At 46.6% G+C, this 52,756-nt stretch overlaps 1 protein-coding gene across 1 annotated transcript; it reads right to left on the bottom strand.

The window, feature by feature from the left end:
- Positions 1-993: 993 nt before the first annotated feature.
- ENPP6 (ectonucleotide pyrophosphatase/phosphodiesterase 6) lies at positions 994-31,908 on the bottom strand. Its single transcript, XM_059818049.1, has 8 exons — positions 31,653-31,908; positions 20,731-20,910; positions 14,447-14,558; positions 9,816-9,957; positions 8,622-8,801; positions 6,160-6,297; positions 1,982-2,105; positions 994-1,222 (listed from the first exon to the last, which is right to left on the bottom strand). The coding sequence occupies exons 1-8, from the start codon at positions 31,906-31,908 to the stop codon at positions 999-1,001; spliced, it is 1,356 nt and encodes a 451-aa protein (XP_059674032.1). The 3' UTR covers positions 994-998.
- Positions 31,909-52,756: the final 20,848 nt, after the last annotated feature.

Below are 52,756 nucleotides of genomic sequence, written 5' to 3'. Positions count from 1 at the left end.
AGCTAGTATTAACTGAGAGGGCAGGAGATCCATCAGTGTAGACCTCTCCCTGCTGCAGAATAAAGGGGAATGTGCTGCTCAACAGGCAGAGGTGTAGAGAGCAAGAGCTGGTAGAAAAGCAGTAAGTGTTGAAAAACTTTCAGAAATGCAATTGAGTACAAAACCCCCAAATCTGAGCAGATTATATTATCTTCACCAGGAAAAGCACAGAGGCTGTTAAATGCCAGGCTTCCTCATCCTACTTTCTCCAGACCCCTGTGTGTCCAGATGCCTTTTCACTTTCCTCCTGTTTTTGAAGTGGAGGATTATTTCTATTGCTCTCCCCTTTCCCAGCCCTCCCCTCCACTGTGGTCTGCAAGGAAAGCCTGGCCCTGGAGGGCCCACTTCGGGGAAAATGAGGAAGGAAAGGCTGAGAGAAGTAGGATGCTCTCACTGCTCTCCTGCTGATCCACCTCCCTCAGCATTACGATCGCTCAGCAAAGAGCTCGGCTCTTTGAAGCACGTGTTGGCATAGACCGGGCTTGGCTGGCACTGTAAGGAGAAGGTGGGGCTCTGCTGGAGATGAAGGAGTAAACCAGAAAGAACACAAATGTACAGAGGTCTATCTCAACCCCTGAGATTCCCAGCACAGGGAGCCAGGGTTAGCCTCTCAGTTAAAGATGCTGGAGTAGGATGCGTTTGATGCTCAGAGGTCTCCATGTGCACCTACCAGAAAACTTTGTGGATAGCTGGCCAGGATTCTGCTCTCATTACCAGTGCTGTAAATCCAGAGTAGCAACACTGACTCTCCTGCCTGTGTTTAGAGCAGCACAAAACCTGGCTTCGTGTTATAACCGCTGTAAAAGCAAGATGGGTCAGATTCACGCCTGGTGGAGCATGACGGAGGAGTGGGAGGCAGCACTCTATTAATGAAGTTATTATTTGAATGAAGAACTTAAAAAAGAAAAAAAAAGAGAAGGATGGAGTTGCTGGTGACACTGACCGACATTGTTTGGGGATCACAGTAAGGAGATCTGCTCGGTGAACAGGGAGAGCAGAGCTAGCGCCAGGGCGCAGCTGCCACATGGGGGGAGCGGTGCCAAGGGGGCCGTGTTTCGGAGCATGCACTCCACCCTGGACCAGGAGCCATTGTTGGGCAGCGGCTGTATTCCTGCCAGGCTGCACATGATGTTGTAAACATCCACAGATCTGATGGGAGGCGCTCGGAAGTTGGATCGGAAATCTGCAAGAAAAACAGGCAAAGAGAGCTGTTAGCGTCGCACCGCTTGGGGCTCAGCTCCTGAAACACGGGGCGCTTCAGGGCAACATAGCTCAGCAAAAACATTTTAGAAGTTTTAATTGATTATTTTTACTTCTAGTCCAATTTTATTCTAAAAACTAAAAAAGAAAAATTAATTAAATTATTAAGTACAGGAGCTACTGTACTGTGTATGCTTGATAGATTTAATAGCCTGAAATAATTGTACTGCACATTCTGCTTTGCTTTCGCTCCTGTCTGCAGTTGCAGCCTGGTGCTTGGCAGTGTTTTCCACCGATGAAGTGGAAATCAGGGGTTTCGTTTCTGTCTGCCCATCGGACAGGTGGGCGAGGTATGCTGCAACCTTCCCAAAGAAAGTGCTCTGTACTAGTGAGTCCAAATCCACCAACAAAAGGAGAATTCATGTGTTTCAAATAGAATTAAAAATTTAGGCCACTCCTGGAAAACAGGGCAAAGGGATAGTTACTGTGCTGGGACATCGGAGAGGGGCTGACCAAATCCCTTCATGTCTCTCTGCCGTATTTCTCCAGCTACAAAACAGATACGGAGCTAGAAAACTTCCCGGCATCCAGCTGTAGTAAGGAAATCCTGCCATCTATTTGTAATTTTTGGGCATCGCAGAGTGCCACATCACGGTCTTGACATGCCAGGGCTGCAGGGATGCTGGGGCAGGGGCCATGGGGCTGTGATGGGAGGGGGACACCAGGGACGGTGGCATTGTACCTGGCCCATACGCGAGGAAGAAGGCTCTCATGTCCATGAGCTCGTTGTCGTAGCCGTGCCAGCCATTCTGCCAGGCCTCCTTCCTCCCTGTCCCATTCTCCCAGAAGGGCAGCTTGTCCCTGCTCTGGGCGACAACAGCAGAGAGCGGTTAGTGCCCGCCTGCCGGGCTGTGCGTGGTGTGCCATGGGGCACCGTGGTGTGCCATGCTGTGTCTCCATGTGCTGTACCACCCCATCAGGCCCCCGCACCGTGCCGTCAGCTGCACAGGGGCTCATCACAACAAGGGGTGACCCCCAGCTTTGCCATCTCAGCAAGCAGTCATCTCCCAGCTGAACAGGGAGGACAACTTTCTGCCTCTCACTCATCTAAATTTCTGCTGTGAGCACAAAGTATCACAGCCGTATGTGACACATGTAAGCAAGGTGGTGTCCCTCTCCCGCTGCATACTAGCAGAGCTGCACTCCTGCCTGGCACCACGCACTCCCATGGATTTGATGGTGTTTTGTTCTGCTTGACATGCCATTGGCACCATAGAAAAAGAAGCCATTTTTGCTCCGGTTGACTCGTCAGCCTAAACAATACAGATTATCACCCCTACTATATACTTTCTAATTATTATTATTTCTTCTCCTTGCTTGTTTTAGTATTAAAGCAATGAGGTTCCTTCCAGGGAACGTAGGCTCAAACCTAAGACGGTCCCCTTCTCCCTGCCATAGACCACTCCCAGTTTTCTCTCTCTGCTCTGTGTCCATGCTTTAATAATTTGTCATAATTCTTGTTTTTCCTTGCCAACATTGCGCTTAAGTCATACCTTTAAATTCCTTCCTTACTTTCTCCTGCTCCATATTAACAGCTCTTACCAGACTACCTACACTAGTGCCATATCCTGGCCCACTTGGGAGAGGGGCTGCTCATAATGCTGGACCAACCCTCTCTGTGAGGTTCTCTTGTCCTATGCTCCCTAGGGATGGCAGCAGCCATGACACTCCAGATATCCCCAAACCTATGGCAGGAAAATTAGAGAACATCAGCTGATGGTTCATTAGACCCCTGGCATTAATTTCTCCAATGGTTACAGAGAAGGAGCTACGGTTCCCTGAAGCAGCCAGGTCTGGGCTTCACACTGTCACAGGAACACGGAAGATGGCCCAACAAAGTCTCACACACACCCACCCTGGGCAAGTGGTGCCGCAACCCCTGCAGATGATGAAGCAGATCGACTGAGGATCCCTTTCCTTTTACAAACATTTATTTTGTCTGATTTTTGTTTTCCTCCTCTGCCTAAGAAGAAAACTGACCATGTGCAGGAGCACTGAGGACGGCAGTGATTATGGTTATGAGGTGTAGCTCTTCCAACTGCTTTCCAGGGGAACCCCCGGAGTATCCCTTGCATTTCTATGGATGTAACAGTCAGCAGATGTACCAGATAATTAAACAGTGTTAGCTGACAAATTACATCTCTTTCCTTGTCCCCATCTACTTCACTGACAGCAGTCAGAGCAAGCCAAGGAGAAAACAGACTCCTTCCCCTCTTACGCTCTGGCTCTGCTTACTGTGGTTCCTGGGGACTAATTGTCACTGGGCTGCTCACCATTAGACAACCTGTATAGCACTTGTTAGCATCAGCTCCAGACAAGCCAAGTCACGTCTAATTTGCGGTGTTTCTTTGGCAGTATCATGACATTGCTGAAGCTAAAGCTCTCCACAGTCCTGTCTGATGTTGTGGACTCAGCTGCTTCCCAAGGAATGTCAAACGCAGGAGGTAGCGTGCCTTTCCATCACCCACCCAGACACCAGGAGAGACCTACTCACAGGTAGATGTGCAGTCAAAGGCACAGCCTTTTCCATTATTTTTGCTGCTCATTGGATCAGAAAACATACTACTTTTTTCACAACTGCAGCTGAAGTCAGAGCTCCTGAAACAGAGCCGTTAACATCAGCGGCTTGAGGGAAGCGCAATTGTGGCAGGGGCTGTGCAAGCATCTCAGCACTGCCCTCTCAGCGCATCAGGCTCTGCCTTACAGCAAACCCCACAAAGCCCCGGGGCTTCTCTGGGGCCAGGGCACCAGCAGCACCCCGACGTGCCTGCCTTGGCAAGCCCAAATGGGACAGAGGACTCAGCCAAGACATTAATCTTTCATGCTCAGCCTAAGCTTAGGCTAGTGCTGCTCCTCAAAGAGGAAGCAGGCGTGTCTGGGACTGCTGACAATGGACTTTTCCCTGCATGTGCATGGCTAGAAGCAGCACAGCAATTGTTTCCTAAACCTTGCAAAAGTATACTGGGATGGGCACAGGGTGAGCACGCAGCCCTGAGGACTAACACCATTGTTGCACACAGGAGAGCAGCTGGGGGAAATTCTGCTCAAAGGATGGGGACCACTCACTCATGTGCAGGGAACAAGATAATATTAGCAGACCAGCTTTGATACAGCCGGAGGTGCGTGAAATCCCTCCTCATCCTGCTTTAACCAAAATGTGGACAGGCTTTTGTTTCTGTGTCCCTTGCTGGGAAAAAAACCCCAACTTCCCAGATACATTCCCTTTGTCTCTCAAAAAAAAAAAAAAAAGAAAAAAAAAAAAAATCCAAGAAAAACCCTTTTTCAAACAGCTTATAGCTATCCAGTAGACAACGGAGAGTTAAAACACCCCGTGAACATGACAGGGAAGAGCTGAACATCCTCTCTCCAGTGCTTTGGGCAGGAAGTATAATAGAAGGCTCAATTATTGCTTTAAAAATATGACAGGAAACTTTCATTTTCACATCCCATTCACAGATAATGAAAATGTACCGAGGAGAAGGAAAATCTGACAGCATTAATGAGAGGACATTCTTGAAAATCAGAAACAATGGGAAGGAATGGGCAGAGAGACAGAAATAATTACCATAGCAGCAGTGTTTGCTGCACTGTTATTAAGGTTTGTCAGAGTTTCAATGATTTTTTTTTAAAGTTCCCTTTTTTTTTTTACAGAACATGTAAAAATGTTCTGTGTTGAACTTCTGTACAAAAGATTTTAGTTGTAATTTTTTACAATCATTCCAGCAAAAATGTTTCAGATTCCTACTTTATGAGACTGAATCTTAACTTTGGGTTTTTTGTATTTTTTTTAACCAGAAACTTGGTGTTCACCCATCTGTACTCAAAAGCAATTCGGTTTTTTTAGAGACGTATTTTTATTCAGCTGTAGAAATTATTATCCTAAAGTCAGGCTGGCTAGTGACAAATGTGGCGGTGTGGACCACCTTGAGCAAAAGCTGGTATCTCTGAAGGTCATGAAAGAAGATGCTCAGCTGAGTGACAATAATCTGCGAGGCAATGTGATCTAATGACCGTGCTGGGACACTATAAAAAAACAGGACTCCTTGATTCTGTTGCCGAATTACTGACTTGATGTATGGCCTTGGGCAAATCACTTAGTACTGTTCCTTAATTTACACACTTATAAGATATGTAAATTGCCTCACCCTCTGAACTGTGGTGGGGTGCAGTTAATATCTGTAATGTGGAGATGTTCAGTATCAATACAAGTGCATAATAACAATAATAAAAATATATTAATTATTAATTTTTATTTTATAGTAACAAAATAAGTTTGTGTGAAAAATCTCTTCATGTGCAAGTCATATCAATTCTCTGCTTAACAAGCTCTCAGATTTGCAGTGTGTGCACTGGGTATATCTGAGGAGTAAACCCCCAGTCTGACTTTTTTGAGACTGGAGGGCTTGGGAGAAACGGGGCATTTTTAGGACAGATTCTGGTGGGTGGGAAGCCAGGCAGAAGGAAAAGTTGCCACAAAGTACTGCTGAATGGAGGGATAGTAAGGTCTTGAATTGGAAACGCTCTTTTTGTGTCTGAGATGAAGGTAGATGTGCAGGGGGAAGAGGAGTAAAGCAACAGAACTGGAATGGGAAATACAAAAACTCCTCCTGCTTTATGACAATGCAGAAAAAAGAACCCTCCTGACTATTTAACTTTGTCTACCTTCAGCATAGCTGCCATGCTTTTAGGCTCTTTTAAGCACACAGAAATATTTGACATTAGTTTTGTAGTCAGCCCAAGTTAATGATGTAACACTTTAATTCAATGCCCAGCATAGAACTGTACATTTTTGTTATTGTTTTCATATATGGCACCTTTTCACATTCATGTCTAAATATTTTGCTTCTGTCTGTACTTTACCTCTACTATGAACCATCCTTTCTCGGCCACGAGTGTTAGAGGAGACACAAATTTTCCTTTTTTATAGAAAAACCTGTCTGGAATATCCTGTGTGTTATAGACGTGCATGTGTTCCACGGCTTTCAATTTTTGATATATCTGCAAAGAAAACAAATGTTACGACACCATCTGGCTGTAAAGAGCATATACATGCCTATGGGTACATGAAAACACCTGGATTTGTAAAATGGCTAATCCCCTTTAATGGCTAATCATCAGTACATTCAAAATGGGACTTTGCTGGTCCAAAGATGACGGCTGAGCAAAACCTGCTTATGTGGTTTAGGAGGTTCTGAAAACTTGGATCATAAACACATAGGAATACATGAATTCATGTATTATATATAATACACACACTCACAAATAAATGCATGTGAGTATACCAACCTACAGAGATAGACCAGCAGAAACCAAACCATCACAGGAGAGTAAGCTAAGTGGTGAAAGATGCTCAAAGGCACCATGGGTGGACTGGGTACAGATGCGGGAAAGGGATATTGCCTTTGGCCTCTGCCACTCATTCCCTCTTTGTGCTCTTGAGTGAACGGTTAATGTCACCTTACCTGTGCTTCTTACACTTAACCAGTCAATCCCTATCAAAGGGATTGATAGTGCTTAGTCACCTGCTTCGTAAGCATGCCATGAGATTAATCAGCCAATGCCTGCGGCTTTGAAGCTGCACAATGCCGTACAAGTGGTTTATTAATATTAATCGTACTGTCTGGAATATAATCACACAAATGTGGTTAAAACCCAAGTTCTTCAGAAAAATATTTTAAATGCCTAAAGAAGATGTTCATGTGCCACAAAGAAGGTGGTTACCGGAGTCCCCAGAGTGTGTATCGCTCTTCTGCTTAAATATAAATAATCTTCAGGAATAAATAGCTCGATTCTGCAAAGAATGAAAGGTCCTTCACTAGCCTTTTAGCTAAGTCCCCCTTGTGTGTCTATGTGTGCAAGAGATCTGCATTGATACGCAGCCACCATAAGGACGGCACCAGGCTGTGATGGTGCAACTTAGCCAGACCCTCCCACCATGACCCGGACTAGAGAGTGGTCCTGGTGTATCACCAGTACTTCTGGTGCTTCTGGATAACTCTTAAAGGTGATAACCACTATGTTATGATAGGATCTAATTCCTAAACGTGGCTCTTTAAAGCAAATTAAGAATAGAGGAATCTGGCTATTGGGAAACAGAAAATCAACTTTATTTTGCTTAAAAAAGCAGCACTCCAGTAAGAAGTCCTAAAAAGAAATGAAGGAAGAAAACAAAACCATGGTGTGAGGCGCTGTACTTCATTCTCCTTAGGGATATCAGGCTGTTTAATGAGAGAGAAGCACGTGCTTAAGAGTTTTGTCAGATGAAACCCCATGTCTGCATGAAGTCACAACTTCTACTTGCCCTTGTTTGAAGGTCTGGCCTACAAAAACAGGGATCTCTGAGTTAAGGCCAAAGGAGAGTGTATATAAATGCTGTGATCCCCTGCAGGAACTTTGAGTGAATCGCTTCCGCGTGCCTCTAAGACAACTTTCAATTCTGGCACTAATTTGAAATGTTCACAGTATCACAGCTATACAATTCCTAGAGAGCCTGTTTGGATGCAAAAATTAGCAAATATTGTCTTCAAAAAAATTGCACAAGCTACAATATACTGGAACTGGCTAAAATATAACACAGAAAACAAAATTATTCACCTGGAGCATGGACTGCCCATTTTGTACATCCACTCATCTATATTCTGAGGACAGCAATAATGACTTCTCAAGCACTGGTTTCTGGTAAAACTATAATGTACTAGTCTATTAGTTACGGATGCTGCATTTTCATTCCTTTCAAGTGGTTTCGAAATTTTTTTCATATTGTTTTAATTTGTCCCTCAAAATCTAGCCTTGGGCTCTTATGGTTGATTCAATCCAACATGCTTATTCATCAAAATTCTTCAAAGGAGAATATTGTAAAAAAAAGTATTTTTTGTAATTCTGGTCTAATGGAGTTAATACCTCAAACTCTATGGGAGTTTACTGGAATATGAATGCCTGACCTGCTCCAGATCATTTGAAAATCCCAGCTAGAGTGTCGATAAATTGACAAATATATATATAAAATCCTAAAAATTGATTTTGAGCTAAAATCTTTTAGCTATTTATCAGAAGCACATAGTGGTGGGGTTTGAAAGCTCGTATCTGTGCCAAATAATGGTGAAAGTTCATGCTTTTTAATTTGCCTGGTGTGACCCTCCTTCAGACACCAGCATCACAAGAGTGTCACAGGATCCAAGTCTGACTCCTGATAAGAGCCTCAGGCTGATTTTTACACACATCTCTGAGAACAGGATTTGGATGCTACAAGCAAACAGAAGACACAATTGTCATAAAAAACAAGGAAACACAAAATTAAATCAATACGAATAAGCGGCACTTACCTCCATGTGCTTCTCTGGAACTGGCCAGAGACTCACAACAGGACCTCGGTCCTTCATTTGTATGGTATCACTCATATTGATGTAGTTTTTCAGCTCAATCACTTTGTCCGCCCATGAGATGTCTGTCATTCCATGATCAGAGAAGAGGAGGACGTTGACGTCATGCTGAAGGCCCTTGCTCTGCGAAGCGAGAGCATGACAGCCGTTACGGCCAGGTAAGAGCTTCACACTGTCTCTGCCCGCTGGAAAATTTTAATCCCCATTTGACCTCCACTGATTTAGTGGAAATTGGCCAGAAGGAGCACGGCCGCAAATGCCCTGCAATGTGCTTTGCCACCACCCGTAACGGTGGACATCCACTCTTGCTTGCTGCCCTGGAAAAGTCTGAGAGGTTAGCGCCAAAGAGAGATTTTCCAAAATAAATCCACCCCCCTGCTAAATAACCAGATGCTACATTCCAGTCCCACAAACCAGTTGTCCCAGTTGGTCTTAGGATTTTATCCAACTGTTCTTCATCTGTCGGCCAAAACAGCTGGGGAAGAGCAACTTTGTCATGGTACCACCTGTGGCAGAGGTGTTTCTCTCTTCCCCTCCCAAACACAAGCACTTAGCATTAGAGCTTTTATAATTCAGTGAAATTGGAAATACGTATTCCTCTCCTCACTGAAACACATAAAAAAACTTCAATGTGCGTTTATCATTGTCAGAAATATTAATAGAATTGACATTTACCCAAAAGCTTGGTATCCTCCTTTCCTCACTGCAAAATCATTTAGATAATTTTTTTTAAAACAAAGTTTAAAGTACAGAGTTCTGAATGGTCCCATAAAAACCACTATAAAAGTTAATTGTCTGATTCCACAGACTTAGGAAGCAAGTGGTTTTGATTCTTTTGCCTACTATAAAGCCCAGCTGGCAACACAAGTTATAAACAGAGCAACAGGTATACTGGTTTATGGCTTCCCAGGGCTATCGGTGTAATAATCCACCAGGAGGAGTTGACGAAAATAAAAATCAGGGGAATGGTGCCATGACTTCCACGTGATCTCGGTAGCCTCTCTTTCCCAGGAAATAAATTTTACTGCCAATGCATCCAATTAACAGGCATTAAATAGGCTCTTGGCAGTGCCACAAAGCACTTTTAAAAGCCTTTTCCAAACGCATCCAGGAGCTGGGTTTTCGAACGCCACTCACCTTGATGAGCGTGATCATATTGCTCAAGGCTTTGTCCACCTGCTTCAAAGCGTTCTTCCGCTGCTGGGACGAAGGGCCGTAGTGGTGTCCTTCCACATCAATGCGCTCGTAGTACACTGCGGCCATCTCCGCACTGCCATTGCTGGAGGTGGGAGGGAGGGTGAGGAGTGAGAAGCTGTCGCACATGGAGACCTCCCGGCTGCCGACGTTATTGTCCTCACCGGCACGTAGAGCCAGAAAAACCCATTTTCTGCTTCCAGCCTGTGCTTTCCTACCCGCTGTCACATGGCTGGGCTCTTTACTCACGCCCAGAGCCTCCTGAGTTTACCTGAGACTCGCATCGGAGGTGGCAGGTAGAGGCTGCCATGTGCAAGCACAGGCTGGCCTGGCAGCCCTCTACTATCTCTTTGAATTAGGAAGGTAGCTTTTCCTTTAATGACAAAGAAAGACCCAGAAGAAATACTAATTTCTGTGCTGAATGCCCTTATTAAAAGGATTGTGGGAATTACCAGTCAAATGTGCTTTAATTAAAGTTTGGCACTTCTGGCTTTCTCCTGTGTGAGGTCTTCCAAACCACCGAGGTCAACTCAGGATGGACTCTTCCATGACCTTGCAAAATCCCAAGTGGTATGAATTGGGGTGAGATTTTAGATGGGGTTTTTATTCAGGAATATGCCCAAAGGAAAACTAAGGTAATCTCAGAGTTGCGCAAGTTTAGCTGATCACACATTTCTGCACCGAATGCCCTCAGCCTAATTAGTAGGGATTGCACATACATCAGTGCTTAATTACATTTTCATGACCACTTTACAGTTCACTGTAAAGCTCCCTGAGAGCAGTTGTGTGGATAAAATTGCAAATCTATGCTCATGAAGTTCAAACCCAGCCTTTTTCTACTGTACTTAATATACGGGTGTGCCATCCATAATACATGCCCTTCTCCAGATCAAGATCCCTACAAAAAGACTTTGTGTGATGTCCTGACAGGTCCAGCTTCTCTGATTAAAGACACCCGAGTAGTCTGGTGTAATGAGTGAGGCAGAGGAGAAAAAATCAGAGGTGAGGGAATGAATGAATGAATTAGGGTCTGACATTTGCATTTGTAAGTTTGCTGAAGGCCTCAGAGGAGCAGTCCTGTAGGAAGCTGAAGGGAACAGTGTTCTTTCTCACTCTTTGTCATTTTAAAATCATTCAAATGAAGCAGCCCTTCCCTCCCCTCAATTTAATTTTAAGCATTACCTTCCATCTGTATTAGGCATAAATTAATTTCTAAAATTTAACCCCGTAATTTCTATATTGCACACACAATCACTGAACCTATTGAAACAGTTTTCTTCCGCTGCAGTACCTGTATTAATTAGCTACTTAGTCTGCTTTGTGTCTTCTCACCTGTAACTAAACGATCATTTTGATCAAGATAGAAGCTAGGAAAGAGATTTATTGCATAAAACAAGTGCCCTTATTCAGGCTGTGGTGAGATTTCTCAGTGAGAGCTCAGTGCTGTAAGGATGAACATTCAACTTTGCACATGACTTCAATGGCACAAGCTCCAGTTATGCAGCACGCTCAGGAGTTTGCAGGACTGGGTACAGCACATCCAGAGCTTGTAAGATTGAGTTTGACTTCGTTTCAATTTTTTGCCTGCTTTCCTAAGAAAACTAGGCATCTCTGATCATGGCTTGGACAGGAGGAGTAATCTTTCTAACTGGGTGTTAGTCCTGTCTTCTCCCATAACCAGTAACTTGCAAGAGAAATAGCTAAGGAAAGCTTGCTGAAGAAAGCTGGGCAGCATCGATGGCAATACCAAAAAGGCGTTTATATTTTATCAACACACTTTGCAAGTACTGCACAAACTTCATGACACCTGTCCAGGAAGGTAGGTAGACTACAACAGCCCCTAAATTATAGCTGTGGAAAAGACATAAGGTAGGTTTTAGCTTTACTTGCCAAAAACGGGTGCTTGTCCTAGTTTTGAATATTTTTGGTCTAAAAAATGGTCTCAAAGCACCTGTTTGAAGAGACTGGATAATATTCCTGAAGGATGGTTCCTTTGTTTGCAAGAGGAGCTCGGTGGCTCCCTGCTGAGTTAGGTACTCCTGCCCTTGCAGGGGGCATTGATAAAACTCCCTTCAACCCTGGTGAAGTTAAGATGGGACAGGACATTCCTGTGCCCAAACTCAAGTTAACCCCTAGGCCACCATGCCACAATAAAGGGCTTACTCTCTCTACCCTGAAGTCCCTGTAACATTTTCTAATGGTGGGAGCATAAGTGCAGTTCATTAACCACTAATACCTGCCATTAGGACAACTGAGCAAGGCACCGCTCCAGGCGACGGACTGCCCTTGCCACAGGCTGTTTTCCCACTAGCTAGTGCCAGCCTCAGCCTAATGGGCTTTTTCAATTAGTTGGGGTGTGGAAACGAAACACACTGGATTTGCCAGCCTTTGAACAGCTTCAAGAGTCAGAAGCTCTTGCGAAAGATGTAGATGACAATAAAATGCAGCTCAAGACTCCAGAGATGCCAACTCCTGCTAAACGAATACGCCTACAATAAAGGCATTTCAGAGGCTTTACTTCTTATGGGCTGGCCCCACAGCACTGCAAATTGTTTGCTAAATTTTAAGGGACTAAACAAAGAGGATGAATGAGAGGAAGGATAAGAAAAACCTACCTGATTTTTAATCTGTTCATTCTCTACCCTCCTTTCTTACTGTAAGCCCTTGCAGTATTGACACCCACAACTGATTATTAATTTATCGATGATCGTTCCTTTTTCCTCTTTCCTGCCTTGCTGCAGACAGAGCATATAGTTTAAAAAAAGGAACCCAGGCAAAAATTCAAGAGGGATGGTATGTAAATGGACACCAGAGACCAGACCTCCTGCAGCTCCAGGACGATCTGTAGGATTTGGGCTCTTCAGCAGGCTGTAGCTGGTGTTTACACCAAACATCATGGTGACAGGCATTTGCTCTTTTCTTGAAATGACCAGCTTTCACCTCTTGCAGGCTGCCCCACTGACACTGTTGTGTCCCTGCCCTTTTCTTCTTTTCCACCCAAGGCAGCAGCAAGCAGCTTTGTGACTCAGGGTGAATTAGCTATTGAAACATTTTCAATGGGCTCCTGCTACCCAAAAGAGCAGCTTGAGGGGCTGAAGCTTTTAACAGTTTGTGCCTCACGTTTAATCATGTTCACAATTGCAAAGCTGCAAACTGTCCTGAGCAGCCTTATGCACCCTGCGTCATAGAAATGAGGTTTCTATGCATATCTTGACCCATCCCCAAATTCTACCTGACCAAAAACCTTTCTATGGTAATCCTGGGTTTCCACCAGAAGTCAGAGATGGTGTCTGTATTCAGTTTTCCATTCCCTTTCAAGCATATCTTGACCCATCCCTAAATGATACCCGACCAAAAAGCTTTCCACGGTAATTTTGGGGTTCCACCAGAAGTCAGAGATGGTGTCTGTATTCAGTTTTCCATTCCCTTTTTTATTCACTGAATTAAAAGTGTTGCAGAAGCTCCAGAAAGACTCCTATGGCACATATCACCTCCTCATGTCACATGCAGATAACTTTCTTAAAATATAAGCTAAATCATTTAATGATCAAATGTTTCACGTGTTCTGAGACAGCTTCTCTCTAAGCCCCGTGCCGTAAACAACATGGTGATTTGTGAGTAGCTGTGCAGCAGGACCCAGAGTGCAACCTTGAGCAACATCTCCAGAAGCACTCTGATCATTTTGGAGCCTTTATTTCAAGGACAATCAATACTCAGCATCTGAATACAAAACTTTTCAGATTCAAATCACTATGGCAGTTTGCAAGTAGTAAAGTAGAAGTGCATCCTAGGGTTGGATAAATTATAGAACCAACAAGGTTTTAGAAGAGGAAGCTTAGTTATAGCTAAGGTAAGGCATTGGCTCCGCACGTGGCTGTGCAATCTTCCCTGATTTTACAACCTATGTGGAATTGTCCCTTGTTAATGTTTGGATGAGAGATGGTGGAACTGGAAAGCTCGGTGTGGAGCATATGTTTTTCCTAGGAGTTGTCTGAGAGGTATATTCCCATCATTCCCATCAGTTGGGCTAGGTAATCGTTGTAGGTCCCTTCCACCTATTCTGTTCTGTTCTGTTCTGTTCTATTCTCATATTTGCACAAAATGTATGCCCACTCCAAAATTATTGTGCCTGTGATGTTCTAAAATGCAGAAGGAGCCAAAGCATTGGTCTTGTAAACAAGTGACCGGAGCTGAATTTCAGAGTTTCCGAATTCCCAGGCACTCTCTCTAAATCCAAGCATTTCAAAGTCTGCTCTTACAGGTCAGTGAACAGATACTCACAGACTGATCTTGAAGCTGTTTGAAACAGCAAATTAAAAATAGTAAGTCAGGATGTCTCATCTGCGTTGTAACCTACACATGAGAAGACGAGCACATCTTTCCCTCCAATCTTAATGTAAGAGCCTATTTCTGTTATGGTCATGTTTCTATGACAGTACCACAAAGCAGTCTTGGCCCCCATCTTCCTACCTGGGAGCCAGTCCTGAAAATCTCCCAAGAGCAAGGCTGACAGTAAACCCAAATACTCATCCTTGAGAGAGGAAACCCCACACTGTAGAAGTCCAGTGACGTACCGCAAAGACTCGAGAGCATCGCTGATGGCATCCTCAAAGTTTTTGTCTGTTGGGATGCTGAAGTACTCGCGGCAATAACTTGGTCTGACTCCAAGGATTTCGACCTCGCAACCTACGAGTGAAAAATGTGGTAAGCTCTGCTGTTTCACTTTGATCACACACCCCACACCGTGAGGTCCAAGTTCAGGTTTGTAAAATCCCTGGGACGTTACTTACCTTACACCTTCCCTGCAGGAAACCTTGTGGTTGGGAAGGGAAAAGGGGAGAGAGGTTGGTTTGATGAGTGCTTGTAGCAAACCCTGCATTGGATTCTTTTATTTCCCTCTCTAAAAGGAAGGTCTCTGTGTGACCTTCCCACAACAAAACTCTTGATTTCCTCGTGGCAGATGGTTTCCACCTAAATTGCTAGCTTGTTTTCATTTTAACTACTACGGCCATATAGCCTAATTTCCAGGCTTTCAACATAATAGATTTAGATATTGTTTCCTGAAAGTTCAGCAAATACTTTCCAGTTAGACACGCTGTATCTTACATTGTAATATCCTCTATAAACCGTATTTTATTATGTGATACTGGCACTCCACTATTAAATCCGTTTCCCAGGAGGTCTTATTAAAACAGTATAAACCAATTAACTCTCTTGGTAACTTGCAGCCTTCCTTGCAAAATACAGTCTGTTTCGTGGCCCAGAAACTTACGGCAACAAATCCTACAGGAGAACATGGCCCTGAACACACAAAAACATGTTTTTGTGGGTTTTTTTTCACTTTTGCTCTCTGATTACTATGCTGCTGAATACCATTAATATTTAAAAGAAGTGTGCTTTCAGAAACACTGGATTAATGCAAATTATCTTTTGAGAGCCCAAGAGTCCTCCCATCACAGTTAGGCATTTTCTGGTGTATTCCTGGCACACAAGGTGAAAAAAAAAAAAGAGATCTTTTGCAAAATGGCCTTTGTATACAGCAATATAGTCAGGTGAAAAAGCAACTCTAAGCCATAACCTGAATCTACCTACATTTGGGTTCCTTTGCTTCTCCTTTGGGATGAAAGGAATAGACATTAAGGACTGTCATAAGCTGACTCGTTGCTTGCAGGGGAAGAAGGTTGCATGGGCGGTGTAAGTACAGAGAGGGCACTGGAGCAAGCAGAGCTACTTTCAGAGATGGTTTACAGTGGTTTGCTTACTGGGACACTCAGTAAAGAGAATTTGTCAGTGTCTTGCATCTCAGCCCACATGAGCTCACATTGCTGAGGTGCAGTGCTGGGACACAGGGGAAAGCACACTGCTTGCAGGCTAAGCTGGCTAAGAGACTTCTGATCGTGACTTCTCAGGAGTACCATGAAAGGTTAGAAAAACTTAAATATTTAAATTTTTAAAAATCTTCACTGATTTGCAGAAAGCCAGACAAGTCAGATGGAGGTTACCCTTTCCAAAAGTTAAAGAGCCCTAGCACATGACAGATTCAGTCTCTTCAACCAATGGTCCATGGTAGCGGCTCCCAGGTCTCCACGTTCTTTGCGTGTTTCAAGGAACCCCATCTATTATGATTAATTGCTTGTAAGAATTAATTATTTGCAATAATAAGCAGAAAATGTGGTCAATAATTTCATTTTCTGTAAAAACATATCTACATCATTTTGAACCTCTACCTAATATTTGTTTTTAAAAAAATTGTGGGAGTGTGTGACGATGCTCACTTTTCATTCTTCCCCTGTTGCCCGAAACTTATATGACGTAATCCTCCCCTTTCTGCATGGAGATATTTTAGTGTTTATCTCTCCAGCACAAAAGTAATCTGCAACCTGGATGAACAGCCTGCAGATTACTTGACAAGAACTGACTCTCCATACCATCCCACAGTAAAACTTCTACACATCTGTACACAGCACCTTCAAGAAATTACGTTGGGCAACAGAGACAGGTCCCAGCTGCTACCTAACCAAATCATCAAAAAAATGTATTCCATGAATGACCTGAAGTCATCTCCAGGAAGCAGGAGCCCTTGCCCAGTGCCCTGAGGGCGTGCAGCTTCAGCCTTTTGCATGATGTCCTGCATGCTACCATCAGCGAAACATGGGCTTTCAGCTACCTCGGATGCTAGAGGTGATGCAGTAGTGCTCCGTGGGGTTTGCTAGTATTTCAGGACTGAACCGGAACTTTGGAGCCAGTTTCTCCTCTGACACTTGAGTCTGGGAAAAGACTGGCTCCAAAGCCAGGCAAGAAGTTAAGGACGCGTTTGGAAACAAGTTGGAAACACCTAGTATTTTAGTTTGGGTGGATGATTGCTCATAGCCAATGACTAATATGATGATTTTGCCTCTTTCTTCCTCTTCAGATACTGACATCAGATTATCATTTTCTCAGATAACGTTCCTCAGAATTACTCACCAGATAATTTTAACTGGAAGCATTAACCTCTGGGGGATCTGGGATATTTTAGTTGCTCAGATATCTTTGCTATTTCTAGACTGTCAAGTGATGACATAAAAGACTACAAAGGCAGCAACGATTAGAAATCGTTTTGGCCACTACATATTGGGCTTCAAGTGTGCAGTTTGTTGGCAGTAATGCTGAAAATTCAGGCTGCTTAGATACCAAGAGCATCCTTTTTCTTTTTTTTTTTTTAGCCTCTGTGATGAACAGAACTTAAAATTGGATTTTTTATGTTAAGGCTTGTTACAATTCCAAAATACTGGCCATGAAGACCCTTTAATATTTAAATTTCATTTTGGTACAGGCCAGGACAGATGGTAAATTTTCTCATTTAAATATTATGGGAAAGGAAATGTAAAAAGATTTGGAGCCAGCCAAGGGAATGTTAAGTTTTTCTTGGTTAAACTACAAATAGATGAGCTGTATTTACTAAGATGTAATGTTAGATACCTTTCCGCACAGTTTTGTATGACACTAAACCTTTATTTAAAACCCTGAACTACTGGAGCAGGAATAAGGACTTCTTTCACAGTGATATATAGGCTCCTCTTTATCTATCTGACATGGAGACCTGAGTCTCTGCCAGCTTTAAATTGCATTTCTAAACATTGATTTAACAGTTGGACACTTCATGTCATAACAGAAGGTTTTGAAAACTTTCCAGACTAGCTCCACGGTTTGGTAAGTGTTGTGTTTAAATGGCAAAAAAGTTGAGTTTGAAGTCTTTTTTTTTCCCTTTCTCTCAGTTCAGTGTTTAGAAAAGATGTCCCTGCACGTCCGCTGAAGCAGTTGCACAGGCTGCCGGAAAACGAAGGAGTTTGAGGGTCTGGGGTGTCATCACCCACCGGGCTGAGCGTGAGGAGCGCTATAAAGCTTTGACTTTGGTGGTGCTGCCGGGATGCTCTCGCACTCCTCTGGGGCTTCTCCATCTGCTGAAGTGCTTCAGACAGGTAACGTCTGAAGGGTGTGAGGCTGTGCATTTCACCCCACGTATGGTGTTAGCTGTTGTGTTTTACTTAGCAATCAAACAGTCAGAGGATACATGACTTTTTCCCCAGGAATGCCTTGAAGAGCAGAAACTGCCCAATAAACACCATGAAGAAAGGAGAAAAATGTCCCTACAAGCCAAGTGCTTATATTTTGGCAGAAGCGGCAGTTGGGACCCCGGCACGGTGGTATTTTGGCTCCTCCACTTCTAGAGGCAGGAAAGCCCAGATGAATTCTGCCTATGAGTTGTCTTTGCTGTGTTAATATTGAGCTCACAGATAAAGCTGTGATGGATGGGTGTTCGCATATGACAGCCCTCCTGCTTTGTGTCCCTGTTTGCTGGGGTCTGGATTTTCTTCCTTTAAGCACTGAATATACATGAGAAAGGAACATAGGGAACAATAAGAAGCAGCAGATTTTGGGTTCAGACTTTGCAAAGCTTGGAACTGGCTCTGAGGAGGAAATGGCAGTGGTGTAAGTTAATCATGGGAATCAGCTCACTGGCATTCGCAATGCGTTTCTGCTACGTTTGATCAGTCTTGTTTGTCTTCACCACTGGCTAGAAAGATAATAGCATCTTCCAGAATACAGTGTGATGAATTTGGCTGAAGATTGATTGCTGTTCCTATTAACAGTTTCCCAAACTTTTCCTGTTCGGATCTTTATCAGATTTTCAAGATTCATTACTAAGCAGCAATATATCCTCAGGCTGGAATGTTAATCACTAATAGCAGATCATACTCAGTGCAAACGTCTGTGGGACCTTCACCAACCTTGGTTATTAAACCCTCATTTTTTCTTTCATTTTGTTTGGCATCGCTCGCCAGTCAAATGCCTTTTAAAGAATTAAAGCTTTAAAATAATAAATCTAGAAGTAAGGATTACGTCCTTACTATGGAACTAGAAAACAGTTCAAAAAAATCATATAGGGAAAATGTGATAAATACTATTGCATTTGGGGTGACTTCTGTTTACTCCAGTTACACCTGGAGTCCTACTGCAGCCCAACTGCCCTGTGTTTTAGTTCAACAGTTCTACGTTTCACCCCGCTTCCTGCCCTGTGCCTCACCCTGTAGGGCTGATGTGTCCTTTGAGACCATGAACACCCTTAAAACAAGCATGTGCTTAAGCGTTTGCTGAAATAAGGCACCGATGACTTTGCCAAAGGTAGTCTGTCACAGATAAATAATTAATGACAGACAGATGTACACGTCACAGTCCGCAGCTAAATACCAGATCCATGCAAAAAATTCCCCTCTGTGTTGTAAGAGAGTCAATGGATACACTTGGCAGCATAAGCACTGGGAAAAGGGAGGCTCTATTGTTCCTTGCAATTTTCCACTGGAAATAGTAGACAGGTAAGTATGAAGGGTATACATATGTATACAGGGATACATACATATACACCTCATATATCTTCTCCCTGGGACACACTGCTCAAAGGGCAACATGAAGGAGCTAGGTAAAGTCCAAAGGCATTTAATGGAAAGCGATACTGCTCTTTTGGATTTCAGTAGCTCTCTGTAGACTGTTACTTCTATTCAGTACATAATTATACTTATTCAGTGCAGTTACATTAGTAGTTAAAAATTAATAGTCTATAGAAATGGGTCTTTTTGTAAATCTTTAGGAGAATTTCTACATTCTTGTATAATTTCTATAGGTTAGGTCACTTGGGTGATCTCCAATAAGAAGAAGCTTTTTTTGTGGGGGCTGATCCAAACCATTATATCTAGTCTGCAATTCCAGCCTCTTGGACTGCCTTTGAGTCTATAAGGCAATATTGTCACCCTCAGATCTTTTCGCTCTTCAGTACTGTAGAAACAGTCTGGATGGCTTTTCAATGTTTTTCATCTTGGTATGCTCTTTCTTCCCTTTCCTGAGAACTGTGGCCTTTTTTCTGGGACGCCATTAGCCACATTGCATGGAAAGAGCGTGACCAGGCACACATGCATTGGGATGCAGAAGATGAGCTGGCCAGGAGCCCGTGGCATGAGTCAGCTGCCGCTGCCCTACCCACTGGCAGTGGCTGTATGCAGTACAGCTCTTCTAACATGTGGTCCTCTAGTCTGCAGTTACACATATGAGGATATTTGCACACTGCTTAGGTAGCAGAGTTAAACAGTCAAAACATTGAGAAGCCGGGTACCTTGCAAGGGATTGGGTCTGGCTGCACAGCTGGAACATCTATTTCCATGTGGGTCCCTAAATGGACAGCCTAGGGGTATACTCCTGGTTGTTAAAAAAGGCTTGTTATTATACATCCCTAGTGATTTCAGTGGTCCAATGCTCAACAAACCAGGAATGGAAAAGCCAAGTCCCTCCAAATGAATGGCTCAGACTCAGAGAAACTGGGACCTCAGCTGAGTTAATGACGGAGGACAAAAGTGCTCACTCCAGCTCACCGAAGGATGATTTGCTTTCAGCTGGATTTTGCTGTCCCCACAGCAAAAGTAGATCATCTTCAGCTACTAACTTCCAGGTTAAAACCAAACAAGCATCGGGGGAGGACAGTTACTGTTTAACTTTGATCAGTGACACAGCCTACAGCATTGCTCTGTGAACCATTCAGCACAGCAGAAGCTACAGGTGGGCAGGAGGAACGAGCAGCTGGTGGAGGAGGGGATGCCCTGCAAGCCACTGCTCCCCTGAAGGTAACATTTGGTGGAACACTACCTCCAGTGACACTTCAGTCTCTTCCTTTCTAAGCGTACGCAAATTGTCATGGCCTAAGAAAAGTAAAGCACTCATAATTCTTGTCTGTATTTCAGAACTGGATTAAAGAGCCATCCTACAGCATATGCAGTGCCTAGATGTAAAGATGCACCATTAAGATGGTAGCAATTTTTGACATACTAACCTGGCCAGTAGTACATGGAAACGTTCTTTTTTTCCTTCGTCATTGTGACCCACAAAGGCTCCGATCCATTCCACCAGAGAGGCAGCAGGCTTTCTTTATTCACACCAATATCAAAAGATACATTTGTCTTTTGGTCCCACATGTAGTTTCCAATCATCTGATGGACCTCACAGTGGCGACCTTTGGGGGTGGAGGAAAAAACCAGCACAATCAGATTGGTGTTCTCCAGCAGAAGGATGCCACCAGCACCACCAGCTACCACCAGCTCATCCAGCAGATCAGCTGAGAAGCCCTCGTTTGAACTCAGGGACCTCTTACCTTGCAGCCACTCATATGGTCTTCTTGACTCTGTTACCTTTTATTGAGGTCCTCCAGGTAGCCATCTATATCCCCCAGTTCAGCCAGCTAAAAGTTAGTTGCTGAAGCTTGTTAGCCACCTGTCTTGCCTTCAGTCAATGGAGGAGGCACCTCTAGAAAGTAATTCATGCTATCTCAAGATAAGCATCTAAGGTATCTGGGAGGAGTTATCCTCTGGAGGTGGATATTGCTCTCTATTAATGGTAGAGGAAGGTCACATCATTAGCTTAGCTTCAGACAGCAAACTTTTAGACAGCTGAGGTCGGAAGAAACAAATCCCGCACCCCGTGGCCTGCTCAACATGCCGTACCCGGTCCACACACACAAACCACAGCAGCAGCAGCCCGCGCGGGTGCCACATGTTTGGCTGATGTCTGGCTCCTTCTACGCACGCAACATCTGCCAAGTCTGAGGCTATTTTAAGGTACCTGCCAGAGCACAGACCCAGAGGGCTGCGGGAAGCAGTCTGTGACCGGGAAGGGATAAGAGCATGATCTGGAAACACAGAATAAAGTTTGGGAAACTCGCATTTCCCCTCTCCTTCATCCATAGACATTGCTGGTTTTCTGCAAACAAGCCAAAACTTGGCTAAAACCTTTATATATTACTTCTATGTTCCATTATTGCTTGCTTTCTAAAAAAACAATGAACACACTTTGTTCTTGTTTGTGGGGACAGCAATCATTTCATCAGACATTTTCAGCCCTCTTACTGCACCTTGGGCAGCTTTATATTACAAGAAACTAGTATATAAGAGCTGAGAGATGTCTTGAACTTTCTGACATTGTCAGAAGAGAAGATACCGTATTTTAAGAGTTAATCTGCAGGTGAATTAACAAAAATGGGAAAAGAAATGTTGAAGATTAAGTTGTACTGGGAGTTCACGATTTCCGTATCATAAAAAGCAACAACTGATGAATGTGTGAGACACTGTCATCATTAGCTGGTGAGTCACGATATTGCAAGGATCCAGATAACAAGCTTTGATTATTGTGAGACTGAGCATGGTGATCAGAATCGAAATAACCTCAGTATGCTTGTTTTAAAAAGGCATAATTTTGAGCCCTTTGGGTACATGTGACCTTGACATGGATTTTGAACTCTCCTTCCCTGCTACGAAGTATTTCAATTATGCAAAACATTTCCTTCTCCCCAGCAGAGAAAAGCAGTCCCAATTTGTGGCAGTCACTATTCACCATATTAAACCAAACAGGTTTACTGTAGAAAAACTAGTGGATTGGATGGGCAGTAATCTGTCCTCCTTAGGCTGCCAAGAGCTTCCTCTGCTGTAAGTCTCAAAAGAGTTAGTAAGAGGCTTCTATAGTGCATCAAAAACGCACCGTTCCTACTTAGAGGACAACCCCGTCTCTTCAGCTTCTTGAAGTCCACCTATTCCTGAGCATGTATCAACCTGCTAAACTGTGGGCAGGTAACTGGTACCAGCCTGGGAAACCTGCAGGATGATGCTGAAGCTGTTAGGTCACGTATTTGTACGATGTATAGCGTAGTCTTCATATAGAAACAATGAGCTCTAGCTGCTACTGATGTGAGCTCCCTATAGGATTTAAGGTCTGCTGTCAGTTTGCCCACCTCTTTAAGGAACAGAATGGAGATTGTTCTTTGTAGCGTTGTTGGGAAGTTTAATTAACTGTGTGCACTAATACAGAGGACAGTATTCTTCTGATCTCCACATCAGACAAGTTCATTCTTCCATGGATTCCAACTCTCTTTTTTTTATATTGAAAAAGAGGCCTAGAAGACTGTAAGGCATCAATTTTCTTTGCAGACACCCCTGGTTCACAGGGTCAGAAGGGAACATCAGATGAGCAGACAGACCAAAAGATATGACCATTTAATGCTGCCTGGAGCCATTCACATCTGCTTACCTGAAGCCTGTGTCCCAGAAAGACCCTGGACCTCCTTGGAAGACATCAATAACCAACTAATCAATCTCTTCCTTGGGTTGCTCATCCCAATATTTATCATCAGTAAACACTGTTCAAAAAGTATGACTGGTCCCTAATTTTATTTTTGACCTTTGTTAATCTTCAGCCATGGCTATTCTGTGCCTTGCTCACTAGATTAAAAAGCCCTGCAATAGCTGGCATTTCTGCCTCCCCAAAGACACTTATACACTGAATTAAGGTCACTTCTCAAATTTCTTTTGGGTCACCTGTACAATCCCAGTTCTTTATATCCCATCTTGTAACTTATTTTCCCCAACCTGAGAAAATGACCTTTGGTGATCTCCTTTTTAATGATTATCAAAATAGCAACATGGTGTTAGACAGTCACCATAACACGCTGAATTTATCATTGCTTCTATTACTGCAGCTTTCCTCTGTGATCAAAGGTTATCTTAAGAGTTTCAGAAGCAGAAACAGGGCAAAAAGCAGTTTCAGCATACAGATGTCATTATTTAAACTCACTGCAATTGTAGTAAAAAGCACCCCTTCCTCAAGCAACAGAGGAAAACAAAGAGAGTATAGTTCCCAGGAATATGATAACTGCTGTATCCTTCTGGAACAGAGCCAGCAAAAGCATTTGCAAGTCTGTGTGCTACAGCTTACTTGGACACTACACTTCTTACAGCATTGGCTTTGTCTAAAGTACATTCCCATGTCTCCATGCACTTTTGTCAGCATTCAAATGAATCTATGCAAAACAAAGATGAAATTAAAAAAAGAACAAACAAAACATGCAGCCACTTGGCCACCCACAATAAGAGCACAGTAACGCTGAGCACTGTGCACCCTACACTGACCGCATGTGAGACTTGGAAACCAGAGCATGGGCTCCTGCAGCATTTGCTACAGGAATGACCTCTTCTTTCTTTGGTGGTCTTCCGCTGACTGCAGGGACAGCGTGTAGGATCACCAGTGGGCACGATACATCATACAGGGACTACCTGCGTCTAAATCTACAAGAGAAAGTGCTCTTTTGAGACACATAATGATCTTTTTTTTAAAAGAGAGGCAGCGTGTGGCAGATGCGCAATGATGCATCGGGCAACAACACAGAGGTAAACTGTCTCTGGACTGAGCAAATCAGGTTTATCAGAGAACCCATGGTGTGTATGCTAGCCAACGCAGCAAAGGTACCATAATCTGTACCCACGCAGTACCACCTGATGATGAGCATAAGTATATGCATTTAGCTAAATGCTCTATACTGTGTAATATTATATGCAGACCTTGCTGCTACAGTGAGACCTTTCCTCCTTTTCGATGATGTCCCCACTCCCCGGGAAGTGAGGGCAGATGCAAGCACAGGCTGCCATGAGGCTATATAGGCTGGGGAAGAGTTACGTTCCTCCACGCAAACAGCTGCGCACATGTAATGTAGGTAGGTTTTAACAGCCCAAGTGAGACATGCAGTTCCCTTTCTCCCCTTCCTTCCCTCCCCACAACGTCTTTCCTCCGCTATTCCCTTGCTTGAAGAGTCACCTAAATGCTGACCCAGACCTGCTGATTTATCAGTTCCTCACACCACTTCCAACCCCCCTGGAGACCTGCTGGATGACTTGCCCTGGGAAATGCTCTGCTCATGCTGCCTGCCACAAAGAGAAAGAGAGCAGGACTTTAAAGTCACCAGCATCTATTCCTGCTCCGGACCAGATACGGTGGTGTTGCCATCCCCAAGGACTGAGCCCAGCCTGCTGTGAGCAGAGCATCCTGAAGGGCCCAGCTCTGCCTGCTTTGATACATGCCCTGCTCTGCTCTTCCCCTGCTGGGTCTCTTCTGCCCTGCTTTGAAAAGAAAGACCGCAGGGAAAAAATAAAACCCGTGTGCTAAACCTTAGGTTGGCCTGGAGGGCTCATGAGAAGTCAGGCGGGGAGCGCTGGTCCGGGCAAAGTGACCCTGCCATCTGGAGGCCCCCAAGCAAAAACAGTGCCTGCAAGGTGTGCACGGACAATTTCTGTTCCCAGAAGAGCTTGCTGGCAAAGCTCTTCCAATTTTTTATGACCTCCAACACCAGAGAGATCCAAAGCAGAAACACCTTCGCCTCTGTCAGGCAAGACTTTGCAATCCAAGTAGGATCACATCAAAAGGCACAGAAAAATCTCTGCTGTACACAGCATTATTTTTTTTTCCTGAAGGGGATTTATTTAGTAAGAGCGTGAAACTCTTAATTCAATGCTTTCATAATGGGGCCAGGGCTGGAGTGCATGAAAATTGCTTCCAAAGCATCCAGCTTAGGCTTTGCAGGTGCTTCTTTATGTGGGAAGGCAGGTCTTGTGTCCCTGGAGAGCAGGTGCTCCCAGCTGTCCTGTCGGTCGATCTCCTGAACTGAGTGGCCGTGGTGGGCTGAGGGACCACGCCGGGACCCCCGACCGCCCGCTGGGACCCCTGGCCGCCCACAGCTGGGTACAGCTCGAGGGCACCGCAGCTCCAAGCACTACAGAGGGCCTGAACAAAACGATGGGCAAAGCTGCTGCCTGCACCATTGGAGAGGGTACGAGCCTCTGGCAGTTTTCTGTTCATCAGCTGTGATTTCAGCTCTGGGCAAAGAAATACCTTGATACATGAATGTCCGCTTAGTGCTGCTAATAGCTGGTAGCAGGTATACTAGTTGTGAGCTGTGAGGTTGTAGGTAATAAGAAGGAAAAACCTCTGTGCTTCAGTTTGTGGTGTATGAACTTGTGCTAGAGAAAACTTTCTGTTCTCCACTTTGAAAGTGTTTCCATTTTTTTAACTGGTAGAAAGCAAACACAGATTTTTACAACATTTTGTGTATGTGTGAAAGAGAAAAATCCCAGCACTTGGCATTGCAGCCTTCCTGCAGGCAGTGACTAAACAAAGCGAGATGAAGAATGTGAATATGAAAAAACCCTCCCAGTTCCCACTCTCTTCTCCAGCCTGTCCTTGCTAGGATAGTACCCCTTCCCTGCCCGTTAATAATACTACCACAGACTTCTTCGTGCTCTTTTGCTTCCCAACACACAATTTTAGGAATGGAAAGCTACTGAATCCAAGAAAAAGAAGAGACTATTGATTTAAAAACTGTATGTCATCAACAGAGTCTTTTAAATTTTTGCTGCTGCTGGCATCTGTGGTGGTTAAAAAAGGAGCAAAAAGAAAAAAACCTATTCCCTTGTCACTCGTCATGCTCTTTGTGTCCTTCTGGCTTTTTTCTCAGCTTGGACAGTGAAGTTGAAAAAGTTTCAGTTCATGTGTACCAATAATAAATTGCCCTGTTGTACTCCTATCCCTCCATCTTTTGTGCCTCAAACAATGTGCAGGTATTGTTTATGTAGTTAAAAACTTGCTTAACTGCTAAACAGTAATTGTCAGCATCCTTTCCTGGACCACGCTGGAGTCTGGATACCATTACCCGGGCAGCAGAAAAGAGGCATCTTCTAGAGCCATCACCAGATGGGGTTTCCTCCAGGTACCAAGTGGATGGAGAGTGGAGATGCTGTGCTGTAAACCAGGAGACTTCTCACAGCAAACAATAAATGTACTAGTACCTGTGCACATCAGCCAGACCCCAGAGGACGCCAGGGGTGGGACCCCAAAGAACATTTGCTCCCAGATAATGTGGAATAAATGGGGTGCGGCTGTGGTGCAAAATTTGTGGTGAGATTTGCTGTGCTCGGGGGAAAACAGAAGCAGACTGGCTATTTATCAGACCGCCACATCATCCACCAAAGCCCCTCAGCAGTCAAGTCTGTCAACACTGAGAGTGAGGAGTGGAGGAAGGACGGCAGAAACACAGAAGGTGGGTGAAACCTTCAGTCTGGCAGAGTAGACCTTGACTGTCACCCATCCCTGGGACCTGCTGTGTTGCCCCTCTCCCTCCTGCTGTGCAGAGGAGAAGGCGATGGCACACGCAGGGCTGAGCTGCGGTGGGTGGAAAAACACCATGCACCACCCCTGTATTTTAGAGAAGCCCCAAACATGCCATCACTGAGTTACAGCAAGTGTGGGACAGCCCTGCAAAGACCACAGCCCTCACCTCGGCCGCAGGAGACTGAAACGTCCTCTGTTCAACCTCCTCCCCCATCCCACAAGCTTCATGGTACCTCGCAGCCTCTCTGCCAAGTATTTAAGATCAGGTCCTGTCTAAAGGGGGACACGGAGGCCCCTCGCCAGCTCCTCTCCGAGCAGCTCCCCACCCACCCACCTCTGCGAGCAGGGACTCCCTCCGCTTCCCATGGAGGCCAAGAGAAATATGGCTTTTGGATGCGGGGCCACACAGCTGACCGGGCAGCTGGCGTGTTCTTGTGGAGGACCTGCCAGAAAAGACCTCATTTGTTGTTAGGATCTTGGAAAATAAATCCTCCCTGAGCTTCCAGCTCAGATGTGATACCTTTCACCCGTGTTTATGCTGGCTGGGGCTAGAAAATGAGGGGCCCCTGCATGTGCTGAGCTGGGGGGGCTTCAGGGGGTCCCCCAGAAGCCCCCACAATGCCGGCAGGTTGGCAGGCAAGGGGGACCCAAACTCCTCAGCGTGAGCAACTTTTCTCAAGAGATATGGCAGGAAGCAATAACTCGTGCTTGCAGCGGTTACAGGGAGACCTCAGACTTTCCATTTAGCTTGGCACAAGAGCTCCCTGCAGAGCGGGGCTGAGGCAGGGAAAGGGAAATATTACAAGCTCCCCACAGGATAAAAACCCGAGGTGGTTTGTGGTCTTAATTCCTTTCTTTGCAAAACAAACATCACATGGTGTGATTAAGTGAGCCTTTTGGGATACGTGTATTTGGACTCCTTCTTCCGTCCCTTGCCAAGCCCACGTCAAGCCCTGCAAAGCTCTCTCAGACGCATGTGGCAGCAGTAATAATTCCTTTTACCTAATTCACCATTTATGTTATGTCTTTCAGGTCAACAACTGCAATGTCGTAACTGGAGCATGAAGAGCTAGTACACCAGGTAGGATTCAGCCTGGCAGCTCAGAAAACAACCCAACCACCCAAGGACCAGTCTTTACGCCACTGTAGAAGCCAAAACTGAGAAACATGGCATGAATTAAGTCTTGACAGAAAAGTGCTTTTCAAAGAGTGGGATTTTAAGCCTGTACATCCTTGGGCTACCTTGCACACCACCAGACTTTTGTAACAAAACAACTTCTCCAGTTGCCCATCAGCGAGATCCCTTTGCTGCAGCAGTGACTTGGCTGTTGTTTGGTGCTTCTTCAAGCAAATAGCAGGTCATGATGCTGTGCCCTGGCTCGCAGGGAGACTGGAGCTTCCCCCTGAGCTCTGAATCACTGGATGACTTTACCTGAAGAAGCCAAACCATTAACATTCGTCTTGTTTCTATGCTCTGGTTTTCTTTCTCATGATTGCTGTAGATGTGGAGGAAGGGAAAAGACCTCTAGGCAGGCCCCAGGCTTTGGGCTGAGGCTTTCTTTGCCACTCGGGGAAGCTCCAGCAAATATCTTCTCATAGGTTAACAGCAGCAGCAGATTTAAGTAGGAGGGGGACCCATGGAGAGCTCTGCCATCACCCTGCAGCACTGCGTGACCACAGGCTAGTCACCTCCCTCCCCCCACTTCCCTTCCAAATTTATCCATAGGTTGGACCCTATTCCTCCCACTGTGTCTGTACTTCACCTAGCACCTAGTCTCAGCAATATGGGCTATGCTTCACATTAGCATATATAAGTTAGTTGATTTTAGATACGTGGATGGCTCTTGGTCATCAGTTATGGTTGCATCTATTTGGTCATAGCTTTGAAAATCTCAATAAACTTGCTATTTCTCATGAATATTAAATTCAGTTAGGCTGCCCTCTTGAAATCCTCACTAAAGTAAAATATAATGACTAGAAGATCCTGCAGATAATCGGGCAGCTGCACTGCATGCTACTGCTTGCTAGTTGTGCATTGCACGGTGGGGCAGATGCTGCTGACCTCCATAACCTCCACCTGCAGCTCTGGGCAGGAGGAAGAGGTAAGTTCACATTTGAGGGGACTGACCTGTCCCAATGGTGATGGTGTCTGAGGAGCAGAGTCCACTGTCCGCCTCCAAAGCCACTGAAATGAGGGAGAACTTCCCTCTGTAACAACTAAACCTCTCCAGATTCATGAAGGTTGCATGGATGTGAGGTGAAGGGCAGTACACAGAAAGGAGAGGCCTTGCTCACATGAATGGATAGAGGCAAGAGAGATCCCACCACAGCGTTTTCATGCACATGCTGTCCTAGACCTGGCAGCCATGTACGCTCCTGAATGGATGTGGGGCCACAAGACCTTGTGAATGAGCAAAGAAAGAAGGGGCGGGAGTGTTTATCCAAAAAAGTGGTGGGATATAATGAACAAGCCAAGGATGGGAATGTGCAGGTGGGGCCAGAAATTTCTTAAGCTGATTTAGGTGAAAAAAACCCAACATACTATTAAACCACATTCACAAATGCTAAAATATGGCAATTTGGAGGTTAAAATGTGAGTTTCTTAATGGTTCATGAAGCAGCAGTGTAGGACAAGACATGAAGAATAGCTTGTCCTTGTAGTCCTTGATTTCCCAGAAGAAACTGTGGCAACGTGTAAATCCCCCACATCCCAGTTGCAAATGGAAACAAAACCAGTCACAGCCCCCTCCCCGCAGCGGAAATGCATGACTGGTGAGAAGCGATATAAGCTTTCCCGTGCCCATATAGTAGCGATGTGGAGACAGTAACGTGCCTTTCCCTAAGCAGGTCACTACGGAGTGATGCTCATGTCAACATGCCGTGCTGCATTTTTTCCAAAAGCTGCCCCAGCTTTGCGAATCGAACGTGCACAGACTGGACACGGCTAACGCTACATTTCCCGCGTGGCCCACGTTCTTAGCCCCACCATCACCTAAAACGTGATGTCTCCTTTCTGCAAAGACTTACCCTGCTGTCATGTCAGGACACAGCCACAGGGTACTGTGCAGTCTTGGACCTTCCTTTGGGCTTGTTCATCACCTAGACTTTGATCTCAGTTGGTTCCTGACCTATTTAAAACCACTGTGACTCATGTGTTATGAAGGTGAATGGTTATTTGCAGTTAATTTGTATTTGCAATGAGATCCTCATCATGAAGACCAGGAGACTTATGAGAAGAGTCTGGTCTTCAAGCTGGGGTGGAGAAAGTCTGGTACCCTAAAAACATGAAAAGTCTAGTAGCGGTGTTTCATCATCTAAAACAAAACTCCTTCTTTGTGAGTACTAAATAGGATGCTTTCAAAACTCCTCAAAAGGCTGATTATAGACTTCACTTCATGCATACACACTTAATAGGAGTGATGATTAAATGTGGTAAGGAAAGAAAGCAGTCACTTTCCCTCTTCTCTTTAACAACTCCATCTGAAGACTTTTTGCACACATGAAGTGTTAAGCCGGTTTGCCTACGTACATCTAAAGAACATGGTCTGCAGGGGAGCGACACCTCTATTTTCAGTCGTGACATCTGCTCTGCGCTCATGCATTTACGTCGTCATGAAAAAAAACTGGGGCAGTTCTGTACTTTTTTCTGTTCAGAGATGAGCAGCAGAAAAGCGTTCCTCTCCCAAGACAGGGACGAAGGGGTTAAGTGGTTTCAAAACAAGCTGGGCACAACTGATGTCAGATTTTTGTTTTACAATGGCATCTATTTGCTTTCCCAGCAAGCAGTATATAGACCGCTGGGCATTGTATTGTTCCGAGGACTTTGGAAGATGCCACATATCTTAGGAGAGGACAGATTTTCTCACTGCTTCTCCTTAGCTGGAAGGTCTTGTTTGTTAAATTAACTCTGGAGAAAAATCCAACTGGGAACTCCAGAAAAACTTTTCTGGTTTTTTGTTCGTTTATTTTTTACCTAAATGTTGTTTCCAGGGCGTTTTTGATGTGAAGGGCTCAGCTGTACTCTGTGCACCTTCCTAGTGTCACTGTAATCAGGTGTCGCTCTGCTTAGATTAAAAGGAAATCAGCATCATGAAAATGACGACTGTCCTCCCGGTTTTCTGAAAGCCTCTCCCGGGCATTCAGAAAAATGGTAGGGGAGCAAAAGCAAAAATCCTTAATGTTTTTCTATTTGGCTATTTCAGATTATTACGTATATGCGGACTTAGGGCAAAGTTAAGACAGGGACCTGTGAAAGCAGACAGTCTGTTAAGTTTAAAAAGAAAGGTAACGTTGAACTTGCCAAAACAGGCTTGCTGGCTTCAAAGACGTTCTTATCTTAGTCACCCTCAGTTTACACGCCTTTTTATTAACTGGAAAGGCTCTGAGCAGGCTCCGTATTCATTTTCCGTGCATTTCCCACTTGTTTTTACGTTCGATATGCTGCAGCCCCCACCAGCGCTCCCACCGGGGAGCTGGGTGGCCGTGCTGCAGCGGTGGCAGCAGGTTGGGACCCGCCAGCACCGTGCGTGCGAGGGCAAAGGGGAACTTCAAAAACCAGCAAAAACCAAGCGGCGTTTCCAAGTTCAGAGCAGGATTGAGCCAAGCAATACTGAGCTGTAATGCCGCAGTGCTTGCAAACGCCCAGCTAAAAGCAAGACCTGTGTTATTTTTATGTCACCTTTGCAGGAGGAAGACACGGGGAACTGCCCTCCGCTCTGGCACGGGAGCTGGCAGCGCCGGGGAGCACCGCAGCACAGCAACGCGCGTACCCACCTGTCATCAGCGTGTAGTAATTTGGGTAGGAGAGGCTGGGGAAGTCTGGGGTCATGTAATCCACCTTCACCCCCATGTTCACAATGTCCCGAAAGCCCGGCAGACCCTCCAGCTCGCTGTCGTCAATGTAGTCGAAGCGAAAGCCATCGAGCAGGAACACCAGGAGCTTGCGGTGGGCCCGGGGGGCGGCGGGGAGCGGCAGGAGGGAGGCGAGGGCGGCGGCGAGGAGGGCGGCGGGGAGGCGGCGGCTCCCCATGGCAGCGGGGCCGGGGCCGGGGCCGGGCACAGCGAGGGATCTGCAGCAGCTCCGCCGCCGGACCTGGCACTGCCGCCCTCCCTCCCGCCTCCACCGCCCGCGTTAAAGCTACAGCACTGCCCCGCGCGTGCCATGGGCGTGGGAGGTCAAAGGTTAATTGCAAGCGGATGATTAACTTCGATCCCGCCAGCGAGTGGAGGGGAGAGCTCAGTGCTTCCCAGCTACGGAAAAAAGTGCTTCTCAGCGATGGGGAAAACACGGCGCAAAAGTAAGCGGAGCCTGTCAGGACGCTCCGCGGACCCGCCCGAGGGAGGGTGAGCGGGGGGAGGCTGCCCGCTGGCCCCCGAGGGGGGAGCGCAGTCCCCGCCGAGGGGGGAGCGCAGCCCCCGGCCGCGCTCGCACCCACCGCGGCTCTCCTCGCCGGGAGCACAGCCCTCTCGCCGGCCAGCCCGGCTCCCGTCAGGGCTGCGGCTCGCAGGGGTCTTGTGGAGAGGAGCTGCTTTCTTCGAAAGGGAGCGTTACGTCTCCAGCCATGTGGACGTGCACTTTCTTCCTACCTTGCTGGCAGTGGCTTGTGATAGAAACTCGGGCTGAGATTAGGGCAAAGCATCTCCCGCGTTTGGGAGGTGGGGTACGTGAGGTGAGGTCCAGCATTTCGATGGCACAGCTGTACAGCAGAGCACCGGCTGTGCAAGCTCACCTCTGCATGGACCCGAGTCCCTGAAAAGGACCCTGTTCTCCCCACTCGCTCTGTGCTGCTGTGGGACTAAACCAGCTCCTGATGCACTAGCAGAAAAATCTGGTTTTCAGCATTGGACAGAACAAATTCTACATTTATTTTCTGGCTGTTGATATTGTTAAGATATTAAGAGCCGGGTGGTGCCAAATTTCATATTAAAAATGAGAAAGTGTTCACATTTTAGTCACGAGACGCCACCAGGTTCTTCTGCCAGCCACAGGAGCCTAACTATACCTCTAATGCAATGCCAGCGCCTGTTGTACACTATAAGTACATATTAACTCACTTCATTTGAATTGTGTTTGTTTTTCCCAAATAAAAGAAGTTCATAGCATTGTATTAACTGTGAAACGCTGCAGGTGAGGAGGAGCTACCTGCTGGACAGAGCTGGGATGGGGAAAGGGTAACTTTTGAATTTCTCAGTGCAAGGAGGAGAATAGAGCCCCGGGGAGGGGTGTTTCCAGCCCATGTCTCGCTCATCGTGGGAATGGCCCCTTGGAGATCTTTACAGCTGGGGAAGGTTGCAATAGCTGGCCACCACCCCGATGTGGACATCGGAACCTCTGTTTGCTCCTCACGGAGCTCCCAATTGCACATCCAGCATGTCTAGTCGCCTCTTACCAAACACGGGGCTGAGCAAGCTCAGCAAGACGGCCTTCAGCCTCCCTTGGCCCAAATGCTTATTTACACCTGTGCAAAACCCCCTCGCATCGTGACTTGCCTTTTGCACGGCTTTGTACTGGCTGCTGGTGCCCATGAGCCAGAGCAGGCCGTCTGCAGGTCACCGCTCCTGAGACATGACTGGAGAGGTGCTGTCCCTGCCCTTCTCCCATGGGGCTTCCAGCTCAAGACAGAAGATGCCCTGCCAGGGGAAGGGGTGCTGGGGTTTTCTGTAGGAGGGAGTCGTTCAAGGCGGGTGGAAGAGGTCGAAGGGGGAGCCTGCGGTCGAGCAGGGCTGCTCAGGCTCTTCAGCTGGCGATGATCGTGTCCACCTTCCCAGTCAAATTCCTCATGCTTCCTCCCTGCCAGTGGATTAAATGCACTCCTCGTGGACATCTCCCTCTCTACAACTTGCCCAGCCACTCATTTTCTTCCTTTTTGTTTCATGTGCCCCTTTTTCCACCTCCCATCTTGGACCCCAGCATTTGGGACGTACCCTCACATCAGAGTTAAGCTGAGCTGAGGATTCAGGGCGTTTCTAACCTCCAGCCCAGGGATCTTTAGAGCAAGACAGTGACTGAACCAGTCCCTTCAGCAGTTTATTCCTTTTCACATAACATTTACTTTTGGAGCCTTGCATTGCTAGCTGTTGTCATCTTGACAACTTCAATTCTGCCTGTGTTTTGACTTTTCTTATCTTGCCTGGCTTTAGTTCATGTATTTTCTCCCAGTGCAGCAGCAGTTGCCCCAGCGGAACCAACCCAGGGTCACACAGTTGTGCTGCACCTCCGGGCAGAGACAGCTGAGCTCTGAGGCCATCCATACAGCCCCGTGCCCAGGAGAAGGACTGATGGACTCACAGCAAGCGGTCGGCTGTCCCCAGTCTGCAGGGACCATAACAGGTCTTGGACCCCCAGCCCAGCCCCTGGAGCAGACATCACCCGGGAGAGCCGGGCAGTACCGGCGTGCTCTAGCCTGAACTTTGAAGGAAAACACCCAAATCCCGCAGCGCGAGGGGAAAGTCACAAAGAAGGCTGCGTGACCCGGGCAGCCGGGATGCGTTTCAGCGGCGTCCCAGCCTGTGCAAGGCTGCTGCTGCCCTGCCCTCCGGGGACGAGGCTGCAGCTGCTCACCAGGCTGGCAGGCGACGTGACAGCCTGGGAAGCAGCGCAGGCAGCTGCCTGCCCGTGGGATGGCACGTGCCGCATGTCACACCTACAGAGAGCCGCCGCTCTTCTTGGCCGTCTCCAGGCTTGGCGGGGTCTCAGCTGAGGATCTGCCTCTTCACCTACCTCCCAAAGGGAGTATGCACGTCCTCCTCCTGCTGCCCCTCGCCGGGCCTCCAGGAGGGGAGGTGACCCAGCAGAACCCGTGCTCAGAGACAGCACTTCTACCAGTGCTTACTGAGGATTTTCACCAAAGCAAAAACTGTATGTAACGGGCTTGGAGCTGCCTGTAGTGTCGTGTCTTGGCCAAGCCCCTGTGATAATTTACTACATCCATATTTAGGTTGAATGAACTCAGAAACATGTCCAGAAGTGGCGAGGGTGATATGATCATACACCTCTTGGCAAACCTGTGAGGACATTCACATTGATGTCTTGGCTTCTCCTCTAATGGGTGGCCTCTGGGTTTGCCAGCAAGGCTTGGCAGAAGCAGCACCTGCTGCTCGTGAAGGGATGGGATAATCAGGGAGAGTCAATCAAGTGTCCAAGCTGGACTCCCACCTTGAAAGGATGACCAGGTTTTTGAGGTGGTTAGGCCAAGAAGCCAGGCTTCCATCATGAGATGGTAAAAAGTTATGTCTTCTTATTATTTCACGGCATTAAGAAATAATGCCTTCCTTTCAAGAGGGTTGCAATCTACTGGTTGACAGCTCCTAAGGGAAAGCTCTACCTGAACCAACACAGCGTCACAAGGGACAATTGGTGCAAGGTACCAGAGCCTGAGGTCTGGTTTAAGAGTTCAAGATTCACAGGTTTCCACTCAATAAATAACAAGAGCGTAAGGCCTGAGAGGGGTTAAAGGAGTAGGGAGCCATGTAACCATGACGCCGTACAATACCAAATTGTGTTTTGACAGACAATCCCCCCAAAGAGTGGGACTGGAGCCAAACAGTCTAGCTTGGCAGAGACAGACCCTAGCAATACATTTCATCCCTGCCAAGCAATGTTGATTTGCTTTGGTTCACATTCATTTGTAAGCACCCTGTCTGCACAAAGCCCCAGATGGCCTTGGAGACTCCAGCACAACAATATTTTGATACAAATGCTCTTACAAAAGCTATCAGAGTCCTCATTAGTTAGTTGTAAGACCAGGTTTAGGAAGAAGCATGCATAAAGGAAAGAAAATCCCTCAGCCCAATTTGTGCATGAGGAGATACCCCACTGATCCAAACTTCGTTTGAAACAAGATCCTCAACCACTTAAGATTGCTCAGGAAATCCTCTTGGCAAAAAGCAGGTTTCCATTTTTGCAAAACTGCCTCCAGTGTCCTTGAACCACTTTTTTTTTTGTTTTGTTTTTTTGGTCCTGCAGTCACAAGCACAACGATAGAAATCAAAGAAAATTCTCTAGGCTCACACCGACGGTTCAGTCTGGCTTGTCAGATGTACCAGTCTCCCCAGCAGCACAGCTCTATCTGTGTCCTTAGGTCCAGGAGCACATGCAAGAACAAAAGCTGCTAAAAGTAAAATATGGTTTCCCTTTTCCCCAGGGAATTGGAGAATCTAAAGGGGAAATTTGTCCTGGTTTCTCTTCTGGAAGAAAGACAAGAAGGCATAACAAGACTCATTGTTGGCTTGTAATTCCTCTTCAGTTCCTGTTCTCCTTCACACACAACAGTAGTTGAACACTTGGGTCAACACAGCCTGACTTACTTGTTTGGTTGTTTCTTTTCTCTCATTAGAGAAGGCATGGCCACCTCCAGACATAAAAGTCTTGAGGGGAATGATAAGTTGCTTGCATTTCTGTGAAGAAGAGGAAGAGGATTTGTGCCAGTCTGAACTTTTAAGGTCAGAACTTTGTTGGACTAAGGTCCTTCTTCCTCTTCTCCCCACCAAACCCAAGCTGAAAACATCACGGGTGGTACCAGCCCCTCTACTGACTTCCACAGAAAACCTCTGCCAATGTGTATATCTGCCTTCTGAGCTGAAAGAAGGTCTTACCTTGGTAGAAGTCATTGGCTGCAGAAGTTTAATATCAGGGTCTTTGCTCCTCCACTGTGCATTCTCACCAATGCTTCTGCATGGAGGGGTGCATTAAGCAAGGCATCTGCTGCTCCATCAGATCTTCCTAGACGATATTTAACGTAAAGTCAGTTATTTATTTCTGTGACCTTCAGTGTGCAGTTGTTCAGTCATGACGAATTCAAAACATAGTAAATGGGCTGCTCTTGCTGTCAGTCATGTACAGACGCATATGCTAAAGTCACACACTTGTTAGCCAGAGAGCATTTCAAAGCTAGACACTCCAGCTTTCCTGGAGAAAAGCAGTGATCTTTCACAGCTTCTTGGGGCACAGTTTTCGTCTAACCTACCTGGCTGGTATGAGACTTGCCTTACTGGAAGCATTCACGTGCTGGATAATGAGTACAGCAAAGTGGGACAGTGGTGGCCCTGATGGACAGCCAGGTGCTGCTTAAATGTTCTTTGAAGTGTCTCAGTCCAGGACATGTTTGGAGAGCAGCTCTCCAGATCTCTTACTCCATCCTTCACTGCAACGGTCATCGTCATATCAGTAACTTTTCTGTTTGAGAAAAACCTAGTAGAGATAAGAAACTTAACGAACCAGTGGAGTCCAGTCAGTGGCTCCCAGTTTCCTTGCAAGGAGCCGCATGGGCTTGGTGCATCATCGCTGGCACTGCCCTTCCCTGTGAATGCTCCATGACAACGTTGCCTTTGGGGAACAGGCTGTGGTTCCATTAAATGAAACTAAATCAGGTTCGGAATGAACAAAGGAGGTGTCTCTTCACACCAAAGCGCCATTCAGGTGTGCAGTGTCTTGTCCCTGAAGACTGTGACTGTTAAAAGCGTACGTGGGACAAATTCACAGGAAAAAAGTGCACCCAGAGCTGGGAAGCACAAAGAGCACTGGCTCCAGCCATCCTAGCACTTTATGTTCTTATGGAGGGTGAAGAACAGGAGTACTTATTCAGTGGGAGAACCTTTTAAGTGTTTTGCTTAATACGTCTCTTAACCCAGCTGTTATATGACCAGCACCCAGGCCTCCAAGAGCATCTTCTCTTAATGGTTTTTCTCGGGCAGTAATTGCAGCTCTTTCTCCCCTCTTCAAAACCATACAAATTACCTGAACTGCTGCAGTGGACATTCATAGTGAAGGAGAGAAGAAAAGGGTTGGGGGGATGGCAGCAGGAACTGACATGTCTCCAACAGGACTGAACACGGTCAGCGATGCCCTAAATCCGCCAGCTGCTGCAGCCTGGCACATCTGCAGGGCTGAGGTGGGAAGGAGGCTGCAAACATCACATGGAATAAAGCCCCAAAAGATGCCCCTAAGGAAAAGCATGTTTCATATAGCTAGAGTGGGTTGGAATAACAATTTTAACCTGGATCCTGCAGAGCCATGGAGGTTTATGAATTACTTCCTAGTGGTCATGAAGGCAATTAAGAAAAATAAGCTGATCACCAGTGGGCTTAAAGTCACTACACGGCAGGCCTCTGCCACTGGAAGATAGGTAGGAGCTCAGGTCAGGAAAGACTGGGAAGCCTGCACCAGGTGATGGCATCTTATGGCTGCATGCGGCAGAAGACCACCTTCTCCCTCACCCTGTGGTGTGTTGGCCCAGACACAGGACCATCCGGCTCAGGGAGAGGGTATCATTGTCTTGGACTGAAACCAGTCTTCACTCCTTCCAAAAGATTTGAGTTTTGCTTGGATATCAACCCATCTCTACCTCCAGAACCTCCCCAATGTTTCTAACTCATGTCCCTGCAACATTATTACTTAACTAGACCAAGACCGTGCTTGCCTGGATGCCAGTGTCCTGTAATGCAGGAGTTTTTACCTCATTGAGGAAACCTTGCGCAATGCATTTCTCTGTCGAAATCACCTAGTCAAGTTTGCTAGATGGCAAAACCAGATAGTCCTAAGTAACTGGATACTGCGTTTTCTGCTTCATCTCTGCTCTCTGGTCATTTTCCTGTATGGTGGGGGACCGTGGTGAAGGATTTTACTGCTATTCTAGAAACAGGGGTCAACATGCAATGGTGTGGGTGGGGATGGAAATTTGGCAAGCTAAACAAGTTGATCAAGGTTAGTTAATTTATTTAGTATAAAAAATAAAACCATCATCAGCAAAATAAAGTAGGTGTTACTAATCCTGCTGTGCTGTGACACTAACATGTTCCTCAGGACTCTGAGCTCAACACATCCATTCATATGCCAGTGACTCCTCCAAGAGAACAACAGGGTATTCTACACGTCCACCAGTGCCTTGCACAGCAGTTTCTGCCAGTTTATTACCTTGCTTGAGCAGCAGCCTTAAAAGATGAAAGTATGAGCTCAAAGTCTAACAATCTTGCACAATCTTATAGTCATCCAGTGCTAGCCAAATGTAGACCTATTTCAGCAAAGTATTCAGATTTCAGATTTTCCCATTAAATGAAGGGTAATTTGAGAGGCTAAATATCTGGCGAATCAGTGCCCGTGTGCCTACTTTCCAAGAATAAAATAGTATTCCATGTTTGATCTTTCTGCTACACTTCCACACGGCGCAAAAAGAGACTTGCAACGTTGGCTTGAACTTAGTATAGGTAGAAAGTAAGCTCTCCAGGGCTAGCACAAAGTGTCATTTTAAAACTCCCAAATATTTTGCATTTGGCATCCTTTATAGCCTAGAGGTTATACAGAGTTCAGCTTTAACTTCTGACATCAGTGCTTAAGGACTGTGGGAGTTGGGCTTGCAGCATGACCTAAGAAAGAAAAAGGCCTTTATTCTGACAGTAGTTATTTAAGCTAACCTGAGAATATTTATAATTAGGCCCCAAAGGCTGGCCTCTGCCAGGCTGCCTGCAGCGAGCATGCCCTGTATTGCAGAGAGTTTCCAAGTTGCTGCCTGCAGTTGCCGTTGCTTTTGTCATGTGCCACGGCACTTCATTCCTTTTGGCTTTCATATTTTTAATGTCATCCATCCTGGCTCTTAGTTACTGTGTCTCATTCATCAGTAAGGCTATGCTGGAGGTTGAAGCCCTCACTTGGAGGGCACAGATTGAAGTCTCAGCTTTGCCCATCATGCAGCAATGATGAGTGTCTGGTTCTCATCTCACTCACTGCTGAGTCACCTCCGGAGAATTTGCTCCCACAGACAAGAGATGGCTATTTTACAACCCAACCCCTGCTCTGGGTAGAGCAATATTTAACTGATATCTGTTTCCCAGCTTTGGGTGTTTCTCCATCAGCAAGTTACAACAAGCAAAGCCGGATCTGTATCAGATTTTCTTACAGGTAAGGTCCCATCCCTGTCTAAATAATATCAGTGACGTCCTTCCTTATACGAGGGCAAGGTTGTATCTTTACATCAGGGTCAGCATTACTTTCTGTCACCAGCTGAGTGCTCAGGTTAGGAAATCCTAACATATCGCTTACAGCTTGAGCCGGTCTCAGTGACTGCAGGAATCTTTTATCTGAGGACAGGAGCTAGGACAGCCCTCAGCCCTGGAGGGACCTGATCTGATTTTTCCATCTGGATACTTCACAGGTCTCTATCTCAGATAAATTGCCTGATTCCTATCCTCTTTATCTCTGACTTAATGCAACCCAAAGCAGACTTCAGCAGGACTTCAGTGGGATGCGGATGTGGCATAGTGACTTTAGTTTGCTCTGAATTCACTATGTCATGTCCACATACTCTTTCTGAGTTGCCTCGACTTAGTGGCTTTAGATCACTGCTCTTCTGCCACAGTCCTGAGATTTATAATCACATCTTCCAATTCCAGCAGTGGAGACACTCCACTGTTTGACACCCTGCTCCTCTCTGTTCAAACAGCTTATTGTACACTTGAGTGAAACCATATCTTTGCTTTCCCTGAAATCTGTCCCCAGTGTGGAGGCTTCTCTTTAATGCTCCAGCTTTAGCCAACATAAAAATGCACTTCTCTTCATATGGACATCCTCAAGTCAATATGGTTGCAACTGACCCCACCTTTCCTAGAAATACCTAAAGCTCCCCCCTCCCCTTTGTGCTGCCAGGAGAAGCTGGAAACCTGAGAGCCTGTGCTTTCCTTTTCCCCTTGCTTTGTGAATGGGTCTGGACTGCCAGGGCCATCTCCTGCCTGCAGAGAGACCTTGCTGCCTCCAGCACGGGGTCCTGCCTGTGCTGCTGTTTGCACGTCTTCCAGCGGCACAGCTTTTCCTCTAGCCCAGCTCAGCCCATCTGTGCGCTGGCAAACAAGCGAAGGGAGAGCACGTGTAAAGCACGGCTGTACTTGTATGCTGTCGCCCCTTTAGCCTGAGTGGCCGGCCACTGCGGTGTGCTGCTCTTGAGTCGTTCCCTTTAGCTGGAATGACTCAGAGGAGTTAAGGATGTAGGTAGTTTTGGGTGGCTCTCTGGTTTTCTTTGATAAGAAGCTAAACAAAGCTCTGGTTGCCTGAAATGAAGAGAAATAAACAGTAGGAAGGCTTGCTCCTTCTTGGGCAAACATCTTCCCAGTGGGTCCCAGAACCCACAGTGCTTTCCTTTCTTTCTGGCTTCAAGACCCTTCTTCCCTCAGGAGGTGCTTTTCTTCTGGGACTCCTGCAACCTCAGCTGCCTGATCAATCACCATTTCAGGGGGCAAGGAAGGTTGTCATGAACCCAAATCACTTCAGGGGCTTGTTTTCCCATACTGTCCCCTGTAGCTACACTGGGTTACCTGAGGCCGACACGGGGCAGGGAGGAGCGGTGGTGGGCTGGAGGGCACCGCACTGACCACCGACAGAGAGAGGTAGGTGGAAACGTGTCCTTTCCACTGTTCAGGCTAACCAGTAAAAACTTTCCTCTTTCGTCATTCCTCTTATAGCACCAAAACAAATAGCACATGAAAACAGCACATGCATCTTGACAAAATAATGTGCCATTCACTCTCAGCAGCCACCGTGGAAAGGCATGGCAACGTGGTGGTTATCCTGCACTGAATAAGAAACCTCTGCTGCCTGACTGACCAAAACCAAGGTCTGATCGCAGGCTTCATAGCTGGGGGCTTTGCTCTGCGGAGAAGCTCGTGCTTCCCCGAACTCATTTTCACCTTGTTTCCAGGGAAGTGTGGGCTGCACCTGCAAGTGCTGGAGACCACCGCTGTCTCTTCTGATGATACCATGTCAGAAGCAGCTGTGGTTCCCCAACAATTTTTTCAGTCCAAACCTAGTTGAAAAAATGGCTTCTTGTTTGTCCCAAGCCGTGGCTGACTAGGGCTGCGGTACCAGGCTCTGGACTGCATCCCGTTCGGCATGTCCCTGGCTACCCTGCATGAAGCGGGGTGGGAGTCGTGGCCGAGGCCACATAGGCAGAGCAGAGGCAGCTGGTGACCCCGAAGAGAAAAGCATGGGCTGTTCCTCCAGCACCAGTCCCCTGGGGCAGCCTGACGCCAGCAAAGCTCTCTGCTTAATCTGTTTTAATAGCATGCGGGTAATATTTTCTATGTTTTCCCTCCTGACATTACGCTGATGTGCTAATCCACTGCGTGGCAGCAAAAAACCTCTGAAATTTCCTACGGTGCTGTCAGCTGCTGGAACTGGACACTGTAATAACCTCCAGGGCCAATGGCCCGCTGCCTCCAATTCCCAGTAAGGATTTATTTTCCTTGGCATGGCCAACACGTGCAAAACCCTGCTCTGATAGTTTTTTAAAAGAGAAAATAGGTGGCAAAGTACTTAGCTCTTTCAAGGAAGTTTGGAAACGATGGAGAGCAACCTCATGCCACGTGAGCACTGAGTGTGGCTGTCCAGCTTCCAGCACGGAGCAGTAAATCATCTCCTGAATGGCTGTCACAAGCACACCAGATCACCACAAAGAAGCTATTTTTCTTTCATCGCGACTGTCTGTTCGAGATACAACGCTGCTGCTAATGCATTTAGCAGGTGCAAGAAACATTTGAAAATTGATATCTGCTTTTCCCAAGAAATAGGGTTAAGAGCTTGTTTGCTCCGCTTGTTTGGAGTTTGGCTTATTTTGTTATACTCCTGCACTGCTGCAGTTTCCTCCACATGCTGGAAACAGTTGCACCCACTCAGAGGCAGCAGAGTCTCAGGGCAAACGGGAATATTTCCAGTACTGCAGGCAGGGATTTACAAGGTGCTTTAATGGGGCATTCCAAACTGTGTCCAAATGTTACTGCCTCCACCACCGCCCTGGCGGGACAGGAGACGTACCATGGTCCCCACGCCTGGGTGCGAAGCCCAAATCCGGGAGATGGTGCTCTGCTGTGGCAGCATCACCCGTGCTCGGCCGCTCCCTGTGCTCTGTGCACAGCACTGGAGTTATTTCCCTGAGGGAAAGGGTCAGTGTCAGCATGGGTGACACCAGCTCCGGTGTCCCTGATGCGGTCTCCTTCCATCTGACGTGCCAGCAGTGCCTACTGCCCCTTGCCGATCACTGCACCTTTCCCCAGGCGGTCTCTTGTGCCCGGCATCTCCAGCATCCTTCGTGGCTCTGCCTTCATGGCAGCCTGGGAAGGTGATTTCCAATTTCTGTTCTCACTTGGGAATTAGTATTGCATGGGGGTCGGGCACATCCCTTGGGAGTGCCGTGGGGTTGGGTGCTGCTCCCGCCTCATTCAGTCCTCACCAGCAATAGCACTGCTGCCACGGTGGAATATGCCGCAGGAGTAACCTGTGAGGGGAAAATTGGACCAATACTTCCTAAAGGTGAATAACAAGCGTGTTATTTTAAAATGCATGACATGAGCGTCTGTCAGGAAGACACTGGATGAATAGCAATTAAAGATATGTTGCATGAGCTATTAAACACTTTCCTAGCGACAGCACTTTGAGCACATCTGAAGCCAAAGATGGGAAACTGAAGGGGAAAGGCTGCTCATACCCCAGTGTGGGACGGTTTCCTTAGAAACTATCCGCGCAGGGGGTCCCTCCCACAACAGCATCGCTGCCGTCAGCCAACAGGCAAGAGTCAAAAGCGCTCTGGGAGCAAGTTGGCATCTCCCAGCAGCTGAAACGCTGGGCTGGTCAACTTTATCCATGGGATACCGATCAGAAGAGCTTGGGAAAGCTCTTCTGAAGAAGAGAAGGGAAGCGGCAGTTTCTGAACCAAGTTTCACTCTGGATAGCCTATAGGCAGAAACCCAGGATTATTCATCCAAAGTGTTTTATGTGGCCCTTGTGCAGCTGTTAGTATCCCTTTCCTCAAAACAGAAGCATTACACAGTTTTACGAAATACAACAACAGTGGTGTTTTATAGCAATCACTCTAAAAGCATACGTTATAACAGAGAAGTGTTTTTTGCCACCTTTTGAGCGAATGCGCCGCATTTTATAGTTGAGGTGTGCTATCACAATAGCCCCTTCTGCCGCGGTTTGCTGTGGCAGATATAGCGTTTGCTGAAGTGGGCACCTCCAGCAGCAGCTGCTTCAGAAAGAAGGCTTTTGGCTTTAATTCTTTGTGTGCTAAGATGGCCTTGGTATAATGGAAGAGGATTATGAAACCCCAAACCCTTGATAGTACCCTTGAGGTACATTATTCATGCTATGTCAGACCCTTTTCTCCCCAGGGGATCCACCGTCATAGGAACGTACCCCCTAGCATCGGGGCTGAGCTGGGAGGAGGTCTGTCACTAATGGATGCTCTCAGTAACAGCAGTGGTTGGTGTAGGGCTCGTTCCTCTTCAGAGGTTTGTTTGCAGTGGACATTTCTATGTGCCAAGATCAACTCTCTGCTATTCTGGGTTTATACTGGGGAAGGGGATTGCATGTGATGTGACGGCAGCAAAGAAAAATATCATTAATGTGGTCATGAAGAAAAATGTATCGAATATAAACAGTGGCCATAAATGGAGACATGTATATATTTGAATGCTGCATGAAGTAAAATATACTATAGCTAAAACAGTATGAGGGAATACCTTGTCCTTAAATGGTTCAAAGTTCTGTAAAGTATTTCCATGTACTTTCTGAAGTTCAAGTCTGTGTACAGAGCAAATATTTTCTGCTTGGACAAGGTGCCCTGCACCATCTGAGCTTAAGTATGAATTCCCTGGTTGTCCGAAACACCTATTTGATGGGGAATCTGAAAGGAAAGACTGGGCATTTAAAGGTTAAACAGTAGCAGGGAACTTCCTGAACCAGGAACTTCAATGGCAGGGTGCCTTCAGTGTCCGGAAGATAAGATGTGCTCCCTGACTCCATCTTCGACCTTTCAGAGTGCCAAAAAGCCGACTCCTGATGTAAACACCACCGGCTCTGACCAACAGCACTTAGCAAGCCCTCTTGCACAAGACTCCCTCCCAGTTATATGGGGAAAATACAGCACAAATACATTTTCCTCTTCCTTCATGTATTTCTAAGCCTGAAGCCTGTTTCTGCGGCTTTGGATAAAACAGTCATTACAACTGGAAGGAAACCTGCCCAGGAAAAAGGGGGTGAGGAGCAGAGAGGAGGCCCAGGCTCTTGGGGACCCCAGGTGGGACATGGTTATCATACCTCTGAAGCTGCCACTGGGTCCTTCACCCCGCCACGCCAGGCAGGTGCTGTAACCGTAAGAAAAGCTGACAGCCTTCGTCTGCAAGAGAGATAAGGGGATGGTCGAGGTGGCACTGTTGGGACCATCGCAGAGAAACGAGGCACGTGGGGGCGAGGTGACCCCCCAAAGGGCACACAGGAATTCGGGCAAAACTGAAGCCAGGTCTTCTGCTGGTGCTCAGAGCAAGGGGATAGGATGTGACTTTCTGCATGAAATGGTGACATTCCTGGTAATAGCATCAAGGCAAAAATAAAAACTAACTTCCCAAGTGCATTCTAAGCAGGTTTGTCCTATGTTGCTCTTCTCTCCCCCTTTTTGCCCTCTTGCCAATTTCTGCAGTCCCAAAGATCCTATCTGGCTTTCAAGGTGGGAACACTGGAAAGGGTATATTTAGGTGAGAGCCCAAACTGCTTTTGTTTTGCAAAAGTACTTTTTTCTGCCTATGCCATGTGAAAGTGTTAGAGCAGGTCTAAGTTAAAAAAACAATGGTGATACAGGGACATACCAGTACAGCCCTTCTGGGTCCAACCAAAAGGTCATCTATAGCCCAGCACCCTCCCTCAGACAGAGGCCAAAACCAGATGCCTACGGGGCGGCAGTATCAAGACAGGGCAAGCACTAGATGATACTTCTCCCAGACACTTACCCAGCCTGCAACAACTCAGGGACTGTCTGAGCCCCCGTCTGCACTTGATTATCCTCGGTTCATGGCTCTTCCTTGAACTTGTTCAGTCATTCCTTCAGCCCTTGTGAACTTGAGTTTTTGGGTGAACCTGAGCACCCAAAACATGTTTCAGGAAATACTTTCACAGTTGAGCTGCATGTTTTTTTCCAGTTCATCCTTGGATATATGTTTTTGAGAGGTATTGAGCATCCATACAAGCAGCTTTTCTCTTTCTCCTTGTGCCAGATGAGCATTGCCCATCCCTGTCACACTCTACACATCCGTTGAGAGGCTGAGTCCACAAATGGCTTCTGAATATCACTGAAGGTCTCCGAGGAAAGTGTCTCAGGAGTGAGAGAGTTTGATGGTGAACCAGCCTGAACTTGCGTGCTGGCTTTTGTGGAAAGATCATTCAATGGTTAGAGGAGGATGAAAAAGATGAGCCCACATGAGATGTGGCTGGCAAGCAAATAATGACACATCAAGGCAGCAGCAGTGCCATTTCCTGAAGCTCGTCATACTAAATGCTTTTGATGGGATAAGTCCCTTGAAATCATATCCTATGGTTCAAGAGTATGCCATCAAGTGTCTTCCTCCCTATAAACAACCTCTACCACTCAAGACCAGTCACTAGGCTTTGTGATGATTCAAAATGAGGACACAACAGTATACCTAAGCAATTCAAGCTGGTTTTGTGATTTCCACGCCTAAAACTACTTGTTCACTTATATTTTTGAGTGTCCCATTATTATTATTATTTTCTTAATTAGTTAATGGAACAAAGATACTCGTGGGCTTATTGGTCAGGTCTCTAACCAAATTAGAAACACTAAGCCAAAGAAATGTCATCTTCCTTCTTCCTTGCAGGTCACCACTGTCACATTGGGAGAAATGAGTCAGCTGGTTTCTCTGGCCTCGTCCATGCTGACACTAGATGTCAGCCCAAAACCACGAGTGCTTCTGCTCTGAACTGCAAACAGGTTCAGGCAAACCCCTGGAGGAGCTGCCTGGGCGAGCCTTCGCCTTCGCTGGCAGTCTTCACCCCTGAAGGAAGGGGAGTTGTTGCACTGCAACGGCAAGGGGAAAGAGGAAGGGTAGGCTCTTGCGTCTTTGCACAAAGTCCCTTTTATAATAAACATGTTTCTACACAAGCTAAAAGGAGCAACAACTAAAAGGAGGAAAACTCCCACCTGAAGTTCCTGTCCTTGTCCCAGAATATGCTGGAAGGGGGTTAACGTCTCACAGGGACCATTAGCAGCAGCGTCCCTACTCCCCACACGCAGCTCTTTGGGCAGGCTGAGGCCGTCTGGGTAGACCCTGCCGGGGAAGACTGACGGCTCTGGGGGTTTTACTGCTATTAAAAGAGAAAGTAGTGATGACTGTTACCTCGAAGCAGCTATGAGCTGCGGGCTGTCCTGAGCTCAGGCAATGCAGCAGAGCAGGTGCTTTTGGTTTTACGGTGAAGTGAAACTGGTGGCAGGGAAATAGGACTGACCAGGGTACTTTTTGCAATTATTTAAAAGCTCCCTTAGCATGTTTTCTCCTTGCGGCGGTGTTGTCCCAGAGCATTTAGCTCACAAACGCTGGTAACCAAAGCTTGCGTTGACCAAAAGCCCTGCAAAGACAACAGAAAATGCCCAGGGAAAAAACAGTGTTTCCTCTTATTTCCAATCTGGCCGGGGACAGAGGCAATTTCCCCTTCCCTTGTTTAGAAAACAGCCTTCCTTCCCCATTTCCCTCTCATTCTCCCCAACTCCCACTGTGCCAAGCCAGCCTGGCAAGGACTTCCAGCTGCAGAGGTGAGATGCCCTCATGAAAACTGGGGATTAAAGATTAAAGGTTAGCAGTGAGCGCTTGCTCCCACACCTCTGTTCCTGCGTTCCCACCTTCTGATTTTTAAAAAATGAGTGTATTAGTTTCTATGTCCAGTCGCTGCCTTTCCTTGTGCCTTGCTGGGCGACGAGAGGCAGGCAGAGATCGCCCAGCCAAAACCCAGCCGGGCTGCAGCTCCACAGGACACACTTGCCTGGGATGCCCCTGGCCCGGCGAGGGCTCACCGTGGCAGGGATGCCATCTGAGCTGGCTGGCACAGAAAGGGCTCAGGCATCCCTGCGCCCAGCCCTCCTGCTTCCTCGGTGAATTTGCCCCTCGTGGAGACAAACCTAGAGAGACCTTCAAGATCTGGCACTTTTAAAAATACCTCTGTCTTTCAGCAAAGGGATTTTCAGCAAAGAAAGTGCAAACAATTCTGGATTGAAATAGCAAGTATTTAAGCTGCTCCAGCCTGGTATCCTGCAATACGTAGCCTGTTCCGTCAGCTTAGCTGCTTAGTGATATGTGTTTCATTGTCCGAGCTGCTTCCTTAAAGAACAACTAAATGAGCAGTGAATACAGTTTGTTCTTGTTTACCACGGGGGAGAAAGAAAACGGCAGCACAAACAAGCACACACGCTGCTCCGAGCGGTGACTCTTCAGCTGCTGGGACGGGGGTCAGCCATGACGAGGCTGGATTGCAGGGGGCCAGCGTTGAAAAGTGCCTGTCATGCCAGGCGGGAGGGGTTCTTGGATTTCAATGGCTTGACATCATGCCTTTCCCTGGTTTGTTTTTTTTTTTCCTTTCCTTTACAAAGCTCTGCTCCTGGCCCGGATCCTGGCAACACTTCATTACACAACAACAGTTTCCATGGCCACTAAAGGGGAGGCAGCAAACAACGCTTCCACAGGGCTGGCAGCAGCTGCTGCAGCTTCCCGGGTGCATGGATGCATGGGTGCATGGGTACGTGGGTGCACGGGTACGTGGGTGCACGGGTGTGCAGGTGCACGGGTGTGCAGGTGCATGAGTGAATGGGGTGTGGGCAGGCATCCCACCGAGGGCCCAGCATCCCTCTGCTTACTTGCAGGCATGAGCATCCCACAAACTGCCACCAGCCATGTGTAAACCATGCATCACAGAAGAGCTCCAGTGGGAATGCGGTAAAATACCGTGGGCTCACTGTGGGCATCTGCAACTTTATGTCTGCTTTGATGTAAAGTTGACGTTTCATGGGTATGGGTGTTAGAAAGGGAGGGAGTGTGTCTGCAAAGGTGCTCGGCACGCTGCCAGCTCTCTGTGCACATGCACGTCATGAAGGTGATGAGCAAAAGCCAGCACCCACCAAATCAAGGAGGAGTGGGCTTCCCTGCAGCAGCAGCCCACCCTTCCTGCTGGTCATCTCTCCTGCTGTGAGCAGGGCTTGTGAAGGAGTGGGAGAGATCAGTCAGAGTTGTTGGGGCTGATACGGTCTGTCGGCACACTGCAGGTAAGAGCTGAAGAGGGAACCGATGCCTAGCAGCTGCTGGCCAGGCAACCGTAAGGAGCAAAGTTGTGTACAGTACATGCTGGAGCCGGCTGTATCAAAAAGAGGGTTTCTGGTATGGGACATCCACCTGAGCGTGGTGCTTATTCCTGTTACATCACCTCCACACAGATTTATTGAGGTCCCCAGTAGAGAAGCTGCGACTGGGCGTTACTCATATGCACAAGAAATTCTTCCTGGGGCAGCTGTGGAAATTGCCACCTACTGTTGCCTTTTCGTCCCTCCGCTGCTGGGGATATTGGGGCAGGAGCAATGGTAGCAGACCTGCACCGGCCACCCGAGCTCATGTTTTGGTGTGTACTTTTACCCTGGAAGCAGTGAGGATTTAAGTCCACCATGCAGTGGGCTGACAGTGGCGGGGAGGCTGCCCCGCCTGCCTTGCTGCTGCCCCAGTTGTAACGGAGGTGCAAGAAGAAGGACTGGTAACTTAAATCAGTGCAGACCAGCTAGTAATAATTTTCCAGAGCTCTTGGTTACTCATGGTACGCTCATTTTGTTTATATTCTGTTCTGTAAAACTAAATAATTCCCCTCTCTTGGTGGCTTTATACTCTCTAAATAGCCCTAGCACATTTCCCATCCCTAGTTTTACATTTTCTTGCTTGTTTCTCAAGCCAGTTCTTCCAGTGTCTCTTAAATCACGTCTACTGTTGTTTGAATCCCTTCCAGTTTCTCGCCATTGGTTCAGTGCCAAAGCGAACAAAATGTTCATGGGTCATAGCAATATCCACTACGACACAGAAACAGGAGCCTTGTGCATCTGAAGTTTCAGGCCTCCCCAGTCAAATAACATCCAGATTAATGCATTGATCTCTGTGCCTCTAGTGACTGCACCTTTCTTCTTATGCTTTTAACTTACAAATACATAGGATTTCCATGGGTGAGCTTTTAGACCTTCTCTTCTCTTCTCTTCTCTTCTCTTCTCTTCTCTTCTCTTCTCTTCTCTTCTCTTCTCTTCTCTTCTCTTCTCTTCTCTTCTCTTCTCTTCTCTTCTCTTCTCTTCTCTTCTCTTCTCTTCTCTTCTCTTCTCTTCTCTTTTCTCTTCTCTTCTCTCTTCTCTTCTCTTCTCTTCTCTTCTCTTCTCTTCTCTTCTCTTCTCTTCTCTTCTCTTCTCTTCTCTTCTCTTTTCTCTTCTCTTCTCCTCTCTTCTCTTCTCTTCCTCTTCTCTCCTCTCCTCTCCTCTCCTCTCCTCTCCTCTCCTCTCCTCTCCTCTCCTCTCCTCTCCTCTCCTCTCCTCTCCTCTCCTCTCGACTTCTCCACTTCCCAGAACCCAGGGCTTGCACTTGTTTTGAGTTAACAAGCCATTAAGGCAAAAACTTTAGACCTTAGTTCATTGCCTTTTGTGCCATTTATGATCTCTGCAGCATGATCACTTATTTGGATAGTGGTATTGTGCTCTGCGGTCTCTTAATCATAATACTTCTTCATGGCATCAGCCAAGAAGTGCCCTGAAATTGATCTTTGACCTCTGTGGCTCAAAAACTTCAGGTGGAACTTTCAGTTGCTCTGGACTCCGCTGGGGTCCTGGTTTGTTGCTTCTGATCTTTATTTTGTTTTCAAAGTCCCAAGAGAAGCTGTGCCCCATACGAAATCCTGAGCAAACCACTCTTTTGATAGGTCTTCAATCACATTTTGCTCTTCCCAGATGTTAATGATATAATGTTCACAAAAATCAAGCCAGCTGACCTTACCATTTACCATTAATTCCTGGAAATTGGGAAAACCACATGTTTTCCTTTAATCCAAAAGAAATAAATCTCCCCAGGCTTTCTGCCTAGTCACATCTCCCATTATGCGGTGAGGGACCTTCTTCACACCCAGAGCAACACAGCCTGTTATCAGGCTCCTGATCCCTGAAGCGCCTTTTCTGGGAGGATGAAACACAAGCCTTCAGACGTCACTGCTCTTACCTCAGTCAGCTAGGTAATCTTCTCAGCTGTAGATGAAGCTCCTCAACCACACAGACTTTCACAATGCAGAGTCAGCTTTTCTCACACCTTGCAGCGGGGCAAGCGGCTTGGGGCAGTCCCTTCAACACACACTGAGCAGAAGCTCCAGATTTTGCTTTTCTGATAGTCTTGGGTTTCATAGCTGTTGTAGGGCCAGGCTCTGTAAATGCTATTTACCATTATGTCTAATTTATTTGACAGCAAACGAAAGCCCAAATGATAGTTATCCCTTCCCTCAGAAAGCAATGTTGATTCTTAAGCCCTTCCCTCGCATAGCCAAGGCTTTTCCCCCTTTGCTGCGTGATACGTGGCATTTTTCTCTGAGGTAGGTCACTTTACAGCTCTGTTGGCTAACCTTGGTGAAAACCTTTTCCCAGAAAAGTTTCATCATGATTCACTGGCATTATCTAGAGCACAGATTCTCCTGTTTAAGCAGCTCACACAATGCTGTCAGCAGCGCGTCTGAACATCAAAAATTGCCAAGTGATGACAAGCCCAAGAAGGGCTGGTGGGATGTGTTGGCAGGGCAAGGGGTTTTTCTGTCATGTTGAGGTTACAGAGACTTTGGTGTATCTGTTCTGGATGCACAGCTGTAGCTCTCCTCATGAAGCGCCTTTTCTCCGCAGCAAGAGCATATTAAAAAGAAGTATCGATCAGAATAACGGTGAAAAGGTTAAAGCTATACTGCAGAGCAGGGCGTTGGAAGAAGCCTCAAGTGAACGTCTGCACTTGTGCTCAGGGCCTGCAGTCTTCCGCTTTTGTTTTCTCCTGTCTTCAGCTCTGCAAATGGAAGTGAGGTTGATGAGGTTCAGTGCAAACATCAGATGCTTTGTTCCAGATATAGCTTCGCATGTAGGTGGGGAATGGGCCAGGGCTGAACTTGTTCTTTCCTAGTCTCTATTAACAACCCGAACATCTTGCAGCTGTCAGGGCGCGGACCGTAGCATCTCATAAACCATCTGCAAACCTTTATGTGAGGTGAATACGGAAGGTACCGAGAACAGGCTGTGTCTGCCAGTTGAGCTCATTAAACTATCTGACAGCCAATGGCTGATTCAAACTGCAGTTTTTCCAACTGTATACCAGTTTTGGTGTACGTCAACGGGTCATTGGGTAGTCTCATGCTCATGTGGCAAAAACAAGTACTTGAAGATCAGTTTCCCTTTAGGACAGGCATTGTAAGAGGGATCATGAGACTCCCTGGCTGCCTGCTAAAAGCACAGCCTACGGAGTTATAGTAAGAAGTCCTTGGACTATGGGCCAGTAACTCGGTTTTCTGTGAAAACCGAGCATCATAGCTTGAAATCTTAGAAATGGTAAAAACATTTTGCTGTGGAGGGGGGAATGGAAGTGCCCCCATGGATGCCCAGTGGAAGAACCTCCATGGCGGTTACTTACAGATTGCCTACAGTGAAGCCGCGGGAGGCTGGAGAGGTGGGATTGGGGTGCCTTGCCACCCCCCCGTCCACCTGCCACCTGCCCAGGGCTGCAGGAGAGCTCCATCACCTCCAAGGTTCAAGGTGTGGTGCTAAGACCGTGACTTTCAGGGCCTGCCCAGGAGCAGGTTTTTCACTTTCTAAGGCGTGCAGTGACTTTTCAGCAAGCTTTCGGCGTGGTTTGTACTTTCTAAGAAGTGAGCTGAAGCGAAGCCTGACAGCCAGCCAGCCAGCCGCACTGCTTACCTGCCCCAGGGACACTGGGCGCTATGTGCACGCAGGGGAAAAATCCCTGCAGGAGGAGATGTAGAAACCCCATCAAACCACTTGAGAGAGGGAGTGAGAAGGTTTTTTTTT

The sequence above is a fragment of the Gavia stellata genome, chromosome 5, assembly GCF_030936135.1.
Source record: "Gavia stellata isolate bGavSte3 chromosome 5, bGavSte3.hap2, whole genome shotgun sequence".
Classification (NCBI taxonomy): Eukaryota; Metazoa; Chordata; class Aves; order Gaviiformes; family Gaviidae; genus Gavia; species Gavia stellata.
The sequence above is the reverse complement of the archived record's forward strand: the minus strand, read 5'-3'. Positions and strand labels throughout refer to the sequence as shown.

What these genes read in the sequence shown, in the direction of transcription:
- ENPP6 (XM_059818049.1), bottom strand. Translation starts at nt 31,908, where the DNA reads ATGGGGAGCCGCCGCCTCCCCGCCGCCCTCCTCGCCGCCGCCCTCGCC. An exon ending in TTCCATGTACTACTGGCCAG is followed by an intron (nt 14,559 to 20,730) that starts GTTAGTATGTCA and finishes TTTCACTCGTAG; the next exon opens with GTTGCGAGGTCGAAATCCTT. An exon ending in AAGGATGGTTCATAGTAGAG is followed by an intron (nt 2,106 to 6,159) that starts GTAAAGTACAGA and finishes GTTGTCGCCCAG; the next exon opens with AGCAGGGACAAGCTGCCCTT.